Source organism: Mixophyes fleayi, chromosome 6 (assembly GCF_038048845.1).
Source record: "Mixophyes fleayi isolate aMixFle1 chromosome 6, aMixFle1.hap1, whole genome shotgun sequence".
Lineage (NCBI taxonomy): Eukaryota > Metazoa > Chordata > Amphibia > Anura > Limnodynastidae > Mixophyes > Mixophyes fleayi.
Genome location: NC_134407.1, coordinates 29175756 through 29237388, shown reverse-complemented (window position 1 = coordinate 29237388; position 61633 = coordinate 29175756). Strand labels below are relative to the sequence as shown.

The window sequence follows — 61633 nt, the reverse complement described above, 5'->3', positions numbered from 1 at the left end:
GTAATCAGGGTAAGAGAGGCGACGATCTTTGGCTGATCACAGTGGGCGATGGAGTGTGAACAGAGATGAGGTTGGAGATGTAGGGAGCAGTGGAGTTGGCGAGGGCTTTGTAAGTCAGTGTGATGAGCTTGAAAAGGATTCTGTAGGGCAAGGGGAGCCTGTGGAGGGCTTGGTAGTGGGTGGAGACAAGTGGAGGGTAGAGAGAGGAAGATGAGCCTAGCGGCTGCGTTGAGTACAGATCAAAGAGGAGCGAGATGGTACTGGGGGAGGCCAATAAGAAGTAGGTTGCAGTAGTCCAAGCAAGAAATAATCAGAGTGGATGAGAGACTTGGTAGCATCCTGGGAGAGGAAGGGCCGAATGCGTGCGTTGCGTAACTGGAAGCGGCAGGATTTGGCAAGGGAGTGAATGTGGGGGGCAAACGAGAGCGGAGATGAGGATGACACACAGGCAGCGAAGTTGGGGAACGGGAGAGATAGAAGAATTGTCGACGGTGAGAGAGAGGCCGGAGGGGGAGGAGGTACGAGAAGGAGGAAAGAATGAGTTCGGTGTTAGCAAGATTGAGTTTGAGAAATCTAGAGGACATCCAGGAGGAGAGGGTAGAGAGGCCCTACCTATGTGGAGTTTGTATGTTTTCCCGTCTTTTGCTTTGTTTCCTCCCACAATCCAAAAACACACTGGTAGGTTAATTAGATTGTGACAAAATTTAGTCTGTGGGGAAGATTCAGTTGCTGGCGGAGTGGCACATATTGCCAGCCATTACAGTAGGAATCACTGCTTTGTTTCTCTGTGCATCTCTAGGGTGTGCGAGAAAGAACTGAGCGGATATTACTGCCACAACATCGGCGCCATGTGTCTCCGTGGACGTTCCAGAGACACATTGCGCTGAATTCAATTTTCCCCTGTCTGTGTAGTGGGGAATTTAGATTGCAAACTCCAATGGGACTTATGTGAATGACTACATATTCTCAGTGTTGCATTACATGATTGGTGCTATATAAATAAAAGCTAGTAATGATTGACCTATAAATCACAATTTTTCCAAACCTATGGGGAAAAAGAAATGCCAATCTTCGCAATATCACCTATTAATCAGTGATAATGATGGGACAGGTACCTCTATATTGAAAATCATTAAAAATGTTTTTGCTGGTTTCAGATGTTCAAAACCAATTAGATAAATATATACAGGGCTTTTTTGTCATAGAACGCTCAGAACGGCGTTCCGGCACCTTTTATCCATGAGTTTTCAAAGTTTAATTAACTTTTTAACAGTGCAGCACCGCAGCTTAGTGTGTGTCCTGCTTCCGGCTCTGGCAGAGTCGTGACGTCACAACGCTGCCAGTGAGAGGAGCCGCGATCAAGCAGAGAAGCGAGAAAAGAAGCATAGAAGGTAAGTACAGACTACAGAAAGTGGGGGGGGAGGGGGCAGAAAGAGAGGGATATAGAAACACGTGGGGGGCAGAAAGAGGGCTACAGAAACACGAGGGGGGCAGAAAGAGGGCTACAGAAAAACGAGGGGGCAGAAGAGGGCTACAGAAAAATGAGGGGGGGCAGAAAGAGAAGGCTACAGAAAAATGAGGGGGCAGAAATAGAGGGCTACAGAAAAACGAGGGGGGCAGAAAGAGGTGTGTTCCAGGACCTTTTTTCTTACAAAAAAAGCACTGAATATATATATATTTATGTATGTACAAGCATTGGAATGGATAGGCCTATTCATTTCAATGTTGTTTCCACATGTGAGCTAATAAGTGTCAGTGATATTAATGCGAAAATGAGTCTAAGGAGTTTTCTATTGCTAGCTAGAAAGATAACAGCAAAAGCAAGGAACTGATGGCCAACACTTCCAGCCAAGCAAAGGATCAGAAGACTTCTCAGACACCCGTTACAAGATACTTTGTCAGTGACGAAGTTACTGTCACAATGACTGCAGATATATTCAAAGAACATATCATAGAACTTATTGTAAAGGATGGTGTTCCATTATCATTATTGTCACAACAGGCTTTTATAGGTTCGAATGGAGAAATGGCCAGCAAGCTTGGTGTATCTCTGGAAATAAATAATATTAATAGAATGGCGATAGAAGAAGCCCATTGCCAAAAGGTAGAGCTTAAAAAAAATCTCTCAAGGGACACTTTGTAATTTTTAAAAACGGCCGCCTGCACACGCCACAGATTGAACAATTTTGCCATCCATGTCCGAGTACTTTGTGGCAATGAAATCGTTGCCAAGACACTGGCAGTAAAAAATACAGAAGCTCATCACACCTGCGAGTTTCTCCAGCTCTTAGAGGAAAAGGTTCTGCAAGATTATGAATGTAAAAAAGAGCAAACTATTTGTATTGTTACTGACAATGCTTCAAATATGATAAGTACATTTCAACTAATGAATGTGATCAACAGCTAGAAAAGCACTTCAGGTTCAGAGATATAGGAATGTTTGAGTTTGTAAAGCACACTCCTGCAACTGAGTTACAAAATGAAGTTGCTACAGAACAACAGATGATCTTGCTGAAGCTGCCTTAAAACTCTCTGGAATTCATCACATGCCCTGCGTTGGGCACACACAGCAGCTGGCAATAAGAGAGAGTCTGCAGAAGGACAAGCTGCTGCTCTGATTGGAATGGTGAGGAAATTAGTTACCACTGCCAGAACACCTAAATATGATTCCATTTTGAAGAGACATGTTGGAAGAGAAGCCACATGCTGGGGCATTACCTACTTAATGATTCAGCGCTTTCTTGACCTGAAACCCGTTTTTATGGACATAGCCAAACCTCAAGAGACTCTAAGCAAAGGTCAATGGACATAGGTGACAGAATTAGAACAGTTGCTTCATCTCCCATTTGTAGTGACTAAAAAATGACAAGCTGAGGACTTAACTCCAGGCACTTTCATGAAGGAGTGGAGGAACCTGATGTTTCGTCTGTCCCAAAAAGGGATTAATAGGGTTAATTGCAGGTGGCATTGCTGCTTTCATTAAACGAAGAGAGGAACTATTGTTAGACAGTAAGATTCTTTTGGCAGCTGTTTATGTGGACACAATGCATCAGATTCTGCTGGATGACCAGCTGATAAAACGGAAAAATCATCATCATTTATATAGCGCCACTGATCCCGCAGCACTGTACAGAGAACTCATTCACATCAGTCCCTGTCCCATTGGAGCTTACAGCCTAAATTCTCTAACACACACACACAGAGAGAGAGAGAGAGACTAGGGTCAATTTTGATAGCAGCCAATTAACCTATTAGTATGTTTTTGGAGTGTGGGAGGAAAACGGAGCACCCGGAGGAAACCCACGCAAACACGGAAAACATACAAACTCCACACAGATAAGGCCATGGTCGGGAATTGAACTCATGACCCCAGCACTGTGAGGCAGAAGTGCTAACCACTTAGCCACCGTGCTGCCCCTCAAACAAAGATGCTTTGTCTGAGGTAATAGGATGGTTACAGGAATGTCAGGAGGAAGAATTAGTGTTGCTGCAATAGCCCTCATCAACTGGAGATGAATTTGATTATCACAAATATTTGGATCACAAGGAGCGTGCAAAGCATCGCATCGAAAAGGAGTCTTCCAAACACATAGAGAGTCAATTTAGTAAATTTCAGCAAAATATCTCACTTGCCCTAAAAGAAGTAGAAACATTTGATCTTTCATCCAAACTAACAGTGCAAGAAGCCATTCCCTTATATCCTGAAATGGTCAGAGATGTTGCCCTGGTGGTTACCGCTTTGTCATCCACCCAAGTTAGTGTTGAGAGGTTGTTACCTGCTCTTAGAATAACTAGACCAGATTTAGGGGCATCCATGAAGAAGGATCTGGCTGAGGTGTTTTTTTTTCTTCTTCAAAGATTTAATAAAAATATTAAGTGCAAAACAATATGTTGTAGATTTTCATACAACAGCATTTTTTTATCCCGGTTCTTTGCTCAAATACATTTATTTGGTCGTCTGGTAAAACTAACTTTGTACATATGTTTATTAAATAAATGTAGATGTACCATACACTGTAGAATAGTGTATATATTTATAGGAAATTCTGATATATTGCAGAAATGTCATGTGGTCACACAGACGAATGTATGTGTTGATCAATGAATAATGAAGAATCCCGCTTCTGTTAATGCAAGGCCCTGAATGTGGATCCTACCTCACAGGGGAAGCAAACTCTTTCCTGACCCCATGTATGAAAATCACTTTAGTTTCCTGGATCAATCACCCCAAATTTCTGTATTTGCTCATTATTATTATTATTATTATTAATTCCATTCCTTGTAAGGCATCCTATCTGTTTTCAAAACCATACCATGGTCCTGCTATTATTACTACCCCAGTAATGACTTCCTCTAGAGAGATATCCCTCCGTATACTGGTCCTCTTGCTGCAATGACTTCCAGTTTGTAACCTTTACAGCCCTCCGTGTATAAACCTTGTTGGAAATATTTTTGTTATGTCCTTCAATACATGTGTAGAGATTATTAGGTCACCCCTAACATTTAACCTCTCCAATCATTTTATTAATAAGACAACCTATCTCTGAAGCCTCTCCAGTTATCCTATGACTTTCTTATTCACAGTTATCCAAAACTGTACCCCTTATCCAAGATGAAGTCTAGCAAGTGATGTGTAAAATACCCAAAAAAATTAGGTTTTCTTTTTTGCCTCTGTGACACATTTTATGCACTAGAGTTCTGTGTGCTGCTACTAAGCGTATTGTCTACTAGTCCTAATACTTATACATCTCAGATCTCCCCAACTGTTTCCCATTTAATATATAGGTTATTACCCTGGGCATCAATGTATTCTTACATTTTTCAGCATTGTATTTTCTCTTTCGCGCCTGGAGCGAGAAAGAAAAACACTGCCCCCCTTGCCCTCAATTTTAAGCAAATGAACCTAAAATATTCATAAATTGCACCCCTGTTCAGCGTTGTGCCCTGGGCGGTCGCCCTACAATAACCTTACAAACCTCTTTAAAAATAAAAAAAGAGGGAGAGTTCTTCAATGTGCATTAATGAACTGCTGGACCTCAAATTTAGAGACACATAAATGTCTACCTGCTCAGCACAATACACAACCAGATCACAATTTCATTGCTTGTATCCATCCATCAGATGTGGATAAACTGGTCTGCATAGAACATTACTACAGGGATAGAAAAGTGTCATTCTATTTCGTGCAGATGGTCTTACACAAAGAATGAGTTTTGTATAAGATTTGTGACACAAATGATACCTACCTGGGCTACGTGGAACCGATGATGTCTTGTCTGCTTTCTTAACAAGCAGAGCTCGGTGTACCCCCCTGAGATTGTTCCAGGATGTTTGATTAACTTTTAATTTGCACAGAGTAAAGGTGTGCGCTAAAAAGGTGTCAGGAGAGAGATAAGATACCAGTGTAAAAATTAAGAAATCTGGGGATTCTAGCACCAGTACTTTAATACCTCCAATAGACCTCCAACTGCAGAAAAAAATACCCACCTTTGTGTCTTTATCCAATAAAATGCTCAGACCGTGAATAATTCACATATATATTATAGCATTCCTCACAGGTTTAAGGACATAACTTGATGCATTTTTTTTCCAATTCAATGAATATAAATGGGTGGGAGGCAGAGGTGCTAACCACTAAGCCACCGTGCTGCCCATATTAACACCTGATCAAATTGTTAGAGAATCAAAACATGTGTGGGTGACAATAGAGTAAATGCAATCAGATGCAGAGGTCTGAATCAATAATCATATTGAGAATTGACAGATTACGCTCTTTGAAGCATTAGTATTCAAACCATGGAACAAAAGACTATGTTATAATGTCTGAAGCCGACACTTATTCATCTTCCATCCAAATGTGATTGCGAATAGTGTATTATAATTATAACTGTATCCAATTGTATACAATGCCTGTTGTTCATTCTAAACCATGAAAAATCATTGCACCTATCGCCAACCTTAGTAAACACCTTGATGGGTCCTTCCCGTATAGGGTATATATATACCCGGGTCCTTCTGGGTATACAATATATAGGGGTCCTTCCCATATAGATTGTGCTGCAACAGGTAAAACACAGTTTGGATCATGGTTTGGACACAAGCAATTATTGCATACATGATAGGAGGGAGGAATTGCTTTCAATCTGGTTATGTATAGAGAAGGGATAAAAGCTTAAGCCAAACCAGGACCTTTAAAAGGTAATTATTTTATTGTTAATGTGCATAACTAGCAAATATAATGGATTGTATGGTTAAGCCTATCCACATGATGATCTCCAGCCATAGTGCATAACTAACACTGTCCCTATAGGCAAAGCTAAATCATAATTATCTGTTGAGTTGTGAAAGGTAGGAGCCATTGGTTGTTTTTCATCGAGATGAGTGAGATTGGTTTTGTAGAAGCACTGCCTGTGGTTTTGAGGCTATTGAGATGCCGTGGCCAGTAAGTAGCTCACTGTTGCTTTTATCGAGACCAAGGTATTGGACTGGTATTTTGTGAAAGTGTGACACTGTCAAACTTACCCAGGACCGCAGTTTCAAGTCATTGGCATCGTTTTTTTGCTGCACATGACATCACTATGCAATAACGTCATTCACTTGACGCTGCGACTGTTGCACTGAGATCTGGGGAGCATGACATCATGCCTAATTAGAGCGTGCACAAGATTCCTTCTATTTAATGCACCTTTTCCCAGCATTCCTTGTCTGAGCAAGGTATTTATTCTCAGCGTTTGCTGAGAACTCCATTGCCCGTTGTTACCCTGTTGCTGAACTCTTGTCCACTGAACCACACTGTTTTCACCAACAAGTTAGACAATGACAGCAAGTGTCTGATTGGTTGCTGTGCTTCAGTACAAATGTTGTACCTAAATGCCAATTGAGCCCTCAAGACTCAAGTGTGAATCTCCCAGTGCAGTCGGACTACATTTTTTATTTTAGAAATAATTTTACCGTGACTTTGCAAAGAGAGAAAATAATAACCTTAGAAACAAACAAATAGCAAAACATTGTAGCTAGGCTATGGCATGTTCTGTTGTTTCTAGATCTCACCTGGTTGTTTAACAGTGGCCCAGACAAATACAGTTTCATGTTTATGTTCGTATAACCAGATAGTCCGTTGAGAAGATCTTTGTTTTCTTTGTTGTTTTTTTTGTCGGGGGGGGGGGGGGGGATATATATATTATTACAACTTGGAAAAACGTATAATAATTGCAAAATCCTAGGATCCTAGGGCTCACAAATAAGTAAAACAAAACAGTTTGTCTCAGGTTGTTGTGAGATGACATAGAGGGAAAGTTAAGACATTAATAATAACAAAGACTATAATGAAAACTTGAACAATAACCTCCTCGCCTAGTCTGACTGCATTGAGTCAGTAACATTTGCTTATGAATAGGGTAAGTAACCCATGGTGTGAATGTCATATTCGGTGACATGCACTTTGCTGCGTTTATAGAAACGATTGACTCATGACCTTTATTTAATTAATCCTAAGAGGGTGTGAATATTTATATTGAATATACTAAAATAATAACATGCACTGAACCACAGTTTCAGAATAGTTACGTCAATCATTTTAACTTCAAACCACAAAGAAAGTAATAAGTCTGGATTTAAATAAGAGGTTTAAGTAAACATGCCATTCCTGTCCTGATGTGCCAATTTTGAATAGTGCCAAATCTATGCTAAACTATGTTTACATAAACAAGTAATCAATGCTACATGGACCTTCCTTGTAGGCTATGCACAATTACTCTTCAAGGTGTGGCACTGTATTTACTCCACTTTACTTGTCTTCAATTGAAAGTCATCCCTAGATGATACTGGCAGCACATGTGCATATTTTGTCAGCCCGTTTAGCTGATATAAACCACATTGGACTGAAATCACTATGTTGGTGCACTGACCATTAAAGTTGGCTGAAAATGCAGTAGTTGTGAGTGCGCTATCTGGTGTGTCAACATTAACTAATTTGGGACAAAGGTCCATGAACTTGATCAAGTCAAATTGCACCAGTCCAGACACATTTGGGGGTATATTTACTAAACTGCGGGTTTGGAAAGGTAGAGATGTTGCCTATATCAACCAATCAGATTCTAGCTGTCATTTGTTTAGTGCATTCTACAAAATGACAGCTAGAATCTGATTGGTTGCTATAGGCAACATCTCCACTTTTTCAAACCCACAGTTTAGTAAATCTAGCACTTGGTCACAAATGCACTTTACTATCTATATACACTGATCAGCCACACCATTAATACCATTGACAAGTGAATAACATTGATTGTCTCGTTACAATGGCACCTGTCAAGATGTGGGATATATTTTTATATTAGGCAGCAAGTGAACACTCAGTTCTTGAAGTTGAGGTGTTCAAAACAGGAAAATGGGCAGGCATAAAGATCTGAGTGACTTTGGCAAGGAACAAATTGTGATGACTAGAAGACTGCGTCAGAGCATCTTAAAAACGGCATGTCTTGTGCGGTGTTCCCGGTATGTAGTGGTTAGTACCTTCCAAAAGTGTCAACCGGTGACAGTGTCATGGGTGCCCAAGGCTCCTTGATGCGCGTGGAGAGTGAAGGCTAGTGTCTGGCGCCGTCAGAAAGGCTATTTTGCAGGCCTCAGTGACGTCACTGACCACCGGGTGTCTAATTAAGAATCTATAAAAGTAATATTCTGGCACAATTAGGGTGCCAGAGTATTAGGTCCACCCTAGCTCCAGCAATTCTTCCTGTTCCAGTCTCTGTGTACTGCTCCTGTTCCCATTGGTTTGACTATCCTGTTGTGACCTAGGTTTGGCTTCTGACTTCTCTCCTGGATCTTGAGTTTGTTTGTGTATCCTACCGGCTCTGACCTTTGGCTTCCCTGACCATGCTCCGCATTTCGATTTGGTAAAGCACCTCAGCCCGGCTTGACCTAGAATTGTCTGACCACGCTACTTTTACCCACCTGTTTCTCCAATGACCTAGAGGACTGCGACCTGTACGTCCCACGCAGCAAAGCCCATACCTCCTTGTTAGACACCGCACCTCTTCGTTCAGTGGCGCGAACCACAGGCTCCATCCACTAATTCCTCCTGTTTTGTGACGGCTACCCTGTCTGGTCCAATCCCACAGAAATGCTACTGTAGCACACATATGCTAAAAAAGTTAATGCCTGCTATGATAGAAAGGTGTCAGAACACAGTGCATTGCAGCTACACCTAAAAAAGTATTATGTTCTTATTGCTTACCCTAAGATTTTCCTGAAGTGCCCCTATGTACACTTCATTTTGTTTCCTTTTCTGTATTCATGTTTATTTGTGTTTGGTTGCACCCTTCAAAACTATTTCAACAAATAAGTCCTGGAAGTCCATATTAATTCAGACTCTGATTAACTACCTGGTGGGGTTGATTTTCTCTTTTTGCATTTACATCTTCATCTGACCTAACTGCTGTTGCTTTTGTCCATGTTATTTGTGGCACAATATAAGCACAGGGAGTCCTCTATTTAGTAGCTGAGCCAGCAGATGTATCAAGATCATTACCCCCACCTTCACTACACTCTGCTCCAGATCACCACTAACTTTTACAGAAATAACTGCACCATGTAAACCAATACAACAGATCTGGGGTACTTCTGAATCATCATTATTATTATATTTTATTTATAAAAGCACCAACATATTACATAACTCTGTGTTTTGATGGGATCATTACACAAAGCACATAAAATAAAAAGAAATGAAAAAGTAATAATGAGTTTACAATGTAACAGGGGTGGGGAACACACATATATATATACATATATATATATATATATATATATATATATATATATATATATATATATATATATATATATACACACACACAGTGCATTCCTGCTAGTGGGGAGGTGATTGTGTGTAATGTTATACAGCAGTATTACCAGCCTCTGATAATAAAGCAGCTACAGGAGGACGATATGTTTGGAATCTCAGCCTCTTGCTCAGCACTGTGACGTGTGTACTACGGAGCTGGGTCACAGTGGAGCCCGTATAAACGCAGCAGAACACAGCTCCCACTGTCACCGCTCGCCTCCTTACAGACGCTTCTATAGTTTAAACGGCATCACGTGCTACGGAGACTAGCCAATCAGCAATAACGTGTCACCCAACAACCAATCCGCGCGTCCGTGTCGGGCGCCGTGACCAATCCGCCGATACAACAACAGCAGTACAGCCAATCGGAGACGCTGGGTGTTGCTAAGTGTTGATTGGCTGTTCCGATTGGAAGCGCAATTTTCAAATATTTTGAGAGTAGAGGAAGCTACCGTCTGGGTGAAGTAACGGTCCTGAGTAGAGGCGGCTGTGAGCACCGGTACCCGGAGACACCAGCAGGTAGGAGCCGTCCCCGATCTCCTCACCGACATAATGTTTGTCATGTACTATAGTACCATACTAATGGTTTCTCCCTACTGCCCAATGGGCACACAGAGCTACACCTGGGTGACTTACACGTATATATGCTGCTGATCTTTGTAACTTCCGTGTAGCTGTGTGTGTGTATATATATATATATATATATATATATATATATATATATATATATATATATATATATATATATATATATATATATATATATATATATAGTGTGAAACATATTGGTTCCACCAGCTGCAGAGCCACAAGTCCTGCAGGAGGACAGTGTTTGTCAGGCTATTGGAACATGTATTTTCACAGGATTTTGAGATCCACGTGTTGCTTAAGACGTCTGTTTTCAGAGCTGTGGTATTATCACTTTAATTTCACACTTCTGTGTCTTAACATATTATGTAGGTTATTTACCTTTCTGAAATTGTTTAACTGTCCTCTAATATTTATATGGTAACTGTCTAGTATGTATTGACTTTATACCTGGATTAGTTTGTTTCCATTTGCAGTTGTCTGATTGTCTCAATCTATAGATAATCATTAAGTGAAAGTTTAGCAGTTTGTTTCCTTTGAAATGTGTTAGTTTTTAGATAAAGGGATAGCAGTGTATTGCTTTGCAATGCTATATATGTTAATATTCAGATGTATGGGGACAATAAACTTAAATACATGTCTGTATTGGTATTTCTTAAATGACTCCTTGTAAACCTTTTTCTGGCTGCTGTTTGCCATCAGATCTTTAGTTTTATTTATTATAGTTTGTCAAAAGGAATGTGTGTCAGTTAGAAGCAAATCTAATCTATCCGTAAGATATTCATGTTGCCTCAGGGATGAATATGATCAGGTAATACCATTTTTATAACTTTATTGGAAATGCATTTAAATGGTGCATTGAAGGTAAAATGCTGGCCTGTCATGTTAATGAAAATGGACATAATATACAGGTGATCTGTGCTCTCGCCTCCTAACAAGCCACCATAAAAGCACCGTAACCTATTTGTTACAGTAATGGCAGTATACACCATCAAGCACTATCTCAACCCTTTGCTTTAGGCCATGATTAAGTTCTTTGAAGTGTTTAACAGGTGAACACAGCTGTGGACAAGGAGGTACCTTACATCACATGTGAGCGTCCTGCTCCATGATCTCCTTCTGGGATAAGGAGGAAGGAAAGAAGGCTCCTGACCTTATTTGCCCTGTCCTGGAGGACCCTTGGTCGCTCCTCCTCTGTTATCCCATTCAGGATCTTGACACTCCCTCTGCAAAGTTGGCCCCTCATGTCCTGGCTGCAGCTCGTTGCTTGGTTGCTAAATCGTGGAAGCAGGTGGACCCTCCCTGTGTCTCTCTGCTGGAATCTCTCATTTGGTTTATTGTTAACATGGGGGGGAAAAAACACCTCCCACCTGCATGATTGGGAAGATGAATGTCACCAGATGTGGGCTCCTTGGCTGTACATGAAATCGTTCCCCTCTCTGCTATCAGACACTCCTCCAGATGCCCTCACTTTCCTCTTATTACTTACCCATCTATTGAGTTGTGTCCCCTTCTTCCTATCGTGTTTGACTACCCTGATAGTCCATACTCCATATCCGTGCGACTTGTAAACTGGTGAAAAAAAATAAAAAAAATGTAGTAGACAGTGCTGGCAACAGGTAAGTTTAACATTAGTTGTCCGGGATGTCTGCATCCAGTAAACAACTCCCAGAATTTACTGATTTGTTGGTGGCTATCAGCATCCAGTGAGCAACTTGAAACACAGATCCAAAGCAAGGACTATTAGTTCTGAGAAGCTGCAATGACCTTCTCACCCTCTGTGTCACTTTATGGTAAACAAGTATTATTACTTGGTGCACAGTGCTGTGGAATATGTAGAACATTCACAAATAGAGCATAATGTTATGTAGTAACGTTCAACCAGGGCCATCTTTTCCATTGGGCACGATGGCCAGCTGCCCGGGGGCCCCATAGGCACGGCTCTTAATGAGAATAAATAATCCTGCAAAAGAAAAAACCTGCAAAAAAAACCTACACGGGTCACTGAGCAAGTACATCTATCTATCTCTATAGATCTATATCTGTATACATCTATATATCTAGATCTAGGCGCCCCAGTGCACTTCTTTGCCCAGGGGCCCATAATGTTGTTAAGATGGCCCTGCATTCAACCAATCTATCTTTTGCTAATAAGTGAAGAACTTCCTTTTTATTTGAAAGAATGCTCATTAACTGCTATTTAATGACTCATCTGGAAGTTATAGCACTTCTCTAAAAAAAAAAATGAGATGACCTAGATGGCCAAGAATGAGCAAATTATAAAAATAAATAAATCAAAGTATCATCATGGGCAGCACGGTGGCATAGTGGTTAGCACATCTGCCTTACAGCACTGAGGTCATGAGTTTGATTCCCGACCATGGCCTTATCTGTGTGGAGTTTGTATGTTCGCCCCGTGTTTGCGTGGGTTTCCCCCGGGTGCTCCGGTTTCCTCCCACACTCCAAAAACATACTGGTAGGTTAATTGGCTGCTAACAAATTGACCCTAGTCTGTGTGTCTGTCTGTGTGTGTGTGTTAGGGAATTTAGATTGTAAGCTCCAATGGGGCAGCGACTGATGTGAGTGAGTTCTCTGTACAGCGCTGCGGAATTAGTGGCGCTATATAAATTGATGATGATGATGATGATGCTACATTTCAAAGAATACAGCTATGCGCACAGTGTAATTTTTTTTTTCTCTTTCCTACCACTGGGGGACACTGCGACACATTGGGTATAGTAGTGGGTATGGGAGTTCAGGCACTAAAACTCTATGGTTTTTATGCCCCTCCTCTACTATGCCCCTCCTCTACTATGCCCCTCCTCTACTATGCCCCTCCTCTACTATGCCCCTCCTCTACTATGCCCCTCCTCTACTATGCCCCTCCTCTACTAGAGAACTATTTTTTTAGTGCCTTAGGAGTGGGGTCATTGGGGGTATAGGCTCCTGCCTATACCCTGTTTAGTTAGATTTGTACATGTTTTGATTTTATTTTTTCTTATCAGGGTGCCCGCGGGGATCCATCCCAAGACCCAGAGGGAGTGAATAGTCCTGGACTTCCTCACTCTGATCCCCGGGCAAGGTAAGAAGTGGCTGTGCCCTACATCTTCCTTGCACCTTCTTGCCGGCAGTTCAATCCCCTAGACATGAGCTTAAGGATATTTTAGTATTTTTGGCAGCCATTGGGGCTTTAGTTGCCCATACAGTTATATAGCTTGGGGCACTGTATAATTAGGTCGTGCGGGGGAGATAAGGGATCCATCTCTCCCCGCTGACGGACTGGCCGGCAAGCACCCCTCCTCCCCGGGGACAACGATTATAGAGAGCCCTGCTGATGTGAGGAGGGGAAAGACGCACACGCTGCCTGGGCATGTAACTGCGTGTTGTGTGTTAGCCTCAGACAGCCATAACTTTAGTATAGGCTGATCGGAGTAGCGCTGAGGACAAGTTATTTTTAAATTCTAACTGTCGGTGGGCGGAGCCAGAGAAGGGATTCCCGCCTCCTTCTTCAGTCCCTGCAGTGCAGAGGCGCCATTTTGGGCTCAGACACGGAGCTGCAGGCTGAAGTTTCTCTCCTCTGCTGTGTGGTATCGTTTTTGACTAAAAATATACCTGCATTTGATTGCCAGTAAATGTTCAATACACATTAGTGACAAACTGTTTATATTGTGAAAGAGGTTAATAGAGTCTACAATTTGTAACCTGGTATATAGATCTGGTGTACAAGTCTTGTAATATTGTCTGGGGCCTTCTGTTGGACATATTAGTGGTGTTATATATTCTGTGACACTGTATGTGTGTGTATATGTATGTATGTATGTATGTATGTATATATATATATATATATATATATATATATATATATATATATATATATATTATGTATGTATGTGTATATATATATATATATATATATATATATTTGTGTGTATGTGTATATGTATAGCGCATTAAACAATAACCACATTTACGACAACTAGGGTGTAAATCTTCCTTTTTAAATGTTCCATCAAAAACTGTGTAGGAATTTCTTCCAGTAGATGTCTCTTAATAGTACATGTTAGAACGTCTCTGATGTAATACTTGATGTTTACACACACACACACACACACACGCGTATGTGTTTTTAGTTTTTATTATTGCAGTAATGTCTAACGCCTCTGACAAGGGACCATCTGGAGTGTCTGTGATGTATTTTGTTTGTGCCAGATGTAGAGCTAAGCTTCCATCTGGACAGCATGATAAAAATGCCCTTTGTGCAGCATGCGAGTCTGCAGCACTCGAGCGTCCCGCCCCGGTACAGTCACCGGCAGTCATGGAAGAGCCGCTCTGGGTGAAATCCTTTGTCGCCACCATGGAAAGGTTTACCGATGTGATGTTGAAAGTCGCTGAGGTACGCGAACACACAGGTAATCAGCATAGCTCAAAATTCAGCAGAGCAGCGGGCCGCACGTATAGAGGCCTCACAGGGCATCCCTATAGACAGTGCAGGCACATCATCCCAGGGTTCTGCAACTCTGAGTAAGGAACATCTGCCCCGCGGGTCCAAACGGGGCACAAGGGATGATATTAGGGTGCATTCTCTAGCTTCTGATCATTCCTTGGACGAGGAAGGGGATTTAGAGCTGGAGGAAGACTCATTTAGTATAGCCTCGGCCAGTAATGTGGACAGCCTTATCCTAGGTATTAGACATACCTTAGGGTTTCCAGAGCCTGAACCTTTGGATCCTGCAGGTTTTTCCATTTTTAAAAGGTCTAAGGGCTAGATTTACGAAGCTGCGGGTTTGAAAAAGTGGAGATGTTGCCTATAGCAACCAATCAGATTCTAGCTGTCATTTTGTAGAAAGCACTAAATAAATGAAAGCTAGAATCTGATTGGTTGCTATAGGCAACATCCCCACTTTTTCAAACCCGCAGCTTAGTAAATCTAGCCCTAAGTCTCAGTTGACATCCTTTCCTACCTCTTCTCAGATGGTGGAAATGGTAACGGACGCCTGGGTAAGACCAGGGAAACAGTTTGTGATGCAAGCTAGATTCAAGAGTCTTTATCCTCTTCCAGCGGAAGACTCAATTAAATGGGAGGTGTCTCCTAGGGTGGACACACCTATTGCCTGTTTATCCTCATCCTCCGCTATCCTTACACAAGAGCGGGTGTCTTTGAGAGATCCTACGGATAAAAAGTGCGACCACGCTCTCCGTTCTGCTTATACAGCTTTGGGTAGCTTGTTTAGGCCCATTTATTTGATTGGGCAAATAAAGCAGTTCAGATGTGGCCGGAGCAGTTAATTGAGGCAATTCAAAATAACACTCCAAGGGCAGACCTCCTCTCCCTAGCTCAGCATATTCAGGAGAGTTCGGATTATGTGGGTCAGGCCTCCATGGATGCAGTAGCTGTGAATGCCAGAATAGGCAGTTTAATTATTGCATCATGACATTCCCTATGGTTACGTTCGTGGACCACTGACACAGTCCAAAAGGTCGTTAGAGGTTTTGCCTTTTGATGGAGTCACTCTGTTCGGTGCGGAGTTGGAGAAGGTAATTGAGGCGGCCACCAGGGGAAAAAGTATTGTTCTCCCCATGGGTTCCTGCAGGCTCGGTTTCGTTCCTTTCGCCCCTTCTCCCGAGCCTGGAGTGGTGCTCCCAGGAGCCAGCCCCTAGAGGAGGGAGCAGTAGAGGCAGGGGTGTTGCCAGAAGAGGAGCTTCATGCTCTAGTGATACGCCTTCGGCATGACTTCTACACTCCGACTCAGGTATCGGGGGTGGGGGCACGTCTGCTTCGCTTCAGGTGTCAGTGGTGGTCAGCCATAATGGACGCTTGGACGTGGGGGGTTGTGTCAAGAGGATACATTTATAGACCTACACCATCCTCCCGCCACCCAGGTTCCTGTCGTCTCTGGTACCTGGTTGCCCTCTCAGACATCAGGCTCTCCTAAAGCTTCAGGAGTCGGGTGTTATTATTCCGGTTCCGATGCAGGAAAGAGGTCGGGTTTTACTCCACTCTTTTCCTGGTACCCAAACCGGTCGGAACTTTTCGTCCTATATTAAACCTAAAGTCCCTAAACAAACAGGTGATTGCCCAGCGGTTCAAGATGGAGTCACTCAGAACAGTCATCGCGGGCATGGAACAGGAAGAATTCCTGGCTTCCATCGACATAAAGGATGCGTATCTCCATGTTCCCATATGGAGTCGACACAGTGTCAGTCTTTCTACCTCGGGACAAGATCAGCGCCCTCCAGCGCAAAACCAGGGATTGGTTGGCTCGTCCTCAGGTGGCCATGCTCGGTTGCATGAAGCTGCTGGGGACTATGGTCTCAGTGTACGAGGCGGTCCCGTTCGTACAGTTCCATTCCCGTTCTCTCCAGCTGGAGATCCTTCGGAAGTGGTTGGGGTTTCAAGATCAGCTAGACCGGCAGATCATCCGCCTGTCGAGACAGACTCTGCTTTCTCTGACGTGGTGGAAAGAATTCCCATGAGATGTGAGTGAAATGAGCGATACCCGCCTTTTCACGTGGAGACGCGTATGAAGTAGTGTTTCTGGCTGGGTGGTGCCAGAGCGGCGTCAGGGGAGATGGCAGAGTTGTGATTTCTTTTGAACAAAGGAGACCGTCCCATATGTTAAGTGTAAGCTACAGACTGCGGTAAGAGTAAACCGAGGTTGGTCTTTGATTGCGGGAGAGCCAAGGGAGAAATTTCCGTGTGATGTGGTGCGAGTGCTTTTTAAAAGACCACCCACCTCTTAAGCCTAGGGTTAGATTGGCAAGAGATAGTGTGACTTGGGTTAACCAGCTGATAGTAACATTGAAATAATGGGCGTTTGTAGCCTCCGGACGAAGCGGATTTAGCAAGATGAGCGCTTAAGCCATGACTTCTTGCCTTGCCAGATGAACCTGCCACATATCGTATGGAGAGGAGTTAGGAACCTCCCCGGTACCGAGATGGGATGTGTCTGGAACTAGTATAAAACGTTAATATATATTTGTAGCTTGCTCTAGTTTTAAGAAACTGCTGGTTGAACATTCTGAACAAGTCTTCAGTATTGGCCTCCAGCTGTATTGAACAGACACACCAGCATCTTTACTGGCTGAAGGCACAGAATGATGTATCTATGCAGTACAACGCTTATGTGACCGTAGATATGGATTGAATGATTCAACAAATTGTATAATAATGCATCAGTAACCCAAGTAGCCTTAACTGATCACCCTGAGGGTTTTTAATTTATCATGTTGCTACTAGTTTGTTTACTTAAAAACAAAAGAACTAATACTTCTCAATATAGGTCTTATTTCTTCAAAATTCTCAATTCTGGCATATTCAAAATGATATATTTGTGCCATGGTTTGCTGCTTGTGTGAAACACATGGCTGTGTTAGTTAATAGTCATTTTCTTTTTTCTTTTTTTTCTTTTCCCCGACCTTTAGGTCACATCAGAGTGGCATTGTCCTACCAAACTTCAGTTATGTCCAGTAAGAAAGAGGATAAGGGGAAGAACATCCAGGTTGTGGTAAGATGCAGGTAAGTGTAGTGCCTACTGGTATAAATCACTGAGCTTATCAATGTTATTAAAGTACTCAACTGCACTGCAATATCTTCAAAACTGCATCTCTGGATCATTAAAATTCAACCTGATCATCTAGATAAAAGCAGAAAAGAACTCTGTTCAACACTCTTATTTTATAAAAAAAAAAAAAAAAAAAAAATTTTTTTTTTTTTTTTTTTATTATAAAATCAACTGTAATGACAGTGTTAAAACTTAAATTTAACCAGAAGATAAGCATGGATACTACAACTTAGTAGGAGTGTGGCACTTGGCCTGCACTCACGGCTTAGGCCACAGAATGGTTTCCTCCAGTCTTTAAGACAGGTATGTTTTAAGGTGGACATTTATGAAAACTTGTGCACAGGTATAAGGTGTTGCAAACTGCTAAAACATTGTGGTTTACTTGGTGTAGCTTAGAAAATGAAAAAGGACATCTGGTTGCTATGGGCTGCAGTACCTCTCCGGTGTACCAGTGTTCCTAAATGTACTCCTAAGACCCAATGCATCAGGGGGATTTAGATTTCATTATGTCAGATGTTTAATCAATATACGATTTAAAACTAACTTTTTTAAATTTCTGCTCTCAGACCTTTCAATCAGTTAGAGCGGAAAGCGAACTCCCATTCGGTGTTGGAATTCGACGCTCAGCGGAAGGAAGTTTCTGTTCGCACTGGCGGATTAAACGACAAACTGGGCAAGAAAAACTACATGTTTGACATGGTAAGTGCCTCATGGTCCTGTGTGTGTGGCCTGTTCAAATACCTGACCCCTAAACAGGGTGAAGGGAGTTATGTTCTGGGCTGAAACCATTTTCTTGTGAATGCAGCCTATGGTTTCAGTGACCTCACTGAGGCACGGTGATTGTGGACTTCCTGGTAAAATGACGGCTATGTTCTCATCAATATAATTTTAGACCATGGGTGATCCACTGTTTGTTCCACAAGCGAAAGAGCTACTTGTAACCCTGACAAATTGTTAAATGATCCATGTACTGTACAGGATAAGATGATTAATTTAGGGTCACAGTAGAAACCTCAGACACTGGTATTGTACTAGATATGACTAAAGCCATCTAGTAAACACATGTACATACAGCTTAAAGTATCTGAACTTCACTGGTTATATGAGGACTTGGACTTTGTTAAACATTGGATCCACTGCTATCGAGCTAGTTTCAGCAGCTGCTTTTATATTTGAGAGCAGATCTCTGCAATTTTACAGGGACAAGTACAGGACTTTGACTTATTGGGTTACAACTTTGCCTTTCACCAAAATATTAATGTGTGGGTGTAGTCCGTGTTTAATATGTACAGAAATATGTAGGACTCCTAAGCAACTACATCAGGACACACTGCATGGGGGGGTGTGACCAGACTAGCAACTAGGCACTAGTCCACCTCCCAAACTACCCCACCAACTGGTAATGTTGTGTTGCCACTGCTGACTGTGAGGCTCGCCCATTGTGTTGCCCTGCATTGCAGAGCAGTACGACTGGGCAGATATGCTTCCTAACCGTCCCTTACAAAGTCCTGGCTGTGCTGGACTGAGTCACAAAATTCCCCAAGCCTGTGATTACCCATCCTCCAGGTCCCTGTGATTGTTATAGCTGCGCTTTTTCTTCTATATGCTTTAGGCTTCTTACCTAATAGCATAAAATACATGCTTTAACTATGTCCAAGGGAATGGGACCCAATAGTTCCATTGACCATATATATCATTTGGTCGGAAGAGTGTTTCAGATGCTGTGCCAGTCTTTGGAAGCTGTATGCTCAATTTACTTGCTTTCACCGCAAGGGATAGTGGAGGACCCTTTCCTAACAGCAAGTGCCATCTTGTTACCACTGCATGCCACATACACTGTAGCCCATCAGAACACCCCTGTTACGTCCTCCGTTCTTCAACCCTTCCATCTGCCAGCTTCTACCATGGAAGTTCCAGCCCTCCACCTCTATTTACTTCTGGCGTACGTCAAGCAGAACCTGGTCTGCCTCAGTTAAGGAAAACTCTGTTACTTTTGTGGACCCCTGTTGCATCTCTGCCAATGCAGTGGCCTCTATGGTGGTCCCACTCTGACTATCCAGGGGCCTATATTGTTGTGTTGCTAATTGGCGTGGATTTCTAGCAATTCTAGATGGAAATGAGGAGGCGGGGCATCTGGAAATGAGCCATCTGTAGACTGCCGACCATAAGGGGCCTGCGCATGTGACAAACAAGTAAATAGCTTGAGTGCTGTGTGGCCAGTATCTTCTGTTCTGCCTCGGCTACATCCCTAATTCATTCCCTTTCATAAAAAGTTAAAGCTTGCAAGCACCGTGTACCCTGAAGCTAAAGCGTCTGCTTTCCCCCCCAGTTATGGATATTTCAGACCCTGCATTAAGCGAGAGGACAGACTAGTTAAAAGAACAAGGATGGGTCTGTAGACATTTTATCATCCCTTCCTAAATCTGATGCGTCCCTCCTGTGGTTCTGTCTACGGTCTCATCAGGACAGTACTTTCAGCCCTTAACATTCAGAGCTTAAAGGGCCGAGGTCAACCCCTGTGTTTTAAAAACTATCCTATGTCTGAGTCCAGCACTACAATCAGTTTGGTGGATGGGCCGATCCAGGCAATCTTTCATGCCTGATGGCACTTAGGAGCTTTCTTGTCCCTTTTTTTACAAGGAGATATGGAAATTTTTGGGATCCTCCCCACTTGTAGACCTTCTGGGCTTTCAGCTATCTTCCAGTTCTGGACAGTGTCTTTCAAGTACTCCTTGGACAAGAATTTAGACAGTCTTTTTAGAGTCTATTTTCCACCATTACAGCTACTCTGGTGGCTAAATTGACTTCGGCCAGTCAACAAATATAGCGGTTGCAAGATGGTACACCCAGCCTAGAGCTGATGCAGATATATTCTCAGCCAATTCACTGGTGGCATGGAGAGTCCTCAAATTCATATCTGCTTCAGCAGACAATACATCTAAAAATGTCTTTCTTTTGCTGCCAGTTTCTGGGCTGTAACTGGAGAACATAATCAAAGATGCCATGTGTGGGAAGAGTTCCTTCCTCAGAATAAGCAAAGTGAGTTCACTTCCACTGCTTCTATCACGCCCCAGATGTCATTGAACAATCTTACTTGGGGGTCGCACACAATGAAGCCTATCTTGCCTACTAAATGAAGATGAGACTCTGACTGTGGTAAGTCCTTCTGACTACTAGCTAGGGCATGGAAGTGGTAGGAGGTTTGTCTCATTTGCTTCTCTTCTTTACACTCTGTACTTGCGGTCATCAATTGGAAATATTGGATAGCCTTCTCAGAACTTCCTGTGATGTTTTTTCCTCTCACGGGTTGGTCCTCCTTAGGTGGTATGTTATTGGGTTTCTACAGACAAGGTTTGCAGAGATGCCGCTAGGTTGTCCCTGTATGCATTTTCCAAAGTTTTGTGAAGTGGACATTCCTGCCTATAGTAGGAAGGTCCTTCAGGTGACTGTTCATTCCTATATATTCCTCTCTTACTATTGAGTGTTTTGGGGATATCCATCTGTCTCCCTCTACTAAAGGAGAAATGAGGATTTTCTCCTAAGCTGTATGAGGACATAGACCGACACACCCACAAATCCTTTAACTAATTTTTACCCTAACTCCCCCACCTAGGGGTGAAACATAACCCACTCTTCATCGACAGCATAGCTGAAATGGATTCAACAGCAAGTAGAAAAATCCCCTTATGCAGTTGGTAGGAGATAATCCTTGTGATCGACTAAATGAGATGTACTGAAAGCATAAAATGTCATGTCACTTTATTTTATTTTCATTTATTTTTTTGTTGGAAAATTGATAAAAAACAAACAAAAGGCTGAAAATATGCCTATATAACATACTTTAACATACTATATTAATAGCTTATTGCATGTTCATGTGCTGTTGTATAAAAGGCAATGCAACAGGTGTGGTATAGTGGAAGAATTCCAGACACCGTACCCCCATGCATCTTCCTATTTAGATATGTTTGCTGGAACATACTATAACATTCTGATGCATCATCTTTTGTTCATACAGGTATTTGGCCCATCTGCTAAACAAATCGAAGTGTATAAAAGTGTGGTGTGTCCGATCTTGGATGAAGTTATTATGGGGTATAATTGTACCATTTTTGCGTAAGTATTTTTTTATTTTTTTTTTTCACTGCATATAATTTCGGAAAAGTGTTTCTATGGCTGGTTAACTGCAATATTCTAGAGGGCCTTGTGACTTCCGAATTATTCACCTTAAAGGCATTACAACCCATTGGGACACAGCTATTGCACATGAAGTGCCTCCACACTGCTGTTTCAAATCAGGTGGAGCATTTTCTTTGCAGGTGGACCGGAGCCTGCTAGCAAGATGTGTATAGACCAGTGATCGCAACAGGTGGCCCTAGGGCCACATGCGGACAACTGAGCCATCGCCTGCAACCCCCACCCCAAGCTCCATCCTGCTTTATTGTCATGTTTGGTTATTGCTTGTAACACTTTATCAAAATGCCTTATTACAGATGTGTGTCCTATGATTTTATTATTTACTTATTGCACAGTTTAAGGGTAATGTGCGGCCCTTTTGAAGGTTAGTGGAGAGCGCCATGTGGCCCCTCAAGTGTATTAAGTTGCCCATCACTGGTATGGATTGGGGAACATGATTGAACAAGAGCTGTGATCAGCCAATAGGGTGCTGCGTTTGCTGCACACCTCCCATCCTATCAGATTTAATATAACTAACCAAACTGGTTTTCAAGGGCTGACCTTTCTCTGCTAACAGTGCTTATAAATGGTGCCCTCCTGAAACCGAACCATTGGACTGTTCTGTGCTTTTTTAAATACATTTCTGTTCCTGCAATTTTTTTAGTTTGTAAAAAAATTTGTTTTATCTTCTATTACATTATATTTAATACATAGCTAACGTTTTATAGGTATGGGCAGACTGGCACTGGGAAAACATTCACTATGGAGGGGGAGAGGACGGCTGATGAAGAGTTTACTTGGGAACAGGTATGTTTACAGATGACTATATATACAGAAGTGGAAGTTGCTTATTCAATTTATAGGCTCATAGGTGCTTAAATGGGTGGGGTTATCCTAAAAGGAACAAACAGAGAAAAATCCCCCAGCACACTACTATAGCCAGCAAAGGACCTGTCATTTCTACTGCTAACATACATTTGCAAATGTGTGCAACTAAGACTTTTGCATTTTTATTTACAGTAGAAATGGCAGCTCCTTTGCTGGCTATAGCAGTGTGCTGGGCAGTTCTTCCAGATGACTATATATGAAGCATCATCGGGCAGACAGGCAGCTAACTGGCCTAGAAGATTTTGGAATGTCAAATGTAGAAAGTTTAGGAAAATGTGTTTCCCCCTCATCTGATTACGATTACCTAATGTTTTTTGTTCTAATTGAGAAACCTTGGAGTAGTTTTAATCTGCCATGTTGGCTATAACTATTATTTTGTGTTTTTAGGATGAGTAATTCCATCTAGTACCCCTTTTTTAAGATATAATTTCTGCTGATGGTAATGTGCTAGTAGACATCTATGTACCTCCAACTTGGTTCCTTATCATTTGGAGCTGTCCAGACAGAGTTGATCAATGGTGTTATTTCTTTCACCGTATATTGACAAACGCAAACACAACAATTATTCTTCACAGGACCCTCTAGCAGGTATCATTCCTCGGACTCTTCATCAGATTTTTGAAAAGCTTTCAGAGAGTGGCACCGAGTTCTCAGTGAAAGTCTCTTTGCTGGAAATCTACAATGAGGAGTTGTTTGATCTTCTAAGTCCAGCTCAGGATGTCGGGGAGAGACTGCAAATGTTTGACGATCCCCGGAACAAGGTGAATTCTATTCTTTGCCCATTGTTTTGTCACTTTTTTTCTTAATATAGCTAGGAGGCAGCATTTAGCCACGCTAGCTACTGATCTATTACGTTACGCAATATCTGTCAGTCTTGCAGATTACTACTGGGGAATTCTGGGTTTCCTATCTCTACATTGCAGCTTACTCCACACAGTGGTGTCTGTCCTTTTGCGTTGAACAAATATTCATGAGACGGCGGCTTAGGACGTCACTTGGTTATAAGTCACATCAGTGAGACGCGCGACTTTGTGATATGAATGGTTCTTAGTGGCTGCCTGTAATGTCCTTCTCACTAATATCATTCTCTAACAGGGAGGAGTCATAATCAAGGGTCTGGAAGAAGTGACCGTACACAACAAGGATGAAGTTTACCATATCTTGGAGAGAGGGGCGGCCAAGAGAAAAACTGCTTCCACGCTAATGAACGCCTACTCCAGGTTTATACACTTACATATGTTTATTTTAGAGGTGACGTTTGAATGGTCGGGGGAGCTCGGTAATACCATTCAATTATAACACCTCAATTACACTTTTTATATGTGTGTGTGTGTGTATATATATATGTGTATATATATATATATATATATATATATATATATATATATATATATATATATATATATATATATATATATATATATATATATATATATATATATATATATAAATTTTTGCTTTTCTTCAGGTCAAGATTCTTATTTATGTTGTATTTGAAAGTTTAGTTGGTTGTACAGAGTAATTTTTTTATGTTCCTCTTTGTTTTTTTTATTCTATTAAAATTATTTTCCTCTGCAGTCGATCTCATTCGGTGTTTTCGGTCACAATCCACATGAAGGAAACTACAGTTGATGGTGAAGAGCTGGTTAAAATTGGGAAGCTGAATCTGGTAAGGTTCTGTTACTATTTGGTACATGTCTTTTTAGTATTGCCTTTAACTGATTTCATTGTACTGAAATAATATAGCTGTGGAAAGTAAATGTATAGTTCTTACAATGCCTCCTAAAACGTATCAGTTGATTTTCTTACGCATTGATTAGTTCTTCTGTTGACTTCTCTGCTGCTCTGTTCCCAGGTGGATTTGGCCGGCAGTGAGAACATTGGACGCTCTGGGGCTGTGGACAAGAGAGCCCGGGAAGCTGGAAATATCAACCAGTCTCTGCTGACTTTGGGCCGGGTGATCACTGCCCTGGTAGAGAGAGCCCCACACATCCCATACAGAGAGTCTAAGCTCACCAGGATCCTGCAGGACTCTCTTGGAGGGAGAACAAAAACCTCCATCATCGCCACCGTTTCTCCAGCCTCAATAAATCTGGAGGTAACTTCCTGGGGGAACTGTTTTGTCCTCCCCTTATGGGGGGTTTTACCTGTTACCATGAGCTGCTACTCAGTTTCTGATGAGCTTTCCCTGAATTTAAGATCACTTTAAAGAATGGCATTTTTATTGCTCCGTTTGTATGTTGGGAAAAATTTGGAAACCCAGAGGTCAAAAAATAAAAGTGAGCATAGAGCCCCTCATGTGAGTTTTACCAGGTTTAGGGACACTGAATTCTACAGAATTTTATATCTTTTTCAAAGAAATTAATTGTGTTTTGTTTTTTTCTTGGTAGGAAACTGTGAGCACTTTGGAATATGCAAACCGTGCAAAGAATATCATGAATAAGCCTGAAGTTAATCAGAAACTAACCAAACGGGCACTAATCAAGGTAACTTACATTCCTGTTCTAGGTCATATGTGAAGGATTATAGGAAGGCTCCTGTGTAAATGCATCTAGTAAACAATGAGCCCATACAACAAGGTATCATTTATAACACGACTAGATGTGTCAGTTTAAATTTTCCCTTTAATAAGGAATGTATAGCACTCTGCCATTTGTATTGTCTGTCGGCAAATCTGTAGACACAATATGTTCTCCATTCATTGCTTGTCCATGTATTGATATCTGTGACATCACCTCCAACTCTTACACATTATCAAATGGAGTTATCCAGTCTTAATAGAGACTGACTGACTATTAAAACTCTCTGGCCGTTAGTGGTTATAGCACCTTATCCACAGTTTGGGTGAAAGTTGGGATATTGCAGATGTACCCACGTTGGTAAATATACGTAGTCTAGGCACAATTTAGCAAGCCGAAAGGATGTCTGCCACGTGTTGCCTTTTGTTGGTACTGTATCGCTGAAATACATTTGTCTAAACATTTAGGCCAAAGGTGGTGAATCATTTTAAGTTGTAATGCTCAAAAGTGAACTTGCAGCCAGTTTCTGTTGCAAATACAATCAAGTCCTGGCCATATTATTAATCCACCACACCTCATGTACAATATAGAGGGTGCTCTGACGTGTATTGGGGTCAACAGTCAGCCTGATATTACATCCCGGTTGAATCTTTCTGCTCTGACTTTATTTTTTTAAAATGGTCCCACATGCCTTATAATTTGATTGGCTGGATGTGGGGCAGGTTTTAGCTGCATCTGTACGATGATACGTCCGTGTAATGGTCTTAAGACTTCTGTATTCTCTAGAGTAAAAGCAACCTGACTTTCCCACTGTTTAGCGAAAAGTGTTTTGTATAAGTAAATGGTAAACTATTATATTGATCCCCATGTATTAAGGTTTTATTTGTTCTGCTGTCACGACACAATGAACTTGTATCTTTGCACCAAATAAACTGCCCATTTTGGGAAGCAGGTGGTTTACCATTACTAGGTAATCCGGTAGTGTATGTGCCATAAGACATCGCGATCCGGTATACCATAATAAATCCCTTGTTTCTATACAGGAATACACTGAGGAGATTGAACGGTTGAAGAGAGATCTCGCTGCAGCCAGAGAAAAGCATGGAGTTTACCTCTCCTCTGAAAACTACGAGTACGTTCTTCACATACTGCAGTATAAAGCATTTACCTGTGATTTCATATATTGAGTGTTGTTCTGTATAAACAGGCAGCTGCAGGGGAAGATTCTGTGTCAAGAAGAGCAGGTTACAGAATTCACAGAGAAAATTGGTGCCCTGGAGGAGGAGCTGAAACGGGTGAGTTTTCAGATCGACTCATTTCACTGCTGGAACAGTGCATTGGACTTTTCGGATACCCACGTCCAATGTGCTAGGAATATTTTGCCTTCTTAAATGGCTTTTAACCAATCTATACATTTCCTTATTGCATGTCTCTTGGTAGATCACAGAGCTGTTCATAGAGAGTAAGAAGGAGCTGGATGAATGTAGCACAGTGCTACAAACTAAGGAGAAAGAGCTGGAGGAGACCCAGAAGACCCTGCAGGATTCTAAAATACAGCTGGCCCAGGAAGTGTTTGTGGTGACTGCACTAGAGACCACAGAGAAGAAACTTCACAATACAGCGAGCCAGGTACCGTATCATGTTCCCAAACTACTCCGTTAATGCATGAGAATATACAGTATGTACACAACTTTAATTCTTTAATCAGACTTGGTTGACCTGTGACTCTCCGCTGCTATGGGTCTGCAAGTCCCAGTGTTGGGCTGCCAGATCATGCTGGGACTTCTAGTTCCACAGCTGTTGGAGAGCTGTAGTATTGGCTACATCCGTTTTAAAAGCTTTCCTAATGCCAGTACTCATATGCTGGTCTTGCCAAACATTGTGCTGTTCCCCATTTTGTTAGTGGATAAAGTAGTTTAAGGGAGAATATCTGTATCAGATATGGTGTAGATAAAGTGAGAAGCCAAAGGGTTTAAATCCCAATTGTCCAATGTGTTGACTTTGTAGTTACTCGGCACAGTTCAAGAAACCAAAACAGACGTTTCTGGTCTCCATGCTAAACTGGATCGCAAGAAGGCGGTGGAGCAACACAACGCCCAGGTCCATGGGACGTTTTCAGAACAAATGAATGAAATGTTTAGTACTATTCAGAGATCTGCGGAGGAGTACAGTGCCAAGCAGCAGGGAATGCTGGACGTCTACACCAGCTCTATAGGTAAGGGCTTCATAAACTCACCAGGGGGAATGTCCAGCCTACCGGAGACAACCACTTAAACTAACATAGCTTTGGGTTACAAACATTATATTTCATATGTGAGTGAAGATATTGGTACTGCTGGTTTAGTAAATCACTGAACACCTTTTTACAGATGACCACCTGTCGGCCAGCTCTTCAGGATTACAGGCCACTGCCAGTGCCGTGACCACATCCTTTAATAGTATTCAAGAAACGGTATCCAGACAAGTGGCTCAGAGCACTGATGAAATATTAAAGCAGGAGGGTCTGTCCTCCCAAGCTAAGGCCGACCTGCAGAAACTAATGGTGAGTCCGTTCTATTAGAGCTATAGAGGCTAAGTGGATGTGAATAGTGTTGCTGTATATCTTTTGCACAACACTTGCTCTGACATAGATTGTGGTCCCTGATGTTTGTGTAGCGAGAAAGTAGCCATGTTTAGGATGAACCAATATTCAGGAGTATGAAGCCTGTCCATTCTCTACAATCGCGCTTCTGCTGTCAAGATAAAACACACGACACTGAATGTTCCTGTACAATTGACAGGCTGAGATCTGAGCACAATGGTTGCACCGACTGTGTAGATGACTAACCACCCTAAGGGGTTAAATTAATTTATTACTCTTATATTCTTTAAAAAAAATAAAAAATACTTATCCACATTATATGGTGACTGTAATTGGTTCATCAGTTTGTCTACTCAATTTACACAGCTGTCGGCTTCTTACTCTGCACCAATTCTATATTACTATGCCACTCATCCTTGGTATCTGTGTAATATTCTCTAATCTCCCCTGACAGGCTGAACTCCGATCTGCACTGCAGAAAGCTCTGATAACTGATTTGCTGCCAATTACAACTTCTGTTTTGGATCTGAATTCTAAGCTGAGTCGAAGTTTGCAGAATTTCTCTGCTGTTGCTGACAAGGTACAGAGAACACTCATGAGCGCTGCTTAACTGTTGCCAAGTTGTCTTCTCATACCGGTCATGTGAGCGTGTTGTGTTTAAAAATGCCATTGAGCATCTAATACAGTAAAAACATGTTGGTGACACTATAACCATAGAGATGAATGAACTGCACAATAGACAGGGATTGTTTTGCGTGGGAATTTTTGGGGCAGTTTATAGATATTTTCGCATGTTTAGCAGAAGGAAGCAGCTGCTCCTGTCTGATGCTTATACTACCGTCCTGTTGTACCGGGAATCCTCTAGGACCTAGAGGACTCCTAGTCTCGGTACTAGACGGAGTAAAAGTGAAGCGTCACAAAATGTTTAAAAGCCTAGAATTTGCTTTGTAATGCAAAGAATTCATTCATAATGCTACAGAGTTTATGTGGAATTCAACAATTCACTAATGTTTTCTCTCTGCTTGGGTTTCTCTACATTATGACTTTGTTTCTAGGTTGACTCGCATAAAGAAGAGATGAACGTGTTTTTCACTGATCACTCCATGATGCTGCACAAGTTGCGTCTGGATTCCACATCGGCCCTGTCCAGTCTTCAGACAGAGTGTCGGCTTCTGGAAGAGGAGCTACAGGCTGCTGAGACTCTGCATTTAGAGGTACCCACATATAACCATCATGCCAACACATGCCTGTTTGTGTCTTAAAGAAAATTTTGATTATTTTAATTTAATAAACCTTTTTAAAATACCAGCAACTTGGTTTTGTTAACATAATTGTAGTTAATGGATAATATAGTGTATGGGGAAGTACAGGTGTTCACGGCAATCTAGCTAAACAAATAGATTTATTTAGAAGTTCACCCATTGCCTGCACACAGTGGAGCCATTATGCTGGCTGAACAATGTACAGCTTATAAATTCATTAGAAACCAGTCGCATTGCTTTGTGTCATGCCTTCGTGCTCCTGGTGGATTGACTGGCTGACTATTGCTTCATATTGGCAACAGGAACACTTTCAAGGCTTATTAATGTAATTGTAGTCTGTTCAATCTGATCCTGATCTTTGTTTAAAGCATTTCAAGCCTTTTAGTGCTCAGCTGCTCCCTAATTTGTTCTTTGCAATGTATAAGCTGTCCCAGTTATTCTCTAATGCCGAAGGCATGAACCACCAAGTTGTTGCCTTTTTCATAAAAGATCACAATGATTTATTGGATTACTAGCACATTGCTAAACTGGTGCAGCCATAAGCAAAGTCTGCCAGACCACAGCGTTTGTGTATAGTATATGTTGGTGCTAAGAGTGAATCTACCATTGGTAGAAGTTAGCAGTTCTTTGGTGTGTTATAATGGTGGAACACTCCCTAAATTAACGTGCACGTCACATTCTCATTCTTCTCTATCCAGCAAAAAGTGGCTGGTTAGTTTTGCTCCTTTTTGGCCACTAACAGACATAAGTAAATACGATCAATATTCGACATAGAGCTAGTGTTCTATTGCCCTGTGTGGTAGATACTTCCCTGTCTGCACATTCACTTTTTAATTTTTATTTTGATATTCCTTCCAGGCTTTTGAACACGTAAAAAGCAAATTCCCAACCACATTTCATCCCGTAGGATTGGAAAATAGCTTATGTTTTGTCCGTATATTGTCCTTTCTTTTCCATTTATGATGTCTTTATGTATAAACTTTCCTTTTTGATTTCCTTTCATAGTCTAGTTTAAAATCTTTATATATTTGTTATTTAGGGAGTGAATGTGCTACAAAACCAGTTGAATTTGCTTTCTATGAAAACAAATCAGAGCTTTAAAGGACTTCGTGCTAAAAGAGAGAACCTACAGCAATCATCGGGTTTCTTGCAGCAAGATCTGGATAAGTAAGCGCTATTTATTTTTCCACTTTCTGTTTATAAAATATGTCCCAGCCGCATAAAACCATTACATCCTTCAAAGAAAATACTGATGTATTTAGTTGACTGATTGCTATAAAAGTGTGCATGGATGTAGCCAGTGTTCAACTAGTATATCGGGCTACATCCTTTACTAGGATTACTGGCGTTCACTAGAAACAATTTACATCACTGCGCAGTAAACGACTGTATTTTTGAGATCTGTAAAATCTCACACTGGATAATGTCACAAAAAGGCGGCTTGTTTTGCTTTCTGTTAAGGTGACATTAAAATATCAACTCTACACTGGAGTAGGGTGTGACTAGTGGCTCCCAGGGTCATGCAATATGGTACAATACAAGCTCAACTTTATCATGGCAACCTCTAAAATGATAACCTTTGTAACTAAGCATTCTTGAAAAATATTGTAAAATGTTTTCATTGTTTACTAAACATATATGTAAAGTCCATCTCCAAGGGACAAACTGGGCAGTGACCTCACTTGGTGCCTTATATATCACAAGTAGCGGTCTTGTTGCAGTGTTACCTCGGAAGCCATTGAGCGTACGTCCACCCATCACAAGACTTTTGGGGACTGGTGTGGAGACGTAGCGAGTGAGATCGGGCAACTGGCAGCGTCAAACATGAGCACTGTGGAAGAATCCACAAGGCAGTGCGAGAAGCTCGGCCGTAGCATCACCGCGGTATCTGAGGAGAGCGAGAGCTGGTGGGAGGTTACCAGCAACACAATGGCTTCCATCTCTGAACAACAGGAGAGTTACTTACACATGGCCAAAACACAGCTTCAGTGCCTCCAAAAGGTATGTACATTGTTCCCGTTCTCAAGACAACGTTGGCTTTATTTGATGGCTACTCAACCACCTCTTCCTTCTTCTCTCTATGTATCTTGGTAGGTAGTTCAGTTGCCCACTACTAATCTTTTGCCTGACTTACAGCCTATGTTTGGGTTTTTTGCAGTTTTGTGGGGTGGTTTATAGGGCCGGAAAGCGAGATTGTTTCTTTCCCTTTTTAGCATTTTATATTGGGTTCAGGATTTCTTTTCGTGGGGATGTTGTAGTAATTGAATTGTCTATTCTCCTCTCACAGGATGTGGAGGACGGCTGTAGTTCCTCAGTTGTGCAGATTACACAGATGGTGAACCAGCAGTGTGACGCACAGTACAAGGCCTTGGCTGGTTTGGTGGCACAGGTCAAGGATGATCAGGAAAAGATTAAAGAGCAGAAGCTGGAGCTTCAACAGCAGGCACAGGGTGGCCTGAATAAAGTATATTCTTACATTAAGGAAGAGCTTAGAAACGACGTCCCGACAGGTGAGACACTGGGGTTGAATAATCTTGTGTAGTAATATGATTTTATACAATTAAGATCTTCAAGCTCAAAATGTTGTTGTTCGTTCTCTGCATATAGTATATGGTGATGTGAACCTAAACTAATTCTGTCATTCCAGGTACCACCCCACAGAGGAAAGATTATATTTTCCCCTCTTCGCTTATAAAGACGAAGCCGCGGGAAGTTCTTCTAGAACAGTATAGGAAACAGCAGGAAGAGTTTCAGATTGCCATGTCCAGTGTCTCTATAGTGGAAGAGTCCGTGGAACAGGTCAGTGGTCACAAACCTGCACTGAATGTGAATTTAGCCTAATTGTCCTATGTGTATTTTCATTTATTTATTTTTATATCAGGAATCTCTGGAAGATGAACCAACTGTTAATGAAAGTATCATGAGTGACAGATCCATTGTAGATGTCAACGTTGTTTGCCAAGAAAATAGTGGCGTTCCCTTTTTCCAGGTAAAAACTTTTTTTTTTTTTTTTAATTTCCACATCATGACTTACTGTAATCATATATATAAAATTTAGCTTGAGTGAAGTTCTTTGGACATTTATTTCTCTATAGATTTTATTTAAAATAAGCTCTAAGCATTCCATGTGATGAGTGCAGGATTATCTTATCTCAAGTGTCCCTCAGTTACCAGCAGTAAATGATAACGTCTCGTGTTATTTTGAGGTTCCCTCTCACCTTATGTCCAGTCATAAATTAATATTTCTCCCCAGCCTCCTGCTCTGAAACCAGCAGGACTGGGGGGTATATACTAGGTGGTCCTACCCTGGTTCTTCTCACTAACAGTACCTATGACCATCATTACCACAATGCTCTGTCAGTGTCTTTCCCCTCTTGGCCGAGGATCTCACACAGCAGTGTTGTGTAGTATACCTCGTCCTCTTTCATCTTTCCCACTCCTGCTTCCTGCCCTCGGTTCCCCATACATTGGCTCACCCCATGTGTCAACAGTTTGCTTCCACTTTCCCTTTAGATTGTAAGCTCTAGTGAGCAGAGCCCTCCTGTTCTCATTTCCTATAACTTTTGTTCACCAGCTACACTGTGCACCTCCTCCTTGGGCTCTCTGCCCATTGACTCCACTCCTCTGTTGTCTTTGCACCTCTTTCAGTGACTAAACCTGTTGGTTACACCCATGATTATGGGCACAAGTTTTAGCTTGCACCCCTTTTAGGTTTTTCAGTAGCTATGATTGTTGTAGTATTTGCTTTATTGTACTGTTATGCCATGTTCTATCTTGATTGCCCTCTGTATGGCGCAGTGGAACACTTGTGGAGCCCTTTAAATAAAGGTTAATATTAATGTGGGCTAGGGAGTAACATTTCATTTCTGACTAAATTATTACTTAGTTACCTTGTTTTATTGCTACTTTATATTTGTTTAACATAAATACAAAGATGAATATATAAACAGTCTCCTGACTTAACAGTATTGCTAGGTCTGCTCACAGAAGTTGGCTTGCTTGTGAAACCATTGTTTTGACTCTGTCCTATTTCTTCCCCAAATCATATGGTATCTTTTATGTGGGTTAGTTAATGTAACAGCTTGGGGGCATAGCCTAGTGATATAGGGCATGTTTGATACCATTGGGAGCATTACTCTGGAGAAAGTTTTGTAAAACCATAGAAGAGTGTAAAACTGGATCGAAGGACAAGAAGTAGAATGCCTGTTATAGAAGTACCTTAACGCAAACCTCTGAATTGTGTCTATAGTACAAGGGAAATAATGCTATAGTTGTATGTTCCACTGTACAGGTGTGTTTAGGAAGTAGTCCCCTAGTGTAGTGGTTGTAGCATGTGCTAGGTCCCCTAGTGTAGTGGTTGTAGCATGTGCTTAGGTGCCCTAGTGTAGTGGTTGTAGCATGTGCTAGGTGCCCTAGTGTAGTGGCTGTAGCATGTGCTAGGTGCCCTAGTGTAGTGGCTGTAGCATGTGCTAGGTGCCCTAGTGTAGTGGCTGTAGCATGTGCTAGGTGCCCTAGTGTAGTGGCTGTAGCATGTGCTAGGTGCCCTAGTGTAGTGGTTGTAGCATGTGCCCTAGTGTAGTGGCTGTAGCATGTGCTAGGTGCCCTAGTGTAGTGGCTGTAGCATGTGCTAGGTGCCCTAGTGTAGTGGCTGTAGCATGTGCCAGGTGCCCTAGTGTAGTGGTTGTAGCATGTGCCAGGTGCTCTAGTGTAGTGGTTGTAGCATGTGCCCTAGTGTAGTGGCTGTAGCAGGTGCTATGTGCCCTAGTGTAGTGGTTGTAGCACGTGCTAGGTGCCCTAGTGTAGTGGTTGTAGCACGTGCTAGGTCCCCTAGTGTAGTGGTTGTAGCATGTGCTATGTCCCCTAGTGTAGTGGTTGTAGCATGTGCTAGGTCCCCTAGTGTAGTGGTTGTAGCATGTGCTAGGTCCCCTAGTGTAGTGGTTGTAGCATGTGCCAGGTGCCCTAGTGTAGTGGTTGTAGCATGTGCTAGGTCCCCTAGTGTAGTGGCTGTAGCATGTGCTAGGTCCCCTAGTGTAGTGGCTGTAGCATGTGCCAGGTCCCCTAGTGTAGTGGCTGTAGCATGTGCCAGGTGCCCTAGTGTAGTGGCTGTAGCATGTGCCAGGTGCCCTAGTGTAGTGGCTGTAGCATGTGCTAGGTCCCCTAGTGTAGTGGTTGTAGTAGGTGCCCTAGTGTAGTGGCTGTAGCATGTGCTAGGTGCCCTAGTGTAGTCGTTGTAGCATGTGCCAGGTGCCCTAGTGTAGTGGCTGTAGCATGTGCCAGGTCCCCTAGTGTAGTGGTTGTAGCAGGTGCTAGGTGCCCTAGTGTAGTGGTTGTAGCAGGTGCTAGGTGCCCTAGTGTAGTGGCTGTAGCAGGTGCTAGGTGCCCTAGTGTAGTGGCTGTAGCATGTGCTAGGTGCCCTAGTGTAGTGGCTGTAGCATGTGCTAGGTGCCCTAGTGTAGTGGCTGTAGCATGTGCTAGGTGCCCTAGTGTAGTGGCTGTAGCATGTGCTAGGTGCCCTAGTGTAGTGGCTGTAGCATGTGCTAGGTGCCCTAGTGTAGTGGCTGTAGCATGTGCTAGGTCCCCTAGTGTAGTGACTGTAGCATGTGCCAGGTGCCCTAGTGTAGTGGCTGTAGCATGTGCCAGGTGCCCTAGTGTAGTGGCTGTAGCATGTGCCAGGTCCCCTAGTGTAGTGGTTGTAGCATGTGCTAGGTGCCCTAGTGTAGTGGTTGTAGCATGTGCCAGGTGCCCTAGTGTAGTGGTTGTAGCATGTGCCAGGTGCCCTAGTGTAGTGGTTGTAGCAGGTGCCAGGTGCCCTAGTGTAGTGGCTGTAGCAGGTGCTAGGTGCCCTAGTGTAGTCGTTGTAGCAGGTGCTAGGTGCCCTAGTGTAGTCGTTGTAGCATGTGCCAGGTCCCCTAGTGTAGTGGCTGTAGCATGTGCTAGGTCCCCTAGTGTAGTGGCTGTAGCATGTGCTAGGTCCCCTAGTGTAGTGGTTGTAGCATGTGCCAGGTGCCCTAGTGTAGTGGCTGTAGCATGTGCCAGGTGCCCTAGTGTAGTGGCTGTAGCATGTGCTAGGTGCCCTAGTGTAGTGGCTGTAGCATGTGCTAGGTGCCCTAGTGTAGTGGCTGTAGCATGTGCTAGGTGCCCTAGTGTAGTGGTTGTAGCATGTGCTAGGTGCCCTAGTGTAGTGGTTGTAGCATTCTATAAAACAAGGTCTATTTGCAATTGAATTCATTCAGCTCTGCTATTTTAATGAAGGTGTCGGTGATAAATTCAGACCAATCGCTCCCAAAATGGGTCAGGTCAATGTTATAGTAACTAGTGGTGATGCTTTGTGTATATTTGTTATTATGGATATGTGAAGCTGGGTTTGATGCGTCTTTCTACCCTTGTGTTCAACAGCAAAAGAAAGGACCGAGAAAAGATAAAGAAAACAAAGCAAATGCAACAATTTTGGAGCGATCGAAAATCACAGAAGATGGAGAACAAGCTCTTCCCAAATCCAAACTGCCTCTGAGAATACAGAACTGAGCTGTGGTCCTTGCCGTGTATATACTCTACCCTGCCTCACAGAGAACTCGTTTTATATTTTATATATTTTTAAGTCCTTTGTATGTGCAGAGTTGCAAATTGGTTATTTTAAGAATTCTGGACGTTATATCTTTGTGTGTCAATGTCAGTGTTTTTGTTTTTAATATATATGTCAGAACATTAAACCTCAGCAGTTTTTGGCAGCTGAAACAACAATTCTGCAATAAATTAGTTTTTATTTTTGCTGAATAAATGTGTTCCTCGTTCTTTTATTTAATAAATTCCAAGTGGATATCTATGAAAATATAACTTTGTCCTGAAGCGAATTATTTACTGTGCAATACTTGTTTACACTCCATAAAAAATAAAGCTTATGTGGTTTTGGTTCTTGTGATAAGACCACAGCATGCAATCCTTCTTGTTACAGTTGAGCTTGCTGCAGCTAATTTGATATTCATACAAGCTGTTGCTGAATCTAACTGTTGCATACCAAGGAGATGCTTAACCATATTATATTGTGGTACCTAATCCAACCTTATTCTGTATTGCTGCCTACTGAGAGCACACTTTTGGTCAGTGAAACTCGATCATGGTCTGAAGTTTAGCTCTGTTACAGGGCTGAAGGTTGAAGTGGCAGTTTGCGAATACATTCTTGCAGAAGCCCACAAACAACCATGTCTATGCAGAGAAGCTGTGGCATGGCCATTCCTACAGGGTTGCAGCGGTGAGATCGTATTGGGGTGGAGCATGCCAGTTGATATACAGGGTTTCTCCCCGTCACTTGGTACATTTCCCTTGGTGCCAAAGCTCTGCAGGGTCTGGAGAGAAACTTCTGTGTGGTTTTGTGTTGGGGACATTGCTGTTCCACATCGTTTCAGCTGCTGAAGGGCTCCTCTACTCTGACAGCTGTATATTCTGCCCAGACTAAATCTGGAGGGCTAATTACCTTACAACTGACTTTTTTTTTTTTTATTTACACATACGTTTGTATAATCTCTTGTAGATTTTGTATGTATCTTTCCCTATAAACCAGCCCACAAAACCAATAAAAATGACATGGTAAAAAAAGAAAAATAAACTGTAGATCAGGCCAAATATGTATAAATACAAGAGTAGTAGTGAGCAACAGAAAGTTTGTGATTCCATGTCCGTTTCCTAGCCTCTATCATTTACGGGTGGATAAGATGTCATGGTGGGAACAAGTGCTGAAGGTGGATACACTAGTAGCACTTTTGGCTTGACATACCACTTTTCCTGTACCTGGCTCAGCTGCACTAAAGGATGTCACCAACTGTAAGGTGTGAGCTTTTTATGTAGCGCAAGCATTTCACATAGGCTCATGCTTTTTTCCGCTTCGTTGGTTACATCAATGGAGACCTTGTCAGACAGACTGCAGGCTTCTATCTTTCGTCCTCTGCATCTGCAGTGAAGATCAGAATACCGCCTCCGTCTCTGCATCAGCCGTTACAGCCAGGAGGACTCTGGTTGTTACTGGGATGCTGCTATTGAATCAAAGTCCTTGGAATATCTTCCTTATGCTTGCACTGTTATTTTTGGCCTGGAGCTGGATACCATATGTACCCTCCTCCCTGTTAAAATCACAAGGCCCTCACCTTGGAATCTTTTAGTTAGTCCTTTTTTGAGGTGGTGCCATCACTCAAGGGCAGTCTTCCAGGAGTTGGTCCCTTGCATCTAGTGGTCACTCAGATGGGCAGGTCCTTCTTTTCAATGCTGCATCCAGGGTCTAAAAATCCTTAAAAGCCTGCAGTCTGACTGGTTGCTCCCCACCTTGTGGATGCTGAAATTGTGGGGGAGACATCTGCGGTTCTAGGACCAATGGGTGGCTTCAAGATTGGGGGATCGTGCAAAAAGTGTAAATGATAAACTTCCAAGATCGCCTTCTCTTCTCCCCCCCCCCCCCCCCCCCCCCCCCAGGGGTTATCTGCCTGGGCCAAGGTTTCTATTAAAGTTTTCTTGGCTCTCAAGCGCTCCATTCAAACCTGAAGTCCGTTCTTAGATGTCTCAGTGGGACTGCTTGTCCAAATGATCGGGATCCTATCTACAGCTGGCCTTTGCATCCGTAAATGTTTTGCTGCTTGGCCCAGAAGTGGGCTCTTTCCCATGTGGACCTCATGGTGTCTTGAAACAACGACCAAGTTCTGCTCTGTCCCCTCCATCCGATGATTCCTCAGGTCTACATCTGGTCATGTGTGGAAGGATTCCAGGGATCTTAATCGGCTCTGTCTAGCATGCTACACAGATGTTCTTGGTATGGTGTCTTCCTCCTTGTGACCACCTGCTCCAGGGTCCCTTTTGACACCAGGACCTTTATTCTGCTGCATTTAATGGTGTGGCTGGTGCGACCAGTCTCTGGTGGTTCAGGGTTCTGGTCTTCGGGATAGAAGTGTAGATGGTCAGAAAACTGGTCTCCACCCACAACTATCATAGGTTGCTGTGGGCCTGTGTCCGTTGGAATGAGTGTAGGACCTGTTGTATAGCGGCTTTTCGACTTTCCTGGTTCCTTTGCATTGCAGGATGGATTGGATTCTAGCCTTCGTTTTAGTTCCTTGAAGGTGAAGCTATCAGAACTTTTAATATATTTCCGGAAGTGCCTGGCAGGAAATCCAGATGTGAAGACCTTCCTCCAGGGGGGTTTTGCTCATTCAGCCAACTTATGTGCCACACACAGCACCCTGGGAACTGCACTTGGTTTTTGGGGTACTTCTGACTTTTCCTTTTGATCAAATTAGGTCAGTGAAACCAAGGTGTGCTCCTTTTACGTTGATGAAATGTGTACAAGTGAATAAAATCATGTGAGTGCAGCAAGAATATTAAGACCAGAGTATATGTCTACAGATGTTGCTACACTGGCTATCAACACCTACAGAAGCCTTGATGTTGGCAGGTGAGCTTATCACAATGTAGCTATGTTGTGCAAACAATTCTCCTACTTATGTATATGCTGACAGTGATTTATATATTTATTTTAGTGCCAGACTATATTTCTCTGTCTTCCTTTTGGGGACATTGCGATATAGAGTAGGACAGGGCAAACTGGAACTTTAACTTCTGTTAACTAAGCTCTAGCTCCTCCCCCTCTATACCCCACTTCCTGTCCAGCCTCGGTCTAGTTTAAGTGCCCAGCAAAGGGGCTGTGTCTGGGCTGCTTAGCAGCCGAATTGTTTTTTTTATTTTATTAGTGTGTGCTAATATATCGTTAAGGAGACTTGTGTATCCTGTTCCTGACAGCCGCGGCTCACTGAGCCGCTGACAAGGCTGTCGGTCATCGTTTGGAGCTGCTGGCTGCTGTGTGTGTGGAGGCTCTGTAGGGAGAGAAGGCCAGTAACAGTAACCTAAGGCTTCTCTTCCTCCGTTTCTCACTCTCCCGAGCCTGCAGTAGCGCGGAATGTGAACATGTATAGGGCAGCTTGTAGTGCACAACATGGAGCGCGGTCTGGAAGGGGATATTGGAGGTGCCTCCTTTGCCAGCCCCCCTCTCCCATCGTTTTAAGCCCTCTTAGGCGCCGGGCACAGTCGCCGCAGGCTGTGTCCGTCGTCCTGATCTGACAGTCAATAGACTGCAGACACTGCGTGAGGAGGGATGGCAGAAGGTAAGTGAAACCCTCTCCCAGCACAGTGCTGGGAGAGGGAGGGTAGAAAATCGCAGTTTGTCCCCTGAGTCAGGCTGCTTCTTACTAGGAGGAGCCATTTATAAAAAAAAAAGAGATTTCTATTTTAGCTCAGGGGACTGGGTCAGGCTAGGGTCACTAAGATCCTAGTCCTAAGCCCTGCTAGGCACTGGATTGGTTGAGGGTCTTGTCCTGTTAAAGGACGCTTGCCAATTCAGTGCTGGGCCCTAGGGGAGTGGTGTTTTCCTCTTTTGCACTTCCTCCATGGTGGTCTCTCACTCCTTTTGTGTGCAGACACCAGAATAGACAGCCATTTTATAGCGCCAGCTTCTCCCCTTTTCTGTCATAAACTGAAAGATAAAGGGTTGGGAGTTATTTTCAAAGGTTTGTCTTACTCTGTGGGGCTACTTTCTGTTCAGATTTGTGTGCTGCTTGTCATTTATATTGTGTTTTGTTCACTGTTATTACACTGTTTTGTATGTGTTTTGTCCCATCAGTAAACCTGTTAGATAGGGAAAAATCCATGCGTGGTAAGGCTGGTGTTACATCTATGTTGAGTTTCACCTGTGCGGTCTGTCCCGTGAAGTTACCATCCGGGCAGTCAGACACGCAGGCTCTGTGCGCAGCCTGTCGGTCCTCAGAGAGCATACCGTGTGTAACAGCAGCTGCAGGTTCAGATATGGTAGAACCTGCCTGTGCTCAGTCTCTCTCCAATACGGTGGCTAAACTTACTCAGTTGGTGTGCTCACAAGCTGTGGCTGTACCATCTTCTAATTCTGCTTCCACTGTAGCAAATAACAGGAGGTTGGTTCGCGAAGTCAGGGTTTGACGGTTTCTACCCCGGCGGAGTCTGTACAACCAGCTTGGGTACAGGGTCTTGAATCCTCTGTACAGGGTTTGGTTTTGGTTTCTTCCTCTTTAGAAAGGATGTTTCATTCTGCCGCACCTTCTCCCTCATGTAAGCGTAAAAGGGTGTTTGCACCACTCCAGGGAAATGAGTCAAATTCTGACTATTGTTCCCAGAAGGGGAGGGTGAGTTAGCGGTATATTCTGATATGAAGGCTCCTTCGGTGGTGGAGTAGGTTCATTCTGATCGTCTGGAACAATTAATTCAAGCTGTGCATCAGGTACTTGATTTTCCTAAGGAACAAGTTCCTGACGCTGCAGAGGCTTCTCTTTTGGCACGCCAGAGAAAGAAATCTTTCTCTTTTCTGGATTCTTTCCTGTTGGAAGATTTGTGTTCAGAGCCTTGGGCTTCCCTAGATAGGAAGTTCCAGGTTTCTCGGTGAATGCAGTTGTATTATCCTTTTCCTCCTAAAGTTCTTGCAAAATGGGAGACGCTTTCACGTGTGGATGCGGCTGTTGCAGGGTTAGCAAAGGTAACTACTATTCCTCTTCCTAACGCAGCCACTCTTAATGATGGTACAGACCATGAGGTAAAGGCTGTCCTAAAGTCCATTATTGTGGCAGCAGGTGCCTCTTGAGGCCTGCTTTAGCATCTGCATGGGTTATCAAAGCTGTAAAATGCTGGTCAGAACAGCTGTTTGAAGGTTTGTTGCCCAGCAGGCTGTCCTCTAAATTGCCTCCATTAGTGGAGAAAATTCAGAGGGCGACAGATTATTTAAAAGAGGCAGCTATGTATGCGGGACTGATAGTGGCACCTATTTCTGCCTCTGCAGTTTCGGCTCGTCTCACTCTCTGGCTTAAGTCCTGGGAGGCTGATGTGGAGTCTAAAAAGGCTCTTAAAACCATACCTTTTTCTGGAGAGGTTTTGTTTGATCCTCAGCTTGAACTCCATGCAGACAAGCAGTCCGCATGACGAGCATTTTGCTCGTCCGCTGTCGCCAGTGGTAGGAGCCAGTCTTCTCTTGTTCAGAGTTCGGTGGTTTCAGTCTATCACCGATGTCTGGGCTCGGGGGGTTCTGGACCAGGGATATAAGATCAATTTGTTCGGTCTTCCCCCCCCACATGGTTCTATACCACAAGTCTTCACGCTAAAATGACTGGCTTTATGAGAAGCAATTCAATCCCTCCTTTCTTTCGGAGTGATTATTCTGGTGCCAGATTCTCATTCAGGTTTGGGTTTTTATACCAACCTTTTTCTCGTGCCAAAGCCAGACGGCTCATTCAGACCAATTCTGATTCTGAAGTTTTTCAACACCCAGGTCAAAGTGCCCAGGTTCAAGATGGAGTCTTTGCACTCGGTCATTCACGGCATGGAACAAGGTGAATTCATGGTGGCTATTGACAACAAATATGCCTATCTCCATGTGCTTATTGGGAAAGGGTCATCAGTACTTTTTCAGGTTGGAGGTTCAATCAGATCACTTCCATTTTCAGTCTCTTCCTTTTGGTCTGGCCACAGCCCCACGTATCTTCACTAAGATCATGGATGTCATGGTTGTTCTGCCAAGGTCCAAGAGGATTACAATCATCTCTTACCTAGGCGATCTTCTTTTAAAAGCAGATTCTCCAGAGGTGCTTCAGTTGCATATCCAAGTTGTAATCCAGTCCCTAAAGTCTCACGGTTGGATTCTCAACTTCATGAAGTCCAAGTTGATCCCATCCCAGCTGTTGATCTTTTTGGGTCTTTAATTCGACACCCGACTACAACGGCTGTTCTTGCCCCAGGACAAAATTCTAGCTTTGACAGAAGATGGTGAAATCTTTGTTGGCGGCAAGGAGGCCTTCTATACATTTCGCCATGAGAGTTCTGGGCAAGATGGTATCGACTTTCGAGGCGATCCATTTTGCTCAGTTTCATGCACAGCAGTTCCAGTTGGAACTTTTGCCGCAATGGAACAAATGGGGGGGGACCTGGCGCCCACCCTTAACGCTCTAGTTTCTCCTACTGTTTGATATATAGTCTTGTTGTTAAGAGAATGTTGTTTGTTAATTTTATTCTCTTTTCCTGTTTTTCTCTATCGCCGATTTCTGTGGGCTTGGTTATACATAAACTGAGGCTGGACAGGAAGTGGGGTATGGAGGGGGAGGAGCTAGGGCTTAGTTAACAGAAGTTAAAGTGCCAGTTTGCCCTGTCATACTCTATACCCCAATGTCCATGGTGTCCCCCAATGGACTAAGAGAAACGGATTTTACGTAAGTATAAAAATCCCATTTTTCTTTTGAACCATTAGTCAGCTGAGCTCTGGTTCCTGTTTTAGAAGGTGGTCTCTCTCCTCACCATCGCTTCCAGAAGGAGAGTTTTGGAATTTTGTACTTTCTTGTCGTTCTCCTTATCTGGTCTTCCATGATAACGACTATGTTACGTACTGTTCTCCCTTTCCACACCAAGGTTGTTTCCGGATTTCACCTCAAGTTGGAGATTGTGGTCCCAGTATTCCAGGAGTCGGCTGCATCTCTTCGGGTCAGGGCTCCTTAACACTATTGGATGTTGTCCGTGCTCTACAGATAGAATATCCACTGTGCATGGACGGATTACCTTTTTAATTTGTACAAGGCGCTGGCCGGCTACACAACAAACCATCACCAGGTCGATAACATCCCTTAGAGGGCTGCTTTAGAATGTCTTCCATATTAGAGGAAAGGGGATTTTTAAACTTACGATAAAGCCGTGTCTGGGGGGACACTGCTTTTTTCCTAGTTGCACGTTTGCGTCTTTGAGGATGCCAGGTTTAATGTATTCCTCTGTGCCACACAGATGGCCTACCTGATACCTAACCAAGGGTCAAATATCTGAAATAAAATAAATAGGTTTATTTAGCCCAATGGTAGCACCAAACAGCAATAATATTTAAACAACAACCTGTAACACGTAGCACTGAAATCTGACACAGAAAACATACAGGGTGGAATGAAAACACCTCACCAGTATAATAGCCATTCTTAGGGGGTGCTGTAGATCCAAGCTTCTCCTGGCATGCAGACCTTCTCTCCTTTAAGGCTACCATAAAGGCAGTAGTTCTGGGTCACTGTCACTCTGCTGGACACACAGCTCCACAAGACAGGACAAAGGCAGTACTTCAGGCATCTATTTTCCCTACCCTGGCACCTGGCAGAGACCAAAACCTCAATGCCAGCCTGACTTCAGTTATCACAGGGTAGTGAATGCCAATTTGCTGTTTTGAGGAGCTGTCTTAAAGTTAGAAATTACCTTCTGAGGAGTCCCATGAACGGCCTTAGTGGCCCTTTTGGTTTAAACAAGATAGGTCACAAGCCAGAGGTATTACATTGAAGTATGATAGGCAGGCAGGCAGACTGACTGACTGACTGACTGACTGACTGACTGACTGACTGACTGACGTGCACCAAAATCCTTTTGCCATGGCTGAGACAATAGTCTTGTCTATGTGATAAGACATATAACCACTTAAAAATACAATATATACATGTTTAAATATGATTGACACCAGAGGGCTAGAAAAGTATATGTTTTTTACAGACCACACTTTGTGAGAAATGAGTTGCTGACTGGTTGAGGTGAGATCAATACCTTGTTTAATCACACCTTCCTTGGGGCATTTCAATTACATTGAGGAGCTAAAGGGGTTGCAGACTTACGTTAAAAAATGAGTTAACTAGTTAAGTGCCTGTGTCCCCCAGATGGCATTGGAGAAATGGATTTATCAAAAGTATAAGAATCTGCTTTTTCCTAATCACCTCCATATTACAGTGCACCTCAATGGTACATAATAAAGTATTTGCAAAAACAAGGGGCAAATATGTTGCTGACACAAGTATTATCAAGCAACCACGCAGGCATAGATAATTTGTGTTGGTGCGCATCATCAACCCTGTAACGATGCAGCACTCACCTGAGCCTGTGTGACGTGTGTGTGACAAAGGGTTAATAAAAAAAAAAAAACAACCACCTGGTCTGTTTAAAAATAATTACACTCTCCCTGTTTTTCTCACGCACAGACTTTGCCTTATCAATTATGCCGCCACCAAGGTTTTTTGTGAAAAGCTGACACTCTTAATCAGGAAGTCTTTCTCCCTTTAAACTAATTGATCACAATTTACTTTCATGCAAGTTATCATAAACCAAATGATCACCTCTATTTCAACTATGTAGTGTTCTAATACCAAACAGTCTGACACGAGAGTTCGCAAGAACACATCAACTTATTAAGTGTGATTTAAGATGGAAAATAAATCTGTTACGCTTAAGATTAAAAATGATTAACACAATGACAGACTGAGCTATAATACAATAGTTTCTTGTAAAATAAAAAGGATTAAACACAGAAAAATGGTAAATTCACAAATTATAAGATTTCTGGTTGCTGGGAGAGCATGAATTCAGTGGAACACTTCTCAATGAGAAACTGATTCCCAAACGTTAACAAAACTGTTAGATTTACAGGACATTTTAAGCAGGCTACAGTCCCCCTTCCAGAAGTAGAAAGTCTGTGTTAATGCAAATTAGTTTTTTCATGATCTCTTTTCAAACACCTTTCAATTCATGGTTTCTTTACACTACCCTAGTTTCTCACCAGAATGTCCTACAAAGATGATATTACCACGCAACAGGTCATAAGTTTACCTTCATTTACATACCACACGTGACTCCTGTAAGTATGATATTTGAAATATTATGATATTTTCCTGTGTCCTGTTTGGTATTAGAAGCTGGAGCAGAGATGAGACATCACAGGGAAGAAAGAGGGCATGGAGCCCCTTCATCAATGGTGGTGCTTAGGTTTTCATTAAGATGTGGTAATGCCCGATCATGACAGGAACATTTGGAAATTGTGGAGAGAAGTTGTTGCCAAAAGGCGGAAAGTTGTTGAAAAGTGATAGGACTGATATTTCTGTGTGAATGAGGAGACTTGGTTGAGTTAAGGTGCAATGAGGTTTAATGTGATGGAGGAGAACTTGCAGGTTGTGGTCCGACATATGTCAAGGAATGTTAAAGAACCCTCAAACTGAACAAATCCTAGAGAAAACAAGATAAAGGCAGTTGCCATCATGATGAGAAGAGTCCGTCCACTGGGAGAGGTCCCGAGAGTAGCTTGGAGGTACAAGGAGAATGATTAATTCATTTGGATGTTGACATTGCCCAATGTGATGGTGGGACCAGGCTCGGACTGGCCTGCAGGGCAGCAGGACTATCCACCGATAGGCCCCGCCACATTATAGCCACGCCCCCTCCATTGTTAGGGAGGAGCTAAGAAAACAGCTGACTCCCGACTTGCATACAATTCATCTTTTGGACATACGCGAGAACAGGAAGGGACAGATGCGTACCACGCAGGCACCTTCCTCTCCAACAGTAACAAGCAGCGACCACGAGAAACATCCTCTGATTTCAGCACACTGGGTACCCGGCCACCATCTCTTTATACATCGAAACTGCAAGTAAACAAAGCTAAATTTGAAAGCATTGCAGCAATAACCATGGGATATATGTGGACAGTGATCTGAATATTTATATTGCACTAGCAGAGACATAAAGAAATACCAATTCCCATCTACTGGACTTGTATGCTATGAACATTATTTTATTGAGATATCAGTGACTGTGTTATATCTGGATCAATGCAGCATTTATACCCACTGCCATTTGCCTCCCAGTAGCTAGACTAGTCCAGGTCTATATACCTAGGGTTGTCTTATTTTTTATGTATGTTCAATTGATGCCATACCATATGTATGTATATAGAAATCAATGCCTCATAATACTGTGGTTTAATTGGAGTATTTTATTTGTCTATATTAATGTATTTTTATGTATTTTAACCAGGATTCAATAAATTGTGATAAAACTAACATTAAATGTTATCCCACTAATTGAACTGAGCCTCTTGCTCACAGCCTAATACAAGATATAGAAAAATACGAATTGTATTCAAGATAAAAGAATACAAATTTTGTTATTAGCATTACACTTGGAATAATACATAAGTCAATGAGCGCTTAACTTTCAGTATATTATTAGTTCAAAGAGAGGGACAACCTGTGTTAATGCTGCTCTTGCAACAGTAGGGGTAGAGCGCAATTCCTCCCAACCCCCCCCCCCATTTTTGCCAAACACTCCCGTTAAACACACTACCACACAGGTGCAGAGAGTCGCGTCTGGGCTCTCTGAACCTACGCGGTAGTGTGTTTTTCACTTTGACCAGGGCAGATGAGAGTAGCAGTTCCGGATACCCAACCGCCCAGAGGAGCATGAGCAGGTTAGTAACTAAGTGCGCAGTCAGCCTGTCATTTTAAAAGAGAAGGATGAGCACACTACATTCTTTATATACTACACTATGGTGCTAGCTGTCCTTCGTGGGCTGACCACTCTCCCTTTAGTGTCTGGTCTCGCCTTTATGATGGCTGGCCACACCCCCTCTGGTGGGCCCCTAGCGTTGCAGTCTCCCGGTGGGCCCTTCATGCCCCAGTCCGACACTGGGTGGGACTGTCAGGCGGTAAGAAACGTTTGAGGCATTGTTGGAGGATGATGGAGAACTCTAACCTGCAGTGAGAAGGGGTTAAAACTCCAACCTTCCATATCGCACCTCCTCCTGTATGTTGTAACTAGCAATAAATAATGGATATTGGTGACAAGTACAGTTAAATAAGATAATGTTTTCTACATACTGATATCTCGCAATAGGAGACAGTCTTCCTTATCTCAGTTGTGATAAAGAAATTGTCCAGATATGGATTAAGTATTAATTTATTGCAATAAGGTATGCAATCATCAGCGATGGCTGGACTGATCAGCAGATCATTAGAAAACAATATATAACTTCTGCTTATCACAAACTAGTGACCATATAAGGGACAAAGAATCCAGTGTCCCTTGATAGCACCAGCAGGAGACATCTCCAATCCTTCAGAGTTATGTTACATAAAGACAGAGGTTCCATCACACTAGTTTAAACATTCCATTAACCCTATCACCAGCAATGCAAACCATTAACCCTTTCATTGAAAAAAGTAGTGGGCAAGGCCACGCTTTCTTACAGTGTGGAAAATGCAGCCACAGAGTTGAACCTGTAGTGTGTGGAGGGAAATCCCCACCCTCCCAAACAATAGTACAAAAATCGGAATTAGGTTCAGGGCGCAAAAGTATAAACATATAAAACTTGGATTTATTCTAATGTTATACAAACATAAATATATACAGTATAAACATATTCCGGCTGGAACAATCACATGTGTTAAAACACTGAACTGTACATAATGTGGAGTACAGCTTAACGTAACGGATTTTAAGCTGTACTCCAAACAATCTATTTCCCTTTCAGCCAATGGGGACACAAGTACTTGTAGGATGGCCCCTCCTATCCCTGTTAGAACCTTACCCGCAGGCCGAGAGCCCGGTTTTCTAATTACTTTTGGTGTATCCTATATCTTAGTAAGGTTCGGCACAGGAAGGAGAATTTCCGACCAATCTGCTATCTACAACGATTGTACCTACGACTGAAAGTCCGACCAGTCGGGCGATTCGTACATACACACTACACACGATTTACCTTTCGATCTTTGCTCTTCATATGGTCCTATAGTCGTTTAGAGAATGACAGAATAATATGTATTCATTCATTCCTGTCACACATGTCATAATGAATTTCATTACCTTCTGTGACTCTAAAACAAAATATTCAGTCGTAGAAGGAACAAACAAACTATTCCAACTACAGCACTCTCTACATTCAATCACTGGGACATGTTCATTGCTGTCATCGGCTACAAAGACCATGACTCTGTAACCTCTATGGAGATCGTGATGGTGAGTGCGTACACACTACATGACTGGAAGGTAATTGGAACGAGATTATTAAGCAGTGCGACTAAACTAATGAAACGACAATCAGGCACTCTGGAACGATTGATGTTCATTGTGTGATTATACACACTATCGCGATATGTGGCCGAGCGGTCGTTTATCAGATAATTGGCCCAATAATCAGCCAAAAAAACCTTCAGTGTGTACCTAGCCTAACAAAAAAAGGTAGGGAAAAAATCGTACCTCAAATACCCCATTACGGTGTATGTAGTCATGCAAATTCTAAAGTAAGTAGACTTCAGTCCTTGTCCCATTCATAGTGTGGCACCGTTACAATATAATTGCTAATAAGGCGACAGATTTCCCTCACCCTCTTATCTCTTTGTAACTAGTGGACCCAAAATAATCACCTTACTTACCTATCGGATCATCCAGTTAAAAAAAAAAAAAAAATGTTTTGAAGATTAAGACTCTCTATTATGCTACAGACAGCGTGGTCATACACCAAGGGGGACTTACATTACAGAGCAATGAAATGTGGTACTGAGATCCTGCATATAAAATCTTTAAGGTGATAGTTTATTATACTATCAAAGGGTGTAACTGTCAAAGTTGTATAATTGGATGAACAAAAGTATATTGGTTAATATTGTTTTGCTGTGCGATTGCGATCAGTATGCCACGTAACACGTAGCATAGCGTGATCGCACGGTAAAATACGCACGCACACACTCGTACTCTAACATTTAGTTATTTATATATTTCATATTCATATTGGTCCGTTCTACAGTGATTTATGAGCAGATAGTATTTAGTTTATTATTAGTTTATATATTATGATTACATGTACACTTTAGTGTTATTTAAGGTTCAGGTTACAGGAAACATGTCATGTTTAATATCATTTTAATCCCCTATTCATCAGTAGTTGTCCGGTTCTTTCGCCGAAGAGATCGCACATTGCATACTCTAGTTAGTGATGTTAGGGAATAAATAATTAAAGTGATACTGACTATAAAATGCTAATAGACTAGTTGAAACTAGAGTCTTGGCAGGAAAGTCGGAGCACAACCCATGGAGAGATGACCCCCACCTTTATATATTTTGGTTTGAACTGGCCTATGACCTGCAGCACACTGGACCTTCCTGATACCTGGACTAATAGAAGCCACACCATCTGCATTGTTTTCACTGTAACACTGAGTGTATATAATACTGCTCTAGCTGGTACCAAGTGAGTCTTCTCTGACCACAGTATTCTGGAGTGAAGTACTGGACGCTGCTACCAGTGGGAGCACAGCTTAGCGAGCGAGCGCATGTATGTATCTTTTTGTTATTGGCTGTACTGTATTATAATTATGTATTGAACTGCTAAATTTTACATCTGCTAAAATAAATTATTTTGTGCTTTGGAATCACAACACAATCGCTTAGACAATGCTTATTTGAAAACGATAGAATTACTTTAATAGCAGTCTTACTTCAGATGCAATTTCTGTAACGATTTCACCAATGGTGGAAAGTCCTGATGAGCATGTTGATTCATGCGTATACACTACACAATTTACCTTCAGATCTTCATCTCTCATAACCATCTGCTGAAAAGATTGTGACTCCATACACACTCTACAGATATGCAGATGAATGAGGGTGTTGGAGACAGTCGTGAATGCGTACATATTTCCACATTTCCACGACACTGTTCCATCTCTGATTTTTAGGAAGTTTAGAAAACCAAGTCAACAGATGTGATATATTTTGGTACGATAAAACAGGATGATGGGAGTGTACAAACTCTTACAATATCGTGAATCGTGGGATCTACATGATAATTTATAGGTGTTTACCCAGTTTGAGTGCTAATCCTTTTAGTGCCATTTTGGAGCTTTTGGTGTACCTCCAGCTAAACCACCTCTCAATATAAAAACACATGAATACGTTACCCAACATAGGAACTCTTATTGTATAGAGTTTGGGCGACTCTAGTACCAGCTCGGTGAAGTGGCAGGTGGCATACCATAGATTTACAAATGTGTGTAACTGAGACTTCTGCATTTTATGTTACAAATAGAATATCAGCTTCTTTACTGGTTCACAGCAGGGTGCTGGGGGATTTTTCTGTGTGTGTTTCTTTTCTAGATAACCTTTCCCCTTTCTTGCACCTGCTGTAAATTTACATTGATTCAGCCACTTCCATTTTCTGTATAATTGTGCCTACTTTCAGCACAGTAAGCTTAACAAAGCTGAAAGGAGAGAAACTGCAGTGGATAGCTGACCATATTTGTAAGTGGACATATGGGTTATTGTGATGTACAGCTACAAGTCTGATTATCAGATTTTTAGACTTACACACAATGTAATATCTATTGAAAACTTATGTGAAAGAAAAAATTATTTATATTGTTTAAATAATTATGCTGATTCTATGTGTACGCTGCATTGGTAGTAAGAAGATATGTGTCATGTACTTTGCATGCTAGGTAACTGAATTGGCATTATGTGTAAGTTTCAATATTATTGAAACTGTACAAATACAGGAATCGCTACTTTCATACAAGAACATATCGGCTTTAGAATTCACTCATAGCTTGTCATCAGGTCCTGTGTTTATAAAGGCTCTGGCTCACCGCAGCGCGCAGTATTCACCATGTGCTCCGCTGTCGTAGAAATAGGGTTCTTCATGCACTCTGACACCACCATCGCCCAGGAGGAATCTGGTACTGCTAGACTGAAACTGTTATAACTGGAGACTCTGTGTTGCAGCAGTGCAGCCTCTATGCAGTGAACCAAAGGCTCATACAACACCTTTCATCAGGTATATGTTACCATTAAAGCACAGCAGCATTAGACTGGACAGAGAGATTAAAAATCAGTTATTATTAATGAGCATTAAGCATCTGATACTCATTCATTAACCGCCAGGCCTATTTAAACTGCTTCCTGCAATTCACTCACTGCCAGTTTATTCCGCTTGTCTCTGTGAACCAGTTTTCTGAACCCTGTACCTTCCTGGATTTTGTACAACTCTCTCTCTGTCTTCTGACCCATGGCTCTCAGACCACAATCTTCTCTGACTCTGGACCCCTGTCTATTCCTGGACTTTGCTATACTTAAGTCCTCTGACCCAACTTTTTTGGAATCATGATTCAACCAGATGAATGTATTACATATAAACCCAGACTGTTTATTCCCACTGAGAAATGACAAAAAGCGTCTTTATGGTGATATCATAACGCTATAACTTCTGGTCACCTGAAAGTCAGTAAAACTCTGAAATTAGTCAGTCGACATTACTGGTGGCAAGCTATCCAACACACAGTACAACAATAAAAATGGCCAGGGAAAAGAAGACCAGGTAACACTGTGAAGTTGCAAAAGACATGCTGCGTGGTTGACCCAGGTAAGTCCAGGTATGTGACAACCCACCTCTATCAGCAGTTAGAGGCGTTCCAGATTACCTGTTGAAGGGGAGTTTTCCAAAACATGTGGTAATGGAGAACATTGACTGGTTGACCCAGATCCACATGTAACAATGAGACAGCCGTATAAATGCCCAATGTTTTCTATACATGCCACTGAATATAAGTGCAATTTGTATTTTTGTTAATAATTAAACATTTTGCTTGTTCTATTAGATGACTTCTATTTTTCTTCTCCAGCGCACTCCATTCTTATCTATTGATCTTCTTGCACTGCTGTGGGATTGTCATAGATTGGTCTGAGGTGGGAGGGGAGATGGTCCGAGGTGTGTGGGGAAATGTGCGAGGTGTGTGGGGAAATGTGAGTGGCATGGGGGGGGGGATTTTGGAGCATGTGGGTACATTTTGGAATGAGTGATCTGGGGTTCTTTTCAAATTAAGGGTAATGTGCGGCCCTTTAGGAGGTTGGAGCGCAGCACTTGACATATATCAGGTTGCCCATCATTGCTGTGCACTAATGGAAATAAAACACATCATCTGGCCCTGGAGCATGTACGAGGGATACACCAGGTAATCATCTATGTTGATCGGGTATTGACGTCTATGCATTTTGAGAATCAGATCTCCCCTGCTGGGTGTAAGGGGACATATATAATGGTGTGGTGGAGAGGCCAATAAATAGTTAATACAAGATCACATGTCTATAGATTGTAAACATACAAGTAGGGTCCTTTTACCTTACTGAGTCTGTCTCTATTACCCAGTATAAGGCTTGACACACTGAAGAATTTTTTGACCGACGTGTTATCTCAAACGATGGTACCTACGAATGAAGGTCCGATCAGTCTGACGATTCATGCATACACACTGACACGATTTACCTTCAGATCTGTGCTCTTCATCTGGTCCTCTAGTCTTGAGAGAATGACAGCACAATATTCATTCATTCATTATTGTCACATTGTCACACTGATTAAAACTGCCCTGTTATAGCTATCCACATGTCCTAATGAATGTGTACCTAGCCTTACTGTGTTTGTTCCCAATTGTAAAGCGCTACAGAATTTGCTGGCACTATAGAAATAAATGTTGATGATGTTGATGATGACATATTAATATAACACTCCTTTTTTCTGCTTGGGTGTGTACAGATCTGTGTGTCCTGTCTGTAAGTAAACTTTCTACCTCTTTCCTTTATTGCGCAGAGCCTCCACTGTAGTCTGAATACTGTAGGAACTTCGTGTAACGTTCTGCAAATGAGCAACACCAGAGGGAGACTAAGGAGCCCTCCATCATCTACTTAGGACCACAGGTATATACAGATGAAATAGTAATACACCAGGCTGGTCATTAGAAACCTCACCGGCACATTTATTAGTGATGCACGGGCTCTCAATGGTTTCTTGTAAGTTTTTATATACCAAACATATATCACATTGATTCAAACAATAGATAAGTGTATCCCTGAATGCAGTAAACACTGTAAGTAGATGGCGCTCTAAGTGTAAACGTTTTCAAGGTATTTTGAGAATAAGACTTAGGCTAGGTACACACTGGAAGTTGGTAGTGTGTACACTTACATGATAAACGCCAGTCGTTCCAATGTGCCGATTATCATTTCATTTGGTTGGTCGTATCGTTTAATAATCTCGTTCCAATCACCTTCCGATCCTGCAGTCTGTATGCACTCCCCATCACGATTTCCATAGGGTTTACATCTTTTCAGTTGATTCCGGCAATGAACATGTCCAGGTGACTAAATGTAGAGAGTGATATAGATGGAATAATTCATTAGTCCGTTCTGAGACTGAATATTTTGTTTCAGAATCACAGAAGGTAACAAAATTGCTCATGACATGTGGATAGGTATAACAAGGCGGTTAATCAGTGTGACTTAATTAATGAGTGAACACATATTGTGCAGTCATTCTCTAAATGACTACAGGACCAGATGAAGAGCACAGATCTGAAGGTAAATCTATACATGAATCACACGACCGGTCGGACCTTCAGTCATAGGTACAATTGTTGTAGATAACAGATTGGTCGGAAAATTCTCCAGTGTCTAACTGATATCTAATCACAATTTATACAGCCTAAATAGTTCTATACCACTAAGAGGCACCTCTAGCCCTTCTAATGACTGTCTTGCAATATCTCTCTATTCACAATAACAATCACTAGCAATATACTTTAAGTTCTATCATAGTTGCTTCAACTTTGCTAACACATATCATACAAATGCATTTGGATATTATAGAGAAGTATAAATTATGCAGTCCTTGTTAAAAAGTCAGTACAAATACAGATCACTTCTTCTCCTTCACTGGTCAGACTGACATTTTGCTTCCAAACAGCACAGAGCAACGTCACAGGTCACTGTATTCCTCAATATTGACTTAACGCCGATAATTCCAACACAACAGCACTTTGCAATCTTACTCTTCTCCAATAAACAGCTACTTTCTCTAGCGATTTGCTAAAACACTCTCCCTTGTCTTTCTTTTCCTCTAATTCCAGATGAACATAGAATACAATTTAGTATTTACACGCCCGCTGTTCCTTCTTTTCCTCTTAGACTTGGAGCATACAGTCACTTTAGTACAAGCTGACTCCTCAACACACAGTTAGGGCTTTTCCCTCAGATAGTAAATAATGTCAAGGTGTTTGATGCAATTTTCCTCAGTTTGAGACTCAGGGCTAGATTTACTAAGCTGCGGGTTTCAAAAAGTGGGGATGTTGCCTATAGCAACCAATCGGATTCTAGCTTTCTTTTATTTAGTACCTTCTACAAAATGACAGCTAGAATCTGATTGGTTGCTATAGGCAACATCCCCATTTTTTCAAACCCGCAGCTTAGTAAATCTAGCCCTCAGTCTCTATCCCCTATCTTTCCCTACACTTCACCCTTGTTACTATATCACAATATTAAGGGTATTATAAATCATTCTTTAAGTCTCCCCACCTGTTCCCTACCTGACTAGTAACAAAAATTCTCAGTCCAAGTAAATCAATATCAAGGTAAACTTGGGTGGCTTATCCCCACAGGTCTCCAGCATCTGTGTCCAAGATGGCTCCTCTCTGTTCAGGTATCTGGTAAGCTCTCTCACTCTCCACTGTAAAGTCTTCTTCACTCTCTCAGGTTATATCTCTCACCTTAATTCCTCTGTCTCTTGGACCTCTCAGACTCCCATTACTCTCTCTCTGACAGGCTGCAGGGACTCTCTCAGGGCGGGAGATGCAAATAGTCGCGATGGTCCTGAGAACATCTCGTCTGCACGTTTTTACCGGTTGTACAGTAAAAATATACACTCCTATTTGCTCGTACCTCTATGGGGTGGGAGCAAAAATCAGCGGATATTTGACTAAATAAATACGCGCGTAGTGTCTCCACTGCCGTCACGGCATCACTTTGCACATATTTTTTGCTAATTGAATCTCCCCCAGGATCTCTGTCTCCCTAAGTGCCTCTCAGAATCTCCAACTGCTGTTTGCAATGGCTACTTCACACGCTCCCGCAACCAATGCACACTACACTAGGTAAGTACAAAAATAAATGCCCCGAATAAAAACCAATTATATTCAAAAATAGCAAAGAAAATTGTATTTAAATACAGTGTATGAAATAGAGGGAATATGTCATCTGACCAGAGACCTGAATGCCTGGAAACGCATCTAAAACGCCTTGATATTCCCCAGGACATTTATATTTGGCTTTTGCAGCGCACATCATTCTATGACTGTTGGTATTAATATAAGGGAACATCCCTTGCGCACAGTCATCCTCGGCTCCCACACTCAATCTGACTTCAACTCTTGTAGAACTCTTGTGTTGTCAGTTGCTCTGGTCAGCTGACCCGATGATGTCACAATGATACAGAACACCTATGACGTTACAATGCTGCAACTATATTAGAAATAGTGGTAAAATTGGGTGTAAAGTAGGGTACATGTGGAGGATATTCCAATGTTTGGAAATAATACACTCACTTTTTCTATGCACTGTATTGTGCTGCGGTGCTAAAACTCAGTTTGAAGTTTTCGTGTTTTAGATATATTATTTTTGTAATAAGCTAGTTTTATTTTCACCATCATTTATTTCCTTGTGGTATTCATGTCTTTAATGTTCTATCTTTGGTCAACAAACTATTTAGCTCTTTATATTGGCTAGCAATAGATCATTTCATTTCTGATTGAATAAATTGACTCTTGGTGATAGTTTTGAGGCATGTTTTTGTGTCCGCTGTAAGGATCTAAAAATATGTTACAGCCCACAGTTGTATAACATGTGCTAGTATTCACGGTATTAACAGCAGGATCTACTGTAATGGTTATATCTACATAACAGATAGATGAAAAACTACCTGTATGAGAAAATACTACGTTTAAATAATTATTATTCTAATTGGCTAAAAAAAATGTTATTTTTACCTCGTGTATCATTTAAAACTAACATTGTATCAAAAATCTTTTCCATATATATATATATATATATATATATATATATATATATATATATATGTATATATATATACTCCAAAAACATACTGGCAGGTTAATTGGCTGCTGACAAAATGACTAATTATGTATATTATATTTCTGGCTTTAGGTACTCCCTTTGACACCAAAAAAGGTGCATAATACCATGTATGTGTGAGTGTGTCAGCGCATTCTCTTTAACTGCCAATAGATGGCAGCATTTTGTTCTTTATTGAAAACAAAGTTGCTAATCAGTGAGTGATCTTTTCACTTAATGGCCAATTATCACTTTGTTAATAGTCAGTTAATTTGCCTTTAAACATTGAGGGTAAACATTGTGTAGCTCTGGTGTGATCTAATTAGACATTCGCTAGAACAAGAATATAATTACTTGAGTAGCAGAAAGTAGATTAGCTAGCACTGCAGATTAAAATAGTATAAAGTAAATATATTCTGCTTTAATCCTTTTCAGTGCATTGAAGTTTGCAACTCAATGCACTGCTTGTGTGCTGCATACAGTTTAAGTTTAATTAGTAAATGAATCTTCAATATATTTTACTATATCAGGCATAAAGTTTTCCTGCACTCTATAATCAATGTTATTTTAATATGTTGTACAATGTTGAAAATATACAAATATAATATATAATATTTTACCTGGGAAATTGGACACCATTCGTGTTGTTCATTTACTTAACATTGGCTGAGTGAAGTAATATATTAATATTATTATTATTATTATTATTATTATTATTATTATTATTAATAATAATAATAATAATAATAAATAGATTTTATTTATAAGGCGACACAATGCTTCTGCAGCGCTGTGCATAGGGGGTTGGAACAGTCAACAAAATTCTAAAGTACATACAGATCGGAACAATGGGTACAGATTGGCAGAATAATAAATGCATAGATGCAATTATCAGAACAAATTGCAAGGCATACAAATACAATTGAGCATAAGACAAAACAGTGACAGAGAGGAGGAGGGAGAATGGGCAGACATGAGACATGGGGGTATATTTACTAAACTGTGTGTTTGAAAAAGTGGAGACGTTGCCTATAACAACCAATCAGATTCTAGCTGTCATTTTGGAGAATGCACTAAATAAATGACGGCTAGAATCTGATTGGTTGCTATAGGCAACATCTCCACTTTTTCAAACCCGCAGTTTAGGAAATATACCCCATAAGTTAGATATAGAAAAGCAGATGTAATGGCTCATATATGAACCACAATTTGGACTAAATTTTTCTCCATTTTGCTTGTGTGAATCATTTAAAAAAAGGCCTAGAATATTTTCAGTATGGCTTTCTGCTATCGCTCACCTAACCGAGCCCTAACGTTAATTATTCAACACAGTCCAGGTTAATTCAGTTGGGAAATAAGTGTGAAACAGAACACAGAGTCTGAGGTAAAATAGATCATATTTGCAGATACGCCAACACAACCAATCAGATTGTAAGTGACTTTTTTGCAGTACATTTTAGTAAATTAAAGTAAATGTTTTGGATGCTGTAGGTTACAGCAAATCTTTTATTTTGCACAGTTGCTTATAAACCACCTTTATTAAATATTGTATAGGATTGTATAATAGTCCTCTCTTACAGAGAACCTTCGTTCAAAAGGAGATGTGAAGCTGTTTAACATATTTCTTGATTGGTGGTAGTCAGCATATCTGATAGAGGATGAACAAAAAAAATCACATAAGATGATGCTGCAACTCATTAAATAAGATGTTACAAGTGTCAGCATATGGTTTGTATAACGTAATTTCCATCCTTATTAACCTTCATTACTTATCAGCAAAGTAAAATAACAAAGAGACTATTTTGTGTATCAACATTTCTCATGTCACTCTAAATTCTTAGCGCTCCTTTCCTTCAAGTTACCCAACTGTTAAGAATAAGGAGGCGATTTTTCTTGTTTGGTGGATCTGAGTTCACCTACATCCTTTCTAAAGACGGGTGATAGCACCCAGTATATTTCTTTCTTTCTTCTATACCTGATTGGACAGGACGAAGGTGAATACTGATACATTAAGCTAAACTACATCACCCACAAGTCTGTCATACATCAGGTATATAATATTGGACTCCTCAATAATCATACCATGTTATAATATAGGCTATATTACATTGTTACCAAACTGTTGCAAATGTCTATTTTAACTGTGTAAAGAATTTATAAATTTATATATCAATCACACCATGTTATTGTATATACTATTATACCATTATTGGTAATGCCTAGTATTCTACAATGTTTTATAACAACTGTGAATTTGAATACAAATTATTTCATAATCTATGTTATTCTCTGTATGAATATACATTTATTTTCTACACAGAAAACAGACTTCCTTTGGGGTTTTTTTTAATCCAGGGTGCAATTAATGATTTATGATTGTGGACTACCATGGCAACCACAGTCACATGGCACATGATCTAGTGAGCAGAAAGGATTTGGAGCACTGTGTCTACACTGTGACATTCTCCTTCCCCCCTTCTGCAAATCACATGACATGCTCAGAGCTATGAGCCTGTATCTGTGTAGCAGACTGACCGTGTCTGTGCTGGCAGCCATTATTGTTTCCCAAACAGAGAGCTTTTGAAAATGAGATAATGATTTATAGACGGCTAGCTAAGAAAAGTGACTATGAAACGCATGCTTAATAAGTGCTTCACTTGCTATTCCTTTGATGGTCTATTCGTATATTATCATCAGCTTCAGCTATTTATATAGCGCCACTAATTCCGCAGCGCTGTACAGAGAACTCACTCACATCATTCCCTGCCCCGTTGGAGCTTACAGTCTAAATTTCCTAACACACACAGACACAGACTAGGGTCAATTTAATAGCAGCAAATTAACCTACCAGTATGTTTTTGGAATCTTGGAGAAAACCGAAGCACCCGGAGGAAACCCACGCAAACACGGGGAGAACATACAAACTCCACACAGCTAAGGCCATGGTCGGGAACCGAACTCATGAACCCAGTGCTGTGAGGCAGAAGTGCTAACCACTAAGCCACCATGCTTATATTATATAAGTGTTTACGTTAGTGTAATTTAAGCCACTTACCTTTTTTCAAGAACAAAATTACATTCAGGTCAGTAATCTGACCCTGGTTTAACAATCTAATGTAAGATGGTAAGACGACTAAAAACACAACAACATGTTTTCTGTTATTTTCTAACAACCGCTGCTTTACAGAATATTTCCCCCTCTATATAAATGTAGATAATAATGTACGGAATGGGCGATCACATCATGTTACATATTATTGTCAGTGTGGTGAACGTTTAGAGCCTTTGTTCTCCACTTACATTGCAGTTGTGAGTATTGTAAAACTGGAGTAGCCTAACTGTGGCTCGTTTGCCAGACAAATGCAATTTGTTGGCCGCTGTGAGGATCTCTTTCCACATAAATCTCAATTTATGTTAAAACCAAATCTCCGTTTTTATGTCAGCCTCAATCACAAACATGTGGGGACAGCACTGTTTATAATGGGATATAAAACCTAAGCACCTTAATGTAAACATTGGTTTGATTAAAATCATAAACAGTATACTATGAAACAAACCACCTATTTTATGGCAATAAGGACCACGCTGTTTTAACGGGGCAAATAAAAACTGCCCCAGCTGGAAACTTTGGTAGAGATCTTTGATAATTCTGATCCTGTAGTACAATGGCTGCGTTGCTGGCTACAGGGTGTGTGTTTTAATAAAAAATAAAAAAATGAATGTGAAAAAATACACATTTAGGACAGTGCGCACGTGTGTAGACATTGACGTCCGTGTTCACACTTTACACAACTGTGTGATGTATTTTATTTCACATGGAAAATACAGTAAAATGCTAATGTATTTTTTACATGTAGAATTGGAGGCAAAGTCATCATCATCATCATCACCATTTATTTATATAGCGCCACTGATTCCGCAGCGCTGTACAGAGAATTCATTCACATCAGTCCCTGCCCCATTGGAGCTTACAGTCTAAATTCCCTAACACACAGACAGAGAGAGAGACTAAGGGCAATTTAATAGCAGCCAATTAACCTACCAGTATGTGTTTTTTTAGAGTGTGGGAGGAAACCGGAGCACCCGGAGGAAACCCACGCAAACACAGGGAGAACATACAAACTCAACACAGATAAGGCCATGGTCGGGAATTGAACTCATGACCCCAGCGCTGTGAGGCAGAAGTGCTAACCACTGAGCCACCGTGCTGCCCAAAGTGCTGATTCGTACGTTTAATAAGCGTTTTACGTCTGCGCATGCGCACAATGCATTAGTTACGGTTGCAGCCATATGAAGACAGAGGGCCTGATGTAACGTGGATGCAATTTACACTGAAATCGTAAGTATAAAATTGCATATCGTAATTGACACAGAATTCCAAGTTGCACGGATCTTTAGAATACTGTGCACACCTCTTTATCTGCCTTATGGGCTGGTGTGCATGATAAACTTAAGTGTATCAGTCCCAGCGTTCCTGTAAAGCAGATTACTGAATAATTAAATTAATGTATTAAAAACAGAACGAGGGTCGGGTAAGCTGCACACCTTTTTGTTTTTAAAATGTAATTACCTTTTTTTGTGTTTTTGTAGAATGTACTAAATAAATGATAACTAGAATCTGATTGGTTGCTATTGGCAACATATCCACCTTTTTTAAACTCACAGTTTAGTAAATATACCCCCATGACTCTGTAAAACCTATGGAGATGGTGATGGTGAGTGCGTACACACTACAAGATCGGATAGTGATTGGAATGAGATTATTAAACAGTACGACCAACCAAATGAGACGACAATCATCACTTTGGAACAACTAACTTACATCGTCTTAGTGTACACACTAACGTGATATGTGGCCGAGCGGTCGCTTATCAGGTGATTGGCCTGATGATTGGCTGAAAAACTTCCAGTGTGTACCCAGTCTTAGCCTCATTCTACAACATACCCAATAACAATTCCATTGATTTAGAAAGGTTCCTTACCTGGAAATATTGTCGTTTCTTGGCTGCACACATTGCAATATCAGCCAATGACCCTATATACAAAGTCTCTGAAAGGGATTCAAGCCCCAATGCAGTAAACTCTTGGTCCCCAAAAAGTTTCACTTACCTGATGTTGTGAAGATTACTGGCTGCAAGGCTGCTGTGGGTTCTGCATGCACATTGGGTTGGCTCGGCTTATTCTCTGTGATACCATCATCATCATTTATTTATATAGCGCCACTAATTCCGCAGCGCTGTACAGAGAACTCAATCACATCAGTCCCTGCCCCATTGGGGCTTACAGTCTAAATTCCCTAATATATACACACACAGACACAGACTAGAGTCAATTTGTTAGCAGCCAATTAACTTACCAGTATGTTTTTGGAGTGTGGGAGGAAACTGGAGCACCCAGATGAAACCCACGCAAACACGGGGAGAACATACAAACTCCTCACAGAT

General features: G+C 41.7%; 1 protein-coding gene across 3 annotated transcripts; it reads left to right on the top strand.

Moving 5' to 3' along the window:
* The first annotated feature begins 10262 nt into the window (after positions 1 to 10262).
* On the top strand, positions 10263 to 36158 carry KIF11 (kinesin family member 11). Of its 3 annotated transcripts, none has more exons than XM_075216151.1 (23): positions 10263 to 10360; positions 17852 to 17945; positions 18558 to 18690; positions 22010 to 22107; positions 22896 to 22974; positions 23631 to 23816; positions 24151 to 24275; positions 24634 to 24724; positions 24911 to 25153; positions 25446 to 25541; positions 26618 to 26706; positions 26782 to 26869; positions 27015 to 27203; positions 27582 to 27789; positions 27944 to 28116; positions 28610 to 28735; positions 29211 to 29369; positions 30457 to 30584; positions 31139 to 31418; positions 31705 to 31927; positions 32065 to 32216; positions 32299 to 32406; positions 35814 to 36158. In XM_075216151.1, exons 2-23 carry the CDS (start codon positions 17890 to 17892, stop codon positions 35940 to 35942), a joined length of 3159 nt encoding a protein of 1052 aa, XP_075072252.1. In that variant the 5' UTR covers positions 10263 to 10360; positions 17852 to 17889; the 3' UTR covers positions 35943 to 36158. The 3 variants fall into 3 exon arrangements, with proteins under 3 accessions (XP_075072252.1, XP_075072251.1, XP_075072250.1); XM_075216150.1 differs by lacking the exon at positions 10263 to 10360 and adding an exon at positions 13995 to 14016; XM_075216149.1 differs by lacking the exon at positions 10263 to 10360 and adding an exon at positions 14040 to 14106.
* Positions 36159 to 61633: the final 25475 nt, after the last annotated feature.

Bases quoted from the DNA above. Each gene is read 5' to 3' on its own strand.
- KIF11 (XM_075216151.1), top strand. From the start codon at position 17,890: ATGTCCAGTAAGAAAGAGGATAAGGGGAAGAACATCCAGGTTGTGGTA. The intron at 24,276-24,633 runs GTTTATACACTT...TTTCCTCTGCAG, and splicing joins CTAATGAACGCCTACTCCAG to TCGATCTCATTCGGTGTTTT. The intron at 27,790-27,943 runs GTAAGGGCTTCA...ACCTTTTTACAG, and splicing joins CGTCTACACCAGCTCTATAG to ATGACCACCTGTCGGCCAGC.